Raw genomic sequence first — 67,445 nt, forward strand, 5'->3', positions numbered from 1 at the left:
AACTAGGAAGAGGACACTATGTCAACACAATAGAGGCCACATACAACCCACAGCAAACCTCATACTCAGTAGTGAAAGACGGAAAGCTTTTTCTTTAAGATCAGGAACAAGGTGAGAATGCCCACTGTTACCACTTATCCTCAATGTGGTAATGGAAATTCTAGACAGAGCAATTAGGCAAGAAAAAAACACATCCAAATTGGAAAGTAGTAAAATTTCTCCATTTAGAGATGTTAATGATCTTATTTGTAGAAAACCCTAAAAGTGCCCTGGCTGGTGTAGCTCAGTGGATTGAGCGCGGGCCTGCAAACCACACGATCGCGGTTCAATCCCCAGCCAGGGCACATGCCTGGGTTGCCGGCCAATTCCTGGCAGGGGATACACCAGAAGCAACCATACACTGATATTTCTCTCCTTCTCTCCTTCCCTTCCCCTCTAAAGATAAATAAATAAAATCTTTTTTAAAAAAAGGAAAACCCTCAAAGTGTTAGAACAAATAAATGAATACAGCAAAGAAGCAGGGTACAGTGTCAACATGCAAAAATCAGTCATCAGTTGCATTTGTACACACTATGAACCATCTGAAAACTACAAAAATAATTCTATTTACAATAGCATAAAAAAGAATATAATAAATGCCCAGAAATTAATTTAATCAAGAGGTGAAATACTTGTAAATGAAAGCTACAAAAATAGTCTGAAACATGGAAATACACTTCACATTTATGGATTGGAAAACTTAATATTGTTAGATGTCAATACTGCCCAAAGCAATTTACAGATTCAATGCAATCCCTATAAAAATACCTATGAGGTTGTTTGTAGAACTAGAGTACCCCATCCTAAAATTCATATGGAATCTTAAGGGAGCCTGGATAGCCAAAACTACTGAAAAAGAAGAGTAAAGCCATCGTGGCCAGTGTGGCTCACTTGGATGGATCACTGTCCTATAGCCAAAGGGTTGAGCATTTGAGACTTGGTCAGCACATATGCCTGTATTGCTGGTTCCATCCCCCGTTCAGAGGTGTACAATCCCTGGTTGCTTTAGGAGGCAACCAATTGATGGTTCTCCCTCACACTGATGTTTATCTCTCTTCCTCCCTCCCTCCCTCTCTCTAAGGAAAAAAAAGAGCAAAGCTGAAGGACTCACTTCCTGGTTATAAAAGTTATTACAAAGCTAAAGTAATCAAAACAGTGTGGTACTAACATAAAAACAAACATACATAAATAATACAATAAATATAAAAAGATAAACATACAGACCAGTGGACTAGAACAAAGCATACAGAAAAAAGCCCTTGCGTATATGGTTAAATGATTTTGACAAGACCATGCCAAGGCCATTTAATGAGAAAAGGATAGTCTTTTCCAGAAATAGTTTTGGGAGAACTGGGTATCTACATGAAAAAAATGAAGTTGGCCCTGACCAGGTGGCTCACTTGGTTAGAGTGTCATCCCTATACACCAAAAGTTTGCAGGTTTAATCCCTGGTCAGGGTACATACCTAGGTTGTAGGTTCAATTTCCAGTTGGGATGTGTATGAGAGGCAACAGATTGATGTTTCTTTCTCACATCGATGTTTCTCTCTCTCTCTCTGTCTCTCTATTTCTCTCCTCCATCTTTCTGTCTCTCTAAAATCAATAAATATATCCTTAGGGAAGAATTAAAATTTTTAAAAAGAATGAAGTTGAACTTTATGTTATACCACATATAAAACTTAACTCAAAATTGTTTAAAGACCTAAATATAAGCTAAAACAATAAAACTCTTAGAAGAAAACATAAGGGAGAGCTTCATGACATTGAATTTGGCAACCATGTCTTGAATATGACATCAAAAGCATAGGCAAGAAAAGGAAAAACAAAGTTGAACTTTACCTAAATTAATTTTTTATGCATCAAAGGATACTATCACAGAATGAAAAGAGAACCCATAGAAAGAGATAAAATATTAACAAATTATATATCTGATAAGAGATCAGTATATAGAATATATAAGGAATTTACACAATTCAACAACAACAAAAAACAATCAATTAAAAAATGATAATGCCTAGATGGTGTGGGTCAGCAGATTGAGTGCCGGCCTGCAACCAAAATGTTGCTGGTTTGGTTGCTGGTGAGGGCACATTTCTTTGTTGCAGGCCAGGTCCCCAGTTAGGGGTGTGTGAGAGGTAACTGATCAGTGTTTCTCTCCCTATCTTTCTACCTCCCTTTTTCCCTCTCTAAAAATAAATAAATATTTTTAAAAATTAGCAAAGGGCCTAAATAGACATTTCTCCAAATGAAGACATACAAATGGCCAATAAGCATAAGAAAAGATGTTTAATACCACTAGTCACTAGGAAAATGCAAATCAAAGCCATGATCAGATATCACTTCACACTCACATTAGGATGGCTAATTATAAAAACAAGCAAACAAATAACAAGCATTGGTGAGAATGTGGGCAAACTGGAAACCACAAGCCTTGCTGTTGGGAATGTAAATGGTGTAACCACTGCGGAGAAGGATATGATAACTCTTCAAAATTTGAACATAGAATTACTATATAACTCAGCATATCTACTTATGGATATACATCCAAAATAAGTGAAAGGAGAGGCTGAAACAGATATTTGTATACACATGTGGATGGCAACATTACTCATAATAAACAAGAGGTGGACGTAGCCCAAGTATCAATCAACAGATGACTGGGAAAACAAAATGTCATATATCCATACAATGGAATATTATTCAACCATTAAAAAGAAAGGAATTTTGACACGTGGTACAGCATGGATGAACCTTGAACAATTATGCTATGTGAAATAAACTAGTCAAAAAAAAGACAAGTATTGTGTGATTCCACTTATATGACGTACCTAGAGTAGTCCATTTCACAGAAACAGGAAACAGAAGCATGCTTGTCAGGGGCTGGGGGAAGAGAGGAATGGAGATTTAGTGTTTGATGGGCAGGAAATTTCAGTTGGTGAGGTGAAAAAGTTGTGGAAATGGATGATAGTGATGGGTGCACAATGATAAATGTACTTAAAGCCATAGAACCATACACTTAAAGTGGTTAAAATAGTAAATTTATGTTATGTGTATTTTATCACAATAAAATAAAACAAAATAAACAACTTTTCCATTTTTTAAAAGATTTTATTTATTCATTTTTAGAGAGAGGGGAAGGGAGGGAGAAAGACATCAATGTATGGTTGCTTCTCATGTGCTCCCCCATTAGGGGCTTGGTCCGAAACCCAGGCATGTGCCCTGGCTGGGAATTGAACTAGCGACTCTTTGATTCACAGGCCAGTGCTCAATCCACTGAGCTACACCAGCCAAGACATAACTTTCCCATTTTATTGGGAAAAAAATTAAGGTATCTAAGGAATATGTGACTTTACACAGCTAGTAAGTAGAAATGATATATACAAGCAAAGCTTTCTATAGCAACACTTACGTTCTTTCTACTACATCAGTTTTTGTTTATTTTTTGAGGGGTAAAATTTAAATACAGTGAAATGCATGGATCTAAAGTGTATCATTTAATGAGTTTTGATAAATTTGTATGCCCATGTAACCATCACCCCAATCAAGATAAAGCACTATTCCACCCTGGCCAGGTAGCTCAGTTGGTTAGAATGTTACCCCAATACACCAAGGTCATGGTTTTTATCCCAGGTCAGGGCATATACAAGAATCAACCAACAAATGCTTAATAAATAGAACAATAAATTTATATTCTTCTCTCTCTCTCAAATCAACAAATAAAAAAAAAATAGGATTTTATTTACTTATTTTTAGAGAAAGGGGGAGGGAATGAGACAAAGAGGGAGAGAAACATCAATGTGCGGCTGCCTCTCACCCCTCACAGAGGACCTGGCCTGCAACCTAAATACGTGCCCCAACTGGGAATCAAAGCGAGCCCTTGGTTTGCAGGCTGTCACTCAATCCACTCAGCTACACCATCTAGGGCCAAATAAAAAATTTTTTAAAGATAAAGCACAGCCCTGACTGGTGTGGCTCAGTGAAATGAGCATCAGCCTGTGAACTGAAAGGCTGCATGTTCAATTCCAGTTAGGACACATGCTTGGGTTGCAGGCCAGGTCCCCAGTAGGAGCATGAGAGAGGCAACTGACTGAAGTTTCTCTCACACATAGATGTTTCTCTCCCTCTCTCCCTTCCTTCCCATCTCTCTAAAAATAAATAAATAAAAAATACTTTTAAAAAGATAAAGAACATATCCAGAATCCAAAAAGTACCCTCGTGTCCTCTTCCACTTAATCTCCACTTAATCCCCATTACCCTTTACACAACTATTACCCTGATTTCTATTACCATGGATTAGTTTTACCTGTTCTTCAACTTTATATAAATGTAATCATTCGACTGTACTCTTGTGTGTCTGACCTCTTTGGTTCTGACCAACATGTTTTTGATGGTCATTCACATTGTTGCTTTTATCATATTCACTCTTTTATTGCTGAGTAAAGTTTCATTTTGTGAGTATGCCACAACTTGTTTCTTCTTTCTCTTATTGATGGATATTTGGGCCATTTTCAGTTGTTGAGTGGGTCTTATGAGTGAAGCTACTATAAACATTTTTTTCCCAGGTCTTTTTATGGATATATTTTCATCTCTCTTTTTGCATGACTTGCTTCAGTCAATAGGATAGTAACAAACTTGATGTAAGCATTTTAAAAAGTGCTTATGTGTTTTCTCTTCCTCTTGCTAATCTCGTCACTTACATAAGAGTAAACACAGGCTAGCCTGCTGGAAAATGAGAGACCATGTGGAGTGGAGCCAAGTCATCCCAGCTGAGGTAATTCTAGACCAGCCAACCCAACAGGTGTTCATGGATTCATGAACAAGTCCAAGGAGATTAGCCTAGCTCAGCCCAGGCCAGCAGAACTTCCCAGGTGATCTATTGAGCCACAACAAAGAATAAATAGCAGTTCCTTTAAGCCACTGAGTTTTGGAGTGATTTGTTTTACAGAACTATTACGGCAATAGATAATTTATACACATCTGTACCAGTTTTCTAATGCCACTTAACACATTGTTAGAAAGGTAAGGGATTAAAACAAAATAAGTTTATTCTCTCATAGTTTTTATGGGGTCAGATATCTGGGCATGGGTTATGGGTTAGATGGAATAGAAGTTAGTTGGGTCCTGTGCTCTATTTTTATTAATATGAAATCAAGATGTCAGCCAGGACTTTGATCTCATCTGAGGCTCAGGGAGTTCTCTTCCAAGTTCATTGGTTGTTGGCTAAATTCAATTTCTTCCAGTCCTAAGACTGAGGCACTCATTTCCTAGAGGCCACCTACCATTTTATGCTCCATGGCCCTCTCTATGACATAGCAGATTGCTTTTTAGGGCCAACACGTGAGCGTCTCTGGTGCTCCAGATTCCTGTGACTTCTCCCATCTCTGACCTCTAGACACCACTTTAAAAAGCCTAACTGCCATAAAAAAGAAAATTTTACCCTTTGCAAGAGCATGGATGGACCTGGAGAACATTATGCTAAGTGGAATAAGCCAGCCAAAGAAAGACAAATACCATATGATTTTACCCATATGTGGAATCTAATGAGCAAACTGAACTAACAGGGAAAATAGAGACAGGCTCATAGATAGAGAGCAGGATTATAGATATGGGAGGTGGGTTGGGAGTGGAGGGATTGAACAAAAAGGAAAAAGGACTAATGAACATGGAAAACAGTGTGGTGACTGCAGTGGGGGAGAGGCTTATATGGGGAATAAATGGTAATGAGAAAAAAATGCAATTAAAAAAGAAAGCCTAGCTGATTAGGTCGGTCCCGCCCAGGATGCTCTCTCTTTTGACAACCTTAAGGTCACCAAAGTAGGAACCTTATTACAGATTCAAAATGCTCTCCCTTTTGCCATATAAACAACCTAATCACAAAATAAGATCTCTGCATATTTGCAGGTCCACCTGTACCTTAAGGGGAGGGGATTTTATAGTGTGTACACCAGAAGATGGAAGTCTTGGGAACCAACTTAGAATTCTTCCTACCATGATGCCAAGACATACAAACAATTTTTGAAAATAAAAAAAGTAAAAAAAAAAAAAAGAAAAGAAAAAAGTATTAAGCAATGAAAACAAATATTAAACAATAAAGACAGATTTATATAATATATTACATAATGGCATGATTATAACATATACTATATTACATACATGTAGTATACCATCTATAATATAGGATATAATTATAATTATATGATATATGTTATGGTTGTATAATAGTATAATTATAATATATCTATAAGTATACCATTATGTGGTATATTAGATGGTAAATATTATATAATGTTACATAATATATAATATAATGAATATATATTGCATAACCTATGTAACATGTATCATATAATATACCATATTAACCTTCAAATAAACAGCTTTTATCTTTTGTACATAACATGTAATTCAATTAGTTTTTAAAAACTCATCAAAGGAAGAGATTTGTTTGTGAGAGGTGGGTGGTGATGAAAGGGTGCAAGGAAGTTATTCTTTTGTTCAACATTTTCACCAATTTTTCAATCTTTGAGAGCCTAATGATTCTCTTATATTTAAATGTACTTAAAAATAAATTCTGTCCCAGCCTGTGTGGCTCAGTTGGTTGGGTGCTGTCCCATAAACCAGAAGGTCGCTGATTCGGTTCCTGGTCAGGGCACACGTCTGGGTTCAGTCCCCAGTTGGGGCATTTACAGAAGGCACTCAATCAATGTTTCTCACTTACATTGATGTTTCTCTCCATCTCTTCCTCCCTTCCCCATCTCTAAAATAAATAAATACATATGTCTACACAAACATGCATACAGACATTTTTAACATGAAAAATCACCTCTAGAGCAAAATAAAAGCTAAATATAAAAGTACTTCAAAAATGGAAATGACATATAGAAAAACTGACTGAGGGGTCATGGAAGTCACTTCATTTTTCTCACTTGGCCTACAGATACAAAATGAAATATTGGTGTTCATCTAAATCTAGAGCACAGTTCAAATTTGTTCATATGATATTCTCTGACTAAATCTCTTGTGCCACGAAAAGTGATATGTCTTGCCTAAAACTACAGTATTGAAATATTACATGATAAAAATATAGCATTTAAGTCTGTTTTTAAGTGAAAATGTAATGGGGAAAATTAGTCATTGACTAAAAAAATTGAACAATTTTTCTTCTTCTTTTTTAAAGATTGTATTTATTGCCCTGGCTGGTTTAGCTCAGTGGATTGAGCACAGGCCTGTGGACCAAATAACCGCGCCGCGGTTCGATTCCCAGTCAGGGCACATGCCTGGGTTGCAGGCCAGTTCCCAGCAGGGGACCCACGAGAAGCAACCATACATTGATATTTCTCTCTCCCTCTCTCCTTACCTTTCCCTCTCAAAATAAATAAATACAATCTGTTTTTTAAAAGATTGTATTTATTTTTAGAGAGAGGGGAAGGGAAGGAGAAACTGAGGGAGAGAAACATCAATGTGTGGTTTCCTCTCACATGATACCCACTGGGAACCTGGCCTGCAACCCAGGCATGTGCCCTGACTGGGAACTGAACTGGCAACCCTTTGGTTCGCAGGCCTGCACTCAATCCATTGAGCTACTCCAGCCAGGGCATGGAAAATGGAACAATTTTTCACGAACCATTATGGCAAAAACTTAATAATATTATGTGAGGTAAATCTGTACTCTTCCTACCTTAACCCCAGATCTAACATTCTTATTGTCAATTTACTGATCTGATGTCTCCTATATATAATCAATATGACAGTTGAGCTGCCATATATTAAACAATGTGTTTGCAAAAGTCTTTAGATGTATCAGCTAATTATTTTTTTCTTTTTTTCTTCTTTTTTTAAAGATTTTATTTATTTATCTTTACAGAGGAAGGGAAGGAGAGAGGGAGAGAAATATCAATGTATGGTTGCCTCTCATGCATCCCCTGCTGGGAACTGGCCATGTGCCCTGACTGGGGATTGAACCACGATCCTCTGGTTTGCAGGCTGGCGATCAGTCCACTGAGCTACACCACCAGGGCAATTAGCTAGCCAAAATTAGCTAGCCAGGGCCAGCTAATTTTTTTCAATTTTTTAAATTGATTTTTAGAAAGAGAGAAAAATCACTGATTTGTTATTCCACTTATTTATGCATTCATTAGTTAATTTTTTATGTGCCCACACCAGGGATCAAACCTGCAACTTTGGTGTATTGGGAAGACACTGTAACCAACTGAGCTACCCGACCAGGGCTGGTAACATCTAATTTAAATCTTACTACTAGATACTAAGGATGAAAGTAAGGTTTAGGAAGAGAAATTAACTTATTCAAGGTCATACAGCTAGAAATCAGCAGAGTTAGGATTTGAAAACAAATTTGTTCAAGTCCAAAGACTGTTCTCTTAGCCTTTCCTTTTGTCGTTCTAAAGAGAGTTTGGTCTTTAGGTGGGGGGTAGGGGAGGACATTCTTGAACTGCAAGATCAGCTTTCTTTTCAGAAGGAGCTATTCAGCCGTATGCAAGGTTTTAACCTCTATAAGGCTATTTGTCATCTATAAAATGGGGATAGTAATTCCTACCTTGTATGTTTGTTTTGCTTTTTTTTGTATGAATCAAAGAGGGCTATGTTGAATGTTGGCAGCATTTAGTGAATTATCAGTATATCCTCCACAAATGGTAGGAATATTTGGGCCTGAAACGCATGATCTCTCATCCCCCTTCTCACCACCACTCATAAACCGNCAGCCGTATGCAAGGTTTTAACCTCTATAAGGCTATTTTGTCATCTATAAAATGGGGATAGTAATTCCTACCTTGTATGTTTGTTTTGCTTTTTTTTGTATGAATCAAAGAGGCTATGTTGAATGTTGGCAGCATTTAGTGAATTATCAGTATATCCTCCACAAATGGTAGGAATATTTGGGCCTGAAACGCATGATCTCTCATCCCCCTTCTCACCACCACTCATAAACCGGCTCCTCCTTTTGTGTTTCTTTCAGGGTGATGCCATCAGCCACTTCATCTAGAAAACCAAATCATCTTTAACTCCTATTTGTCCTTCCTATGAGCCCTATCACCACCCGCACCTTCAAAATCAAATCAGTTATCAAGACCAATCAATTCCACTTTTGCAATGTCTGTCATATCTGTCTCTAGCTGTCCATGTCACTGAATCACCCATAGATAAGACCTTCACCAACTGTTGTTGGAACTCTTTTCTTTTTCTTAACTATTTAGCTAAAAATTTTGAATATGATGGATATACCTCTTATGAATTTTTTTAATATAAAAGGTTGTACAGGTAAAAGGCAAATCTCCCTCCCATTACTGTCTTGCAGCCATGTATTCTCCAGCTCTGAGGCAGACACTGTTAATTCTCGTGTATCTTTCCAGAGGCTGCAGATCCGCAACACACACACTCGTGTGTATTTTCCAGAGAGCACAGCGCCCTGTACCTATTGTTCTCACCCTGGTGTTCTCACTAACAATGTTTTTTGGAGATAATTCTATATTAGTCCCATAAAGTTGACTCATTCTTTTCGAAGCCTTCATTCTATGCCTTTGTATGGATAGCTTAACTTGTTTAACCATTCTCTATAAACATTTAGAGTCCATTTTTAAAATAGGTATGCATTTTTGCTACCATGCAGTTTTGAACAAATGCTTATACATTTCTAGTGTAAATTCCTACAAGTCAAATTTCTGGGTCAACACACATGTACGTTTTAAATATTGATGGATATTAATGTTTTGCAAAGGTCTGTTTACAACTGGTTATGTTTGGAAGTTATGGTTTCTCTGCACCTTCACCAGCTAAATCTATTACCAAGTTTCTTGAACATCACCAGTCAGATTAAAAATGGCATGTTTTTGTAATTTTGAGTAAAGTTTCTGCTGCTCTGAATCCTTTCCCCTGTACATTTGCTCTTCTTTGCATCTAGATTATAGACTGGTCATTACAACCGTTATATTTTAGTAACTTCCTCATTGGTCACCATACCTCCAACTTTTCACTTTTTCAGGCTTTCCATATACCATCTTCAGCATGATAGTCTTCTTTTATTTTGATATGTTTTATTGATTATGGCATTACAGTTGTCCCATTCCCCCTTCATTCCCCTCCACCCTGCACACCCCTCCCTCACCATTCCCCCCCTTTCGTTCATGTCCATGTGTCACAAGTTCTTTAGATTCTGTATTTCCCATAGTATTCCTGCCCTCCCCCCTATTTTCCACCTGCCGTCTATGCTACTTATTCTCTATACCTTCTCGCCCCTTCTCCTCCTCCCATTCCCCTGTTGCTAACCCTCCATGTGATCTCCATTTCTATGGTTCTGCTCCTGATCTAGCTGTCCTCTTGGTTCGCTTTTGTTTTAGGTGTGGTTGTTAATAACTGTGAGTTTGCTGTCCTTTCACTGTTCATATTTTTCATCTTCTTTTTCTTAGATAATTCCCTTTAGCATTTCATATAATAAGGGCTTGGTGATGATGAACTCCTTGAACTTGACCTTAGCTGAGAAGCACTTTATCTGTCCTTCCATTCTAAATGAAAGTTTTGCTGGATAAAGCAATCTTGGCTGTAGGTCTTTGGATTTCATGACTTGGAATACTTCTTTCCAGCCCCTTCTTGCCTATAAGGTCTCTTTTGAGAAATCCGCTGACAGTCTGATGGGAACTCCTTTGTAGGTGACTGTCCCCTTATCTCTTGCTGCTTCTAGGATTCTCTCCTTCATTTTAATCTTGGCTAATGTAATTATGATGTGCCTTGGTGTGTTCCTCCTTGGGTCCAACTTCTTTAGGACTCTCTGAGCTTCCTGGATTTCCTGGAAGTCTATTTCCTTTGCCAGACTGGGGAAGTTCTCCTTTATTATTTGTTCAAATAAGTTTTCCACTTATGATGCTGTTAACTTTTCCCCTTCTGGTACCCCTATAATTCGGATGCTGGAATGTTTAAAGATGTCCTTCTCCTTTATTATTTGTTCAAATAAGTTTTCCACTTATGATGCTGTTAACTTTTCCCCTTCTGGTACCCCTATAATTCGGATGCTGGAATGTTTAAAGATGTCCTAAGCCTCTCCTCATTTTTTTGAATTCTTATTTCTTCATTCTTTTCTGTTTGGTCATTTCTTTTTTCCTTCTGGTCCACTCCCTTGATTTGAGTCCCAGTTTCCTTCCCATCACTATTGGTTTCCTGTGCATTCCCCTTCATTTCACTTAGTTTAGCCTTCATTTGTTCATCTAAGTTGTGACTAAAATCAACCAGTTCTGTGAGCATCCTGATCACCAGTATTTTGAACTGTGCATCTGATAGGTTGGCTATCTCTTTGTCACTTAGAAGTATTGGCTCTGGGGCTTTGAGCTGTTCTTCTTGAACCATAATGTTTTGGTCTGTTTGCACCTGTTACTCATGAGGGGCTGAGCCTTAGGTGTTCACCAGGGTGGGGAGACCTAGTAACTGGGTTGTGACGCTCTATGTGGGGGCAGGATCAGAGAGGGGCGATGGTGTTTTTTTTCTGCTCTCTCTCAATTTTTGGTCCCCTCTGCTGCTTCCTGCAAGCAAATTGGGCCCTTCTGGTGCTGGTTCTCGTGTGTGTGGGCTTGTGCACCCTCCAGAAACCTGTGGGTCTCTCTAACAAACTCTCTGTGAGCCTGGGAGCCTCTCCTGGGACCTCGACCTCGAAAGTTTTTCCAATTGGCACTTTTAGGCTTTAACTCCCATCGCTGGGGCCCTGGTTTGCATGGTCTGCCCCACTGTTCGCTCCTTTGCCCAGTTTATCTGAGTGTGAATGTGTGACCGCAGTCAGCCAGCCACCCTGCGCCCTCACTGGGTCTACCCATTGCCACCTCGAGCCTGGGATCTGCCAACCACCGCCTGTTCGCCTGAGTCGGTCTGGCCACTTTTTTCTGCACGGCCCTGCTCCACCAGCTGCCAACTCCACCCCTCTCACTGGTCTGGCTGAATGGTTCGTTGTTGTCGGACTTCCGTAGAGTTCAATTTTCTGTGTTTTGGTTGCATTTTTGTTACTAAAACTTTGTTGTCTTTAAATTTGGTTGTGCGAGGAGGCACAGTGTTTCCACCTACACCTCCATCTTGGCGGGAAGTGCTTATAGTCTTTTTTTAAGAGATTTTATTTATTTGTTTTTAGAGAGAGGGGAAAGTAGGGAGAAAGATAGAAAGAGAAACATTGATGTGAGACAGAAACATCAAGTGACTGCCTTTCTTGGGCGCCCAGGCCAGGGACAGAACCCGCAACCCAGGCATATGCCTTGAGTGAGAATCTAATGTGTGACCCTTCACTTTGAGGGATGATGTCCAACCAAGCCACACTGGTCAGGGAAGCATTATATTCACAAAAACAGTTCTAATCAAGGGCTCCTTGTATCAGGAGCCCTTTACACTCTTAAAAATTATTGAGCTTCATATATAAATATAATTATATACATAAATAATTAAAAGTTTTAAAATATGTATCGATTTACTTAAAATTATAACAACAACCCTATTGTGTCCATAAAATAACATAATTGATTAAAAGTAACTATATTTTCCATTCTGGCTGGTGTGGCTCAGTGGATTGAGTGCTGGCCTGCAAACCAAAGGGTTGCTGGTTCGATTCCTAGTCAGGGCACATGCCTGAGTTGTGGGCCAGGTCCCCGGTGGAGGGGTGCACAAGAGGCAACCACACACTGGTGTTTCTCTCTCTCTATTTCTCCTTCCCTTCCCCTCTGTCTAAAAATAAATAAATAAAATCTTTTTTTAAAGTGTCTTTTCCAAAACAAAAAAATTACTAAGAAAAGTGGAATGTTTTACATTTTGCAAACTTCTTTTATGTCTGGCTTAATAGAAAACAGCTGGATTCTCATATTTTCTGCATTCAATCTACTGCGATATGCTGTTTTAGTTGAAACCTATGAAGAAAATCTGGCCTCACACAGATCATACAATTGGAAAAGAAAGAAGGATTTTAAAATATATTTTCTTTGGTATTACACCAATAATCAACATATAGTAGTTTATAAAAGGTTAGTTTCAGTGAATCTGAAACCATATTAATGAGTTCTGTATCCTGTTACACTAAAATACATTTGTCTATCTTCTACCTTGAATGGCTGTTTATATGATTAATATTAGAGCACTATGCATTGATCATTTGGAAAGCATTGGTTCCGCTACATTATGCTGATCTTCCAAATGCTGACACATTCCATTATACAATATCAACAATCTCATTCATTAACGTTACCTCCAATCTTATCATAAAAGTCTTTAGGTACAGTAGTCTGTCCTTATCATGATTTCAGTTTCTCTGTCTTCATTACCCGAGGTCAACTGTGGTTCGAAAATATGGAATGGAAAATTCCAGAAGTAAATACTTTACAAGTTTTAAAGTATGTGCTATTTTGAGTATTGTGACGAAACCTCATGCCAGCCCACTCCATCCTACCTGGGATGTGAATCATCTTTGCCCAGCTCACTTCGTCTCATCATGGAGGCATCATATTATCTCATAGCATCACAGGAAGAAGAAGGGTGAGTACAGTACAGTTAGATGTTTTGAGAGAGAGAGACCACATTCACATGACTTTTACTACAGTAGACTGTTACAGTTGTTCTTACTATTAGTTATTGTTAATCTCTTACTGTGTCAAATTTATAAATTAAACTTTATCATAGGTATGTATGTATAGGAAACAACATAGTACTGTAGGTGTGTATATAGGGTTTGGGACTCTCTGAGCTTTCAGGCATCCACGGGGGGTCTCAGAACATATTCCCCACAAATGAGTGGGATCTACTGCATTGGCAGAGATGAGGTTTCCAAAATTCCAATTTCACATAAAGCTTGCATTTGATTATTGGCAACAAATACTATCAACTTTTTTTCCTTGAAGTAATAGTCTCATTTCATTCCATTTTGAGAAAATGTCTGCCAGATACCCAAGTCTGTATAACTACAGTTTGTGTGTCAATCATTCTTTGAAGTAAAACTGGTCTTTCGTGAAAAGGGCAGTTAGAACTGCTCTCAACTCAAACAATTCCACGAGTGGAACAAACTTCACAGTTTGAGATATGCAGCTTAACTGCATTATGTCTTTTTCACATTTCGTCACACAGAATATTATGAAGATATGTACCTGAGAGTCAAATTTAATAAAATTAAAACTAATAATTTTTACTGCTTCACCAAGAACACTTGTTTTACTGTGATTGTATGGCAGTAAAAAAAATGCAGATTCAGCTTGGGAACACTGGCTATGTGACAGGAAATTAACCCGCCATTGATGTGCAATGTCAGTTGAAATGTAAATGCAGTAAAAAAAAAAAAAAGCAAATAACAGAATGTAAAATGGTGCAGCTGGTATGGAAATCAGTATAATGGCTCCTCAAAAAATTAAAAATATAATTGCCATATAATATGTCAATCCCGATTCTAGTTATATATCCAAAATAATTGAAAGTAGAATCTTAAAGAGATATGTGCAAACCCATATTCATAGCAGCATTATTCACAATAGCTAAAAGGTAGGAGCCACCCAAATGTCCATCAATGGATGAATGTACAAACAAAATGTGGCATATTTATACAAGGCAATACTATCTAGTCTTAAAAAGGGAGGAAATTCTGACACATACTATAATGTGGATGAATCTTAAAGAACTACACTAAGTAAAATTGGCCAGTAACAAAAAGATAATTATGGTACTGTATGATTCCACTTAGAAGAGTATCCAAAGAAATCCAATTTATAGAAACAGGAAGTAGAATGGTGGCTTTCAGGGGCTAATAGAAGGGGAAAATGAGGAATTACTGGTTAATGAGTACAGAGTCCATTCTGCAAGATGAAATCGTGGAGGTGGATGAGGGTGATGGTTGCACAACAATGAGAACATACTTAGCATTACTGAACTGTAAACTTAAAAGTGGTTACAATGGGAGATCTTATGTGATTTTCCCCACAAATTTGTATAGGTAAATAACTCATTATTATTGATGTTATTATTATAAAAAACCAGTTTTGACCTCATAGGCCCTCTGAAGAAGTTCAGGAACTCTCTCTCATGGACCACACCTTGAGAACTGTTGCATTCAACACTGTTGACTTGCAATTGCCTTCAGAATCAAGTCCACACTCTGTAGCATGACCTTCAAGACCATCTGTGATCTGGCTTCATTTTCCTTCTCTGCCTCTAATGTCTCTGTGCTCCAATCGCACAAACAGTTGCTGTTCCCCAAACACGACATGCATTTTTGTGATTCTGTGGCTTAGCTCAAGCAACATTCTAGAGACCCCTCCTTACTCTATTTGAAATCCTAGTAATGTTTTAGAGCCCAGCCCAAAAACCTGCCCTGCCAAGTCAGGACAAAATCCCCCTTCCTTTGTGCTCTTTGCTCTTTGGATATTTTGCTTGTACCTTTACCTTCCCATTTATTTCCATTAGTTTATATTTTAGTCATGTATATTGTGTCTGTCTTGCCATTAGATTGTAAAACTTCCAGAATAAGAAACTGTTTCCTGGCCCTGGCTGGTGTAGCTCAGTGGATTGAGCGCGGGCCTGCGAACCAGAGGATTGTGGTTTGATTCCCAGTCAGGGCACATGCCTGGGTTGCACGCCGGTTCCCTGCAGGCCAACTCCCAGCAGCGGATGCACGAAAGGCAACCATACATTGATGTTTCTCTCCCTCTCTCCATCCCCTCTAAAGATAAATAAATAAATAAAATCTTTAAAAAAAAAAAGAAACTGTTTCCCTCATAGCACATTTGGCACAGTGCCTTCTTAGATCAATCTCGGTGACTCAGCTGCCTCGGAACTTCAGTTTCCACTTCTGTAAAACAGGGATAATGACACCCATCTTGCAAGTTCCTGGGAAGATTCAAAAAGGCCATGTCTGTGGATAGTTAGCCTAGTGCCAAGTACACTGTACCCCTTAATAAGAGGGAAGAGCCTTTCTTCCTTTAGTGGGTGTTGAATTAACATACATCGAAAGATTTGAAGAGGGAAGTATTGTAAAATTTACAACAAAAGCACTTAGAGAAATGTTTGGGATCTCAGTAATAGTCATTAGTAAAAAATACTAGGGTTATGAAGTCCTAACAGTTGTTGTTAGTTCTAACCACAGGTGTTCCCTGGAGCAGATGCTTTGTTTTCGGAGAAATCTAGTTTTCTTCCATGGCACTCTGACTTTCCTCATGCCAGGTTTGGGCTCATAAATCTTTTCAGGCTTTGTCAGAGAACCCTGGCCACTCAAATTGGTAGGATGATCTTTTATGCTGTAGCTTCAAATCAGACAAAATCTAGGAGATATTTAAAATTAAATGAGGTATCATTTATTTTTTAAAAGATTTTATTTACTTTTAGAGAAAGGGGAAGGGAGGGTGAGAGACAGAGAAATATCAATGTGTGAGAGAAACATTAATTGGTTGCCTCTCACACATTCCCAACCAAGGGCCTGGCCTGCAACCCAAGCATGTGCCCTGACTGGGAATGGACCTAGTGACCTTTCGGTTAGCAGGCCAACGCTCAGTCCACTGAGCCGCACCAGTCAGGGTGAGATAGCATTTTAAATATTCATAAGAATTAATTGTCTCACTCTAGGAATGTGTAAGAATGCAAGATTCTTTTTAAAATTATTTTTATTTATTGATTGGAGAGAGAGAGTGCCTGGAGAGAGAGAGAGAGAAACGGAAACATCAGCGCTGTTCCACCCATCCACACCTCTATTGGTTGATTCCTGCGCGTGCTCTCACTGAGGATCAACCCTCAACCTTGGCCTATTGGGACAACACTCTAACCAACTGAACTACCCAGCCAGAGCAAGAAGGCATGATTCTAAGACTTCTTCAAGTTCTGAAGTCTTTAACTAAAAAATTTAAATGGAAGACATTAACATATTCTAGGATCCAATCAAATGCAATAGTTTTAAGAACTAGGAGGAAATGGCATAGACATATCTCAAGAACCAAGAAATACAAAATGATATCATTTAATTAATATAAGTAGGCTGTGAGAAGAAGGAAAATTTAGGAAATTTGTGTATTTAACATAGGCTGTGTTATACTCCACTTGAAGTTAATGTCATTGACGTAATTTTAAATTTTAAATAGGGTTCAACATTCTGTGGCCATTCATAATCTCAGCAGATGTTTCTCTTCCCAGTCTGCATCTTGTAACTCTGGGAAGTTTTATAATTTTAACAGAGAAAAGATTAAAACTATATTATTAATGTTCTTGTGTTAAGAAGTAATCCATACACAGTTGGTATTTACAGTTCACAGTAAATGAAAAGAGGCTCACCCAAAGGCACAGTCTCTTAAAATTTCAAACTAAAAACTATAAAAAGAAATTCCTGGAAGTTTCCAGAGGGGAAAAAACAGATGACATCCTGAAATTGGAATGTAACACTGGAAGCTGGAAGACAATGAAACCTTTCCAAATTCTGAGAGAAAAAAGTGGGTTATCAACCTTGTTTTCTTCACCCACCCGTACTATTGAGCCTCAGAATAAAGATATTTCCAATCTAGAAGGATTCAGCGGATTTCTGAATTCCTTGTACATCTTCCTCAATAGAGGAAGAAACAACTTCCTCTGAGAAACAACTGGAGGCTGTGCTCCAGTAAAATGAAGGAATAAAACTAGAAAGAGGATGAAGTATAATCAGGGAAACATAAGACCCAACACAGGAAAATGGTGAAAAGAAGTCCTATAGTAAAAACTTGGTGCAAATCTAGAAATCCAGCTCTTATTCTGGAATAGAGCAACAGAAGGCTCGGAGATGGAGGTGTCTGGGGGGAAAGGAAATTGACTGAGTATTATTGAATATATTGGACCAGCTGAAAATAATACTGTAAGACATACAGTAGATCTCATGAGACAAAGAAAGTTAACTTTATGAATATTGAAAACTAAGCAAATGTAAAAGCAAAGCAATTGCAGAAACAACAATAAAATGACAAACACTAAAATGTAATCACAGTATATGCCATGTAACAGGTAAATAATGCTTATGAAATCATAATAATGTAAATACTGATTACTGATTTAACAAGCAATGGTGATACTGGGAGAATGAAAAGAAAAAGTGGAAGCAGTGAGTATAAGGAGCTAAATCCTTACTTACCATAAGAGGAAATCAGTGAATAATGTCTGAACTTGAAAAATCAAGAACTAGCATTATACGCATATGATTAAGAGACACGAGAGTAGAGGCATACCTCAGAACTATTGTGGGTTCATTTCCAGACCACCATGATAAAGCAAGTATCGAAGTAAAGTGAGTCATAATCCTTTTGCTGGTGGAAGATCTTGCATTCAATTTGGAAAAAATGCAACATCTGTGAAGAGCAATAAAGCAAAGCACAATAAAATAACGTATGCTTGTAGATATCAGAAAAAAATAGAGGTAAAATAGTGGATGGTCTAGAGGGTGTAATGAGTGGATGGGGACTGGTAGGAAAAGGGTCACTAGGTTTCATGATAAGCCTGCTATACTGATATTTTAATTACCTGTATGTATAAAAATTTTATTTTAACTAATGAGGCTGCAATAAATACACGTGTTTGTAAATACATACATGCGCGTATATATGTATATATAGTACATATCTATATATCTTTCCACTCACTTCTGAGTATGTCCTTACAGTAAATTCCAAAAAGTGGGATTTCAAGGTCAGAAGTATACATATACTCAAGGCTTTTCATACTGGCTGTCAAATAACTCTCCAGCAGGACTAGGCTGATTTTCACTTTTCTGAGCAGAGAGCTAGCCTGGCCCACCACCTCACCACCAGGTTGCCACAGCTCCAGATCCAATTTAACAGGAGATTATTGTTGTTCACCTCCTGAGTCCTTCCTCTGCCATTTATTAGAAACTGAGATTTTGAGATGGGAAGGTTGTTTGATCAAAGAGAAGCCTAAACCAGAAGCTCAATGTTGGCTGTGCTACCGCCTGCTCATGTGGTCTCCAACACATCTCTTTCTCTGGCCTCAGTTTTAGCATCTACCAAGTAAGGAGCTTGGACCAGAACAATACTTCTTAACACTTTTACTGCTAAGACCCCTCCCTTGGATACCAGTTTTATCTAGTAAAGAAATTGCATTTACTAAGAAATTGTTTATTTTCTTTCCCGATATGTATTACTTATACAAGGTGATAGTCAGTGAGAATTTCTGAATAGCAGGGAACAGATACCTCTGATAGTGAACTAATAAATTCATGCCAAAAGAATTTTTTTATCCAAGCCCTGGCTGGTGCAACTCAGTGGATTGAGTGCCAGCCTGCGAACCAAAGGGTTGCTGGTTTGATTCCCAGTCAGGGCACATGCCTGGGTTGTGGGCCAGGTCCCAGGTCAGGGGGGCACATAGGGGGCAACCACACATTGATGTTTCTCTCCCTCTCTTTCTCCCTCCGTTCCCCTCTGTCTAAAAATAAATAAATAAAATCTTTATAAAAATGTATTGTCCAGCTTTCACTTCAGGCTGAAGCAAATACAGAAGTGTGCTGGAATCCTCCTAGGCCCCTTGCTGTCTCCACATTCCCCAGGGTAAATGGGGTAGGATAAGTCTCTCAGGTCCCAAAATCCATTTTCTCTCCCTATACACAACCATCAGCAGCATTTGTTCTGTCAGGATTGTTTCCCAGCTAAATGAGTTCAACAACTGACCCTGTGCATATTTACCAGAGCTCGGTTACAACAAAGGCAACTGGAGCAAAGATTAGCACTTTGCCTCATGAGGAAAGAAAGAAGGAAGGAGGATTTATTGTGAAGCTTGTGTTTCAGGGCCCCTTACAGGGGCCCCCGTGAGAGGTGGGAATTGCTGGGAATTGTAGTCTGGGAGCTGAGGACAGGAAGCAGTTTACAATCAAGAAGTATTTCTGCGTAAGCATTTCTGGATAACTGCCTCAAGAGCTCAGGAAAAAGAAATCTGAATCTTCGAGTCTTCAATAATTTGTCTTGATTTTTTTCTTGTGCCAAATACAGATTCACATTCATACTTAGTATTGTACTCATAATTCTGTATTTTCTTTCTTGGAGAGGGCCTCCAGAATTATAAAAGCTAAGGTCCTACAAAACCTGGATTTGCTGCTTATGTAGGCAGAGCTCCCCAGCATGACAAAAGCTAGTGATCTGGCTTCTCCACTGGAAGCCTAGGAGAAATGGTTCTCACACTTCTCCGTCTTAGACCAGCATATCTGGACAGGAGGTTCCAGTCCTGTAACTTGGGAGCATGAGCACACAGTTCGTTAGCAACTCCTGTGTAGACTCAGATTATTGCAGGTATTTCTCTGGACACACTGAGAATCCATGTGCGTGATGGATAAAGCAAAGCACATGGATTTATCCATGGACCAAGTGATGGACCAAGTACTTCACGATTTCTTCTTGACCACTGTTCACAAATGTCCCTTCCCCAGTTTTTTGTTCTCCCTTCTGATACATTTCAGAAGCAATGTGTTTGCTTTTCTATGCCTGGCACATTTGAAAGCATGCAATTAATAATTGTTAAATGAATAATTTAGAAGAGTGAATCCTAGCATTTCTGTTTCCCAGACTCTGACAAGAGTGCTAACAAGCTATAAAATGACAAAAATATGGGCAGTCGTAGGAAGGATGGCAGATTTTTCTTTTCTGTTTATTCATTAAGCCAGTGATTTACCAACTCAGTATGCTTTGGAGAGCCTTATTTAAAATGCAGAGTCCAGGGCTGTGTCTCTAGAGGTTGCAATCAGCAGTTTGGTAAGGAATTCAGGAGGCTACATTTTGGTTAAGGCCTCTGATGATTCTGATGTAGGTCACTTCTTGAGAAACAACATAAAAGGGACTGCATCTCTCTGGGTGTAGAATTTACCTGTCTCTTGCAATCACTGTGTTGCTAATGCACGTCCAAGATCTATCTAGGGGATGTTCCAGAGGAGATCTGTCCCCTTGAGATTAAGGCAATTCTTACATTTCTTTTCTTCAGGCAAATACTCACAATCGCTATTGTGCAGTGCAGATTTGGAAAGTCAGACAGATCTGGATTCAAATTGTTACATCTCTTTAATCCTCAGTGTATCTACAAAATAGGGATTACAATGCCACTTACAATAGTGTTAGAATTAATACAAGGTCTGTCTAGAAAAAATTCCAACCATTGTTAATATAACGAGGATGGTTTGCATGACATGATGTAACCTGGCAGCCAAAGAGAGGGGACTGGAATGCGCATGGGTGAACAATGATAACTTCACTGTGCTGGTCAGTGGGGGTGGCAGATGCTATTGAGTGAGCATGTGTACTGTGTGGCCGTCACATTCACAATGACTGAGGAAGTAGAGCAACAGATCTACATCGAATTTTGCACAAAATGTGAACCTACCTCTGCCCAAACTACTGGGATGATTCAGAAGACCGCAGCTATGGGCAACTGGTGATCGGCAGCTTGATCACCACAACTCACCTGCTCATGCATCTCATCTCATGCAGAGTTTTTTGTTGAAACCTCAAATCACCCAGTTGACTCAGCCCCACTATAGCCCAGACTTGGTGCCCTGTGACTTCTGGCTTTTCCCAAAACTAAAATTACCTTTGAAAGGGAAGAGATTTCAGACCATTGATGAGTTTCAGGAAAATATGACAGGGCATCTGATGGTGATTGGGAGAAATATGTGAGGTCCTGAGGTGTCTACTTTGAAGGGGACTGAGGCATCATTGTCTTATGTACAGTGTTCCTTGTATCTTGTACCTTCTTTAATAAATGTCTCTATTTTTCATAGTACATGGCTGGGTACTTTCTGGACAGACCTCGTACATTGACTTATGTGAAAGAATTGTACGCAATACGTGGAAGATGGAGAGTTTCCCCTGAGAAAGATGAGATATGTGAAATTCTCCCATTTAGACATTCACCTCTTAGGCTTCCTCCATAAGCCTCTGTTAAAATGCAAATGGAGTAACTATGTGCCCCACTGTTATTTATGCCTTGGTCAAATGCAGTTCATGAATCGTTCAGAGAAAGCAAAGGCAGGAGGATAGCTTGGGAGTTCCATGAAGGAAAAAAAAGCAGAGGAGAAGCTAAGGAAAAGGGGAAGAGTCTAGGGAAAAATCAAAGGCATCTAAAAACAAACTTTTCTGATGTTACAGTCCTGCACGGGGCCGGGGAGCCTGATGTAAACAACGGTTTCCAGTTTATATTCCTGGTTCCCACGTGAGGAAATAAATGTTCAAGAAATGCCGGGCACAAGAAAAATTTGCCTCCTCTGTTAGTGGAAAAGTTGTTCTTAGTATGAAAGTTGCTGAAAATGTTAATGATTTTTGAAGGAACAGTCTTTCTTTGGGGGAATATCTTGTTAATCCTGCTGAAGTGGAAGGTAAAATTTAAGGGGCGTGACTGTGGCTGATAAACCACTTCAAGCAAATTGAGGAGTTTGGTTTTGCTCCTGAACGGACTGGAAAGGGCAGTGGGATGGGATAGAGAACGGGAGTGGCACGAAGTTAGGGACTCTGTGGAGGGGAAGTGGTTGGTGTAAACTCCTCAGCAGTGAGGTAGCCAAACAACATTAGGAGAAAACAAAGAAAATCTGGTGTTCACATTGAAATTTTGATGGTGATATAATAAAAATAATGATTAATAGTCACTAAGCGTTGGATTTTCTTTCTCTTTTTTCTGCGCCCCTTCCCTGGATTTTCCACGTGCATCTTTCACCCTAAGGACACTTACATTCCAGCTTTGGCAGAGATTGCTGATTGTCTCCCTCATATCCCGACTCCCCTGCTTTAATTGTTATAGAAATTCTTAGCTGAGCTCAGAGCTGCCTACATTTCCCAGCCTTCCTTACAGCTAGATGTGACCACGTGACTAGTTTCTGGCCAATGGAATGTGAGCGCAATGGATGAAATATGCAACTTCCAGGTGTGTCCTTAAAAGTACGAAGTACATCTTCCTTTTCCCACTGGATGGAGAGGTGGTGGCAAGCTCTGCAGTGCTCTTCTTAGACGTGCAACCATGGAAGCTTCCATTGTAGCTGAGAAGCTACTTGTTAAGGAAGACAGACACAGGACACAGAAGGGTCTTTCACCAACTCTGTGAAGCACATTTTTCTACCAGCTCAGGACTCTTTTGTCTCGGCCTTTTTGAGAGAAAGGAATGAATTTCTATCATGTTTAATATTTTTGTTTCTTTTTGGTATAGCAACCAAAATTGTGTCTTATACTAACATGTAAGAAGAGGTGCCCTGGCTGGTGTAGCTCATTGGACTGAGTGCTGGCCTTCAAACCAAAGGGTTGCTGGTTCGATCCCCAGTCAGGGCACATGCCTGGGTTGCAGGCCAAGTCCCCAGTAGGGGCCATGTGAGACGTAACCACATATTGATGTTTCTCTCCCTCTCTTTCTCCCTCCCCTCCCCCTGTCTAAAATAAATAGGTAAAATCTTTTTTTTTAAGGCATTACATATGTTCTTAGGCAGAACTTTAAAAAAGCACATTTAGTTTTTCACTATAACATACCAAAAACTGATATAAGTACCCTTGATATGATGTGATGACAATGGTATTTTACTTTGGTAGTCTTCCTCCCCAAAACCTGTAATTCCCATCCAGTCGTGAGAAAAATATCAGACAAATCCCCAATGAGGGGCATCCTACAAAATTTGTAACCGGTGTTCCTCCAAGCTATCAATAACATCAAACACAAGGAGTCTGAGAAACTCACACAACCAAGAGGAGCCTAGGGAGACATAATGACTAAACGTATGTGCTGGCCTGGATGGGATCCTGAAACAGAAAAAAGACATTAGGCAAAAACTAAAGAAACCTGCACTGGTGAGTAACTCAGCTGGTTAGAGCATTGTCCCAACATGCCAAGGTTGTGGGTTCGATCCCCAATCAGGGCACATACAAGAATCAATCAATTATTATATTATGCACTCATTATATTATGAGTGCACAGTATAGTAAGTGGAAAAACAAATCTATGTTTCTGACTCTGTCTCTGTCTTTCTCTTTCTGTTGCCTCCCCCTCTAAAATCAATCAATAAAAATTTTTAATAACATATTCTTCTCTTTTTTATTTTTATTTTATTTTTTAGAGAGAGGGAAAGGGAGGGAGAAAGAGAGGGACAGAAACATTGATGTGCAAGAGGTACATTGATTGGTTCCCTCTTGCATGTCCCCCCCATCTGGGGACCTGGCCCCAAACTCAGGCATGTGCTGTGACCGGGAATTGAACCAATGACCTTTGGTTTGCAAGCCAGCACTCAGTGCACTGGGCCACATCAGCCAGGGTGATAAACTTTAAATTTTAAAAAAAAATTTTTAAATTAAAGAACTCTGAATACAGTATGGACTTTCATTGATAACGATTTATTAATATTGGCCCATTCACTGTGACAAAAGATGTTAATAATGAGGTAAACAGTGTGGGGGATAAGAGAACTGTCTGTTCTATGTTCACAACTTTTTTGTAACTAAATCTACTCTAAAATAAAAAGTTTATTGAAAAATAAAAAACAACATACCTAATTGCAGAAAACTTAGAAAACAAATGAAATTTTTAAAAAACTCTCTACAAATGCCATAATTAGCCCTGGCCGGTGTAGCTCAGTGGACTGATCACGGGCCTGCGAACCACATGATTGCAGTTCGATTCCCAGTCAGGGCACATGCCTGGGTTGCAGGCTAGTTCCCACCAGGGGACTCACGAGAGGCAACCATACATTGATATTTCTCTCCTTCTCTCCTTCCCTTCCCCTCTAAAGATAAATAAATAAAATCTTTTAAAAAATGCCATAATTAAAAACTTCACTGAATCTACCTGTGTGCCTATGTGTTTGTGTTTAATAAAAACCACCATACTATATGAAGGGAGGACCCCCCAAAATGAAATTATCTTCTGGAGGGGAGACCCTTGTAGTACAGGCCTTTCCTGTCCCATGAGTGTTCTAGAAACCTATCTATATTAGTGTACCAGCTGGCGTTGTTGTGAGAGGCTGTGTTTGGCTTCAGCGAATTTTTCTTGAATACTCTTTCAACATATTTGGCCATTTCACTGGATGATTTTAAGCACATTTGCCCCACACCACAGCTGAATGTTCAGCAGTTTTTGACCAAAAACTTGCCCTACCTTTCCTATTCACCTGATCTTGCCCCCGAGTGACTTTGTTTTTGTTTATTTCCTCAGATGAAAAAAGTTCTCAGAGGGAAATGTTTTGTCAGTGTGGAAGAGGTGAAACAAAAAACAGCAGAAGCACTAAAAGGCATCAAAATCAATGAGTTCAAAACTGTTTTGAGCAGTGAAAAAAAAGTCTCCACAGGTGTATTGCATCAAATGGAGAGTATTTTGAAGGTGACTGAAGTCTAAACATATAAGAACAAACACAAACTTTTTAACAAATAAATTCCAGCCGTGGCTGGTGTGGCTCAGTGGACTGAGTGCAGGCCTGCAAACCAAAGACTTGCTGGTTCAATTCTCAGTCAGGGCACATGCCTGGGTTGGAGGCAGGTCCCCAGTAGGGGGCATATGAGAGGCAATCACACATTGATGTTTCTTTCCCTCCCTTTCTCTAAAAATAAATAAACAAAATCTTTAAATAAATAAATTCCAGGTTTTTTTGATCTCCCTTGTATACACGTATTTCTGTCTGAAATATTTTACTTAACATTTATCATGAAGCATTTTTACACACATTCATGTTCTACCCTTCGAGAGTACCTAAAAGCAATGACACTACCATAATGCTAAATATATTTGGTTTCTGCAAGAAACCAGGGCCCCTTAGAGACATGACTGATTACAGAGCTGGGACAGAATGAGCCTGTGAGTAAATACGTTTTTGTGCCAGAATGTAAGTAGTGCTCAAAGAGTGATGGGTCATGTCAAAAGCATACATGGACCTGCCTGAAGGGACTCCCACTGGTCAAATCTGGAAAAGCCTGAGAATCAACACTCATCGATTAGTCACTCAGCAGAGCAATGGGAAATAACCCACTGGATAAAAGAAGAAAATGGTTTTAGCCATGGCTAGGTAGGTCAATTGGTTAGAGAGAGCAGCATCTCAAAATGCGGAGGTTGCAGGTTTGATCTTCAGTCAGGGTACATACGAGAATCGACCAGTGAATGCATAAATACATGAAACAACAAATCGATGTTTCTCTTTCCCTTCCTCTCTCTATCTCTCTAAAAATCAGTAAATGAAAATTTATAAAGGGAAAAAAGAAAGTGGTTTTATTGGTTTACTCTCTTCTCATATCCTTGCTATTACTGGATATCAGCAATATTTTACTTTCTGCCAATCTAAAAGGTAAAAAGCTCACTATTGTTATAGTTTTAGGAATCATTACTTAGTGACGAGAGATATTTATTAACTACTAGTGTTTATTTCTTCAATGAATTTTTATTCATATTCTTTGACAATATTTTAACTGGATTATATGTAGGTTTCTTATTATATGTAGAATCAGTCTGCATTAGTTCAATTCCAGACTCTACCACTTAATAGCTATTTGATCTTGAGCAAAGTATTTAATCTCATTGTGCCTGTTTCCTTATCTATAAAAAGGAGATGATAATAACACTGTGTCTATCATAATGACTATTAGGATGCTTGAATGAGTTAACACATGTAAAATGCTGTCCTGGCTGGTGTGGTTCAGTGGGTTGAGTGCCAGCCTGTGAACCAAAAGGTTGCTGGTTCGATTCCCAGTCAGGGTACACGCCTGGGTTGTGGGTCAGGTCCCCAGTTGGAGGCACGTGAAAGACACCCAATTGTTTCTCTCACATTGATGTTCCTCTTCCTCTCTTTCTTCCTCCCTACCCCTCTCTGAAAATAAAAATAAAATCTTTTTTTTTTAAGAAAGTGGTTTTTATTTATTTATTTATCTTTAGAGGGGAAGGGAAGGAGAGAGGGAGAGAAACATCAATGTATGGTTGCCTTTCCTGTGTCCCCTGCTGGGAGTTGGCCTGCAGGGAACTGGCCTGCAACCCAGGCATGTGCCCTGACTGGGAATCGAACCGCGATCCTCTGGTTCACAGGCTCGCGCTCAATCCACTGAGCTACACCAGCCAGGGTTAATAAAATCTTTTTTAAAAAAAGACATGTAAAATGCTTAGAACAGAAACTGGCACATATAAAATGACAAATAATTGCTGTTTATTATTATTCCTTAGGCAGAAAGTTTTATTTGTTTATGTAGTCAGATCTACTTTTTTTCCTTCATGGCTTTTTTATTTTCTCTCATATTCAAGAAGGTTTTACAGACCCCAAGAATATAAAAGTAATGTTTTCTAGTATCTTCTAGTATTTTTACAGCTTGTTTTCTATGCTAAAATCTATAGCGGTATGCCAGGCATTGTGTTGGTTGCTGGGTATACAAGGATAAGCAAGACCGAGGGCCTACTTGTTCCTTGCTCCCCTGGAGCTTAGAGTGTAGTGGGGTAACAGACAACAACCAAGAAACCAACTAATAAAATAATAAATTAGGTAAGTGCCATGAAAGAAACAAAAACATTATTCACTTTTCTATAGAGCTATAATTTATTACCTCCTCCCAAGAACAGTGTCTTCTCATTGTGATGTAGTTTATACTTAGCTTTAGGAAAGCATATAGAAAAGAAAAAGGGGAAGAAAGTAATGTCTGTCCTAGAAATTTTAGTATGGTTGTTTCCGTTTCCCTCTGTCTTTTCTAGTTGATGTATCTCTGCACTGTTTTTTTTCTTTCTACTTTTACTTTTTAAGAAAGAAAGAGAGAGAGTGAGAGAGTGAGATTTGTTGTTCTACTTATTTATACATTCATAGTACATGCCCTGACCAGGGATCGAACCTACAACCTTGGCATATCAGGATGAAACTCTAACCAACAGAGTTACCTGGTCAGGGTCTCCACGGTTCTTTCTAAGTAGAGGCTCCATGTAGCCTTTTGACTGTACCCTTGCCACTGTCTTCTGAACATACTTTTTCAGAGCTTAAAGCCTTTGGTGTAGAGCCAAGGAGAAAATTATGAAGTTTCAAGAAGAGTGAGTGCTGAAGAAACGCCTGGTCTGGCTCAAAGGGTGTCCAGACCAGGCGTTTGACGACCTTTGAAAGGTCATCATCAGCGACCTTTCAAAGCACTACTGCAGTTGCGCACTTGTGACAGGAGCTAAATTTTAAGGCATTAAAACTTGTCTTACGCTGTCTACAATTATGGACTCTACTGATGTTTCTAACCCCCATGGATGTCCTTTTTAAAAAATAATTTTTATTTATTTATTTTTAGAGAGAGGGGAAGGGAAGGAGAAAGAGAGGGAGAGAAATATCAATCTGTGGTTGCCTCTCACATGACCCTCACTGGGGACCTGGCCCACAACCCAGGCGATGTGCCCTCACTGGGGATCGAACCAGTGATCCTTTGGTTCACAGCCCATGCTCAGTCCACTGAGCTACCCCAGCCAGGGCATAGATGTCCTTTTTAAGGGCTGCCCTTCAACTCTGCAAACAATCTCATTTCCATGAGTGGAAATCTCTTCAGACCTATAAATTGAGCTACTAATATTTCACCAAAGCAGACTTTCTGAATAGATGGGTTCCTTTCTCTTTTTTAAGAATGAAATTTACTTTATTCTTGTATGAACAAGCATTCAAATGGCCAAATGGGAGAAAGGTATAAGGTTGGAATGCAGTTTGAATGGACTGGGCATGGTGGCTTCTCAGAATGCACCAGCTGGCTGAGCTGGCTGAGACCTGGCATCCAAGTTCCAGTTGCACATAGAATTGTACAGCTGTAACCTATATAGTTTTTTTAACCAATGTCACCCCAATAAGTTCAATAATAAAAAAGAGTAAACTCAGGTACCCTTGGAAGGTAAATATACAATTACAAATATAAAATCGTAGAATGTTTTATATCCTAGAGAAAAGGTTTTCATATCCCAGGGAAAACAACCTTGGCTTAGGTTTTGGGGTTGGTTTTTTTTTTTGTTTGTTAAGGCAAAACAGATCTTTAGATAATCAGTTGTTACAAACCTGAGTTGCTTGTTTCTTCAAACTCAAAGATGAAATACATTATATTTAATTTAAAAAATTCCAGTTGCAATCTATATATTACAGCTCAAGTCTATATTCTAGTAAAATAATAGCCTATGTTTTATAGTATGTTTCACGTACTATGTGCTTTAAATACTCATTTAATTCTCCTAATGCTAAAAGTAGTAAGTACTATTATTATCATCCCCATATTGTAAATGAAGAAACCTCTCTCAGAGGCCAGAGAGGATAAGGGACTGAAGCAAAGTCATGTAACTAGTAAGTGGTTAACTGAGAATTCAAACCCAGGCATTCCGGTTCTAGATTCTATTCCCTTCCCCGGAAACTATATTTAACTGCCTCTCCTCTTGGGAGTGAGTTTATCTGTATTTCTTGAAACATTTTGGTTTTGTTGTTGCTGCTTTTCTTTCCTAAACATGAAACTGACTTAAGACACCTGGGGCTAGACAGATAATACTTAGAACATTATGAGAGGATGAGAAACACAGCATAGGGCCATTTTCATGTGGAGTTGGAGAAAACATCCCAAGAAAATATGTTGGAGGTGCTAATGTTTTAGAATCGAGGGTTTTGAGCTTTTTCAAAACCATGGTTTCAGCCTTGTGAGGCAGAGGTAATTTTCTGAAAATTTTTCTTAACTCAGGGAAGACAGAGGGGGCAGAAGAGGCCACTCCTCACCTGGTGGGCCACAGCTGGAAGGCAGGAGGAAAGGGAATGGAGGCAGTGGAATGCGGTGGATGGGTCCTGAAATAAGTCAAACGGCTGGGGGCAGGTGATGGATTTGATCCAGTTTGTGAACATGCTGTTCGAAATTTTAGGCCATTGACTCCTACAGTCATCTCTTGTGTGACCGCAGCTTTTCCTCTCAAATAATTGGGGCCAACTGTAGAACACAGAAAGGGAAGGCCGCCTGACTCTGTACTGTGGGTCCTCCCCGCTGCTTCCGAAGCATCAGATTCTCATTCCCAGGATGGCTCAGAAGAGGCAGCAAGCACGTGGTTCGTGGTCTAAATTCAGCAAGCAGTGAAAAGGCAGTGGGGGAGGGATGGAGGTGGGTAATCGGGATTTGGAGGAGGAGCTACCACGCAACCTCGGAATCTGGCTTACTTGGGCATTGGTGAGAGAATCTCTGCATTTACCCCTTCGGTTTACTTCCCCTTCTCATTATCTTTCTCCCTCTGTCCAATCGGATTTGTTTTTATTTAAAATCCAACCCCCTCTGTCAGACTCACTTCCCTGCTGCCAACCATCCACCAGGCCTGATGTATCCTGAGTCCTGTTTTTAGCCTTGGTCTGGTTGGGGTGATTTACAAAGAAGCCCCAGGGGAGAAGGAGGATGCACTTAGCAGGATTTATTAGGGTCTGTGAAGAGGGCTGGGAAGACCGTGTGCTGCCTGAGGTCGGGGGTGGGGGGTGGGGGGGTGGGAGGCGCCTGGCCTCCCTGATGACCCCAGCCCCCGATTTTCCCTCCTGTGAATAGTGTCCCTTGAATTAACCTCAAGGAAAATGTACTCTTCTTCCAGTACTATAGATGATCAAAGAAGACTTAATTAAGCTCAGTAATAACACATTAAACTTTTCCTTCAGCTCACACAGCCATTGCTTAGCCAAAGACATCATAGTACTTTACATTTATCTCATGTATTCTTATTCCATGAGAGTTTTACGGATGAAGGAGACTCAGTGCAAGAGACTTGAATAACTGGTATAAATTTCTTGAGGATGAAGGGAACTCATTTACTGAGCACCAAATTGGCCAGGTCCAAGGCCAATTTCCTACACTATCCCATTTAATCCTCACACATGTTAGGAGGGAGTTATTTTCATCCCTGTTTTCAGTGAAGTAACTTACTAGGGACACACAGCTTCAATGCTGAGATTGGGATTCAAATCCAGGTCTATAAAGATTCCAAAATGCCTACTTTTTTCAATGTACTTTTGTTTATTTAACAGTCTCGAAATATTCGTTAAGCACCTAAGATACGAATTCACAACGGAGTGGTCTTTGTCTTCAAAGAATTCACAGCCTTGTGGAGGAAACATGAAGGTCAGCAGACAGTAAAAATGTAATGTATTGTGATAAGTGCAATGGCAAGCCAAGAGCAGGGAATTAGGATCCCAAAGGGGCAAGTGACCAGCCCTGGCTAAGAAAGTCCAGGGAAGAAGACCTTTAATCTCCCAACACTTACTGCATTCCAGGTCATGTGAATTCCAGGTCAGGGAGGGAGGGATAACAGCCAATATTTTATGGTGGGAATGTATTAAATGTGCATTATCTGGTTTAAGCTTTAGAATCTGGATCCAGAGTTGAGCTTGGAAAGATGACAAAGGGATTTCAGAGTATGCTGCCTCCATGTTGTGCCTCTGTCCCTGTGGTGCTATGTTCATGAGCCTCTAGACCTGTTATGTGATAACAATGAGAGCCCTTGGAGCTTAGGCCCCGTTCTGGGTCTGTCAGAGGCGAGGCAGATGAGTCAAAGGCTCTTTTCCTGCTCTTGCTGCAGTCTCAGTGATTATTAGGAGACAGCAAGCACCCAGTCTTTCACTGCCGAGTTGGGTGTGCAGGAAGCCTAACGCCTTTGTGGTCTGAAGGATATTAAAATTCACTCCAGTTTGGCCCAGATACTCCCCCTGCAGGACCTAGCATGCCTGCCAAAACCCAACCAACTCTGATGATCTTGCCTGCTTTGCCCTGCCAGTCCTGATTGTCCCTTATGTCCTCTCGGGAAGTGTCACTCAAACTGTACTTCCGTTGTGTCTTTCCTTGCTCAAGCCAGTGAGGTTATTTTCAAATCTTACCCCATCTAACCAGAGTCACTACATAAGAGCTCCAGTTGGGGGTCCCAGAAATTGGATGTCACAATGATAATAATAACTAATTTTAATTGACAATTTACTTGAAATTGTCAACAAAATCTTTTAAAGATTTAAAGATTTGAAAGATTATGTTAGGTGCTCAGACTTAAAACATGAAAGACTATGTTAGGTGCTCACTGTGACCTGTTTCACTTAATCCTCAAGCCAACACTACGAGGTGTTATTATTTTATTATTTAACAAATGAGGAAAGTGAAGCTCAGGGAAGTTCAGAAACTTGCCAAGAGACAAATGGCCTGAGATGGAGGTGGGCAGGAAACATGAATCTTTTCATTTCTTAGCCAACCTAAGCTGCTTCCAGCGTCTGAGAATGAAACTAGGAAATGCCAACACATGATGGATGAGACATCGGTAGCTAAACTTCAATATGATTTGTGAATCTATAGCCCAGGAGACTTGGGAACCCTTAGACCCATTAAAGAGAATTTAATTGATTTGTACCAGCATAGTATGATTCAGACTGGTGATACTTGAATACACCAGGATCCCATTTAAGGAGATAATTTAAATTTTGTTCTTCTGTAGTATATGATTTTTAAAAAAGTGACTTTTAAAGTTGATTTATTTTAGATTAACATAACTAAAGGTAGCATTATACAGTTGATTCTATAAATCTTTAATAACATAAAATATATATAATTTTAGCCCTGGCTGGTGCAGCTCAGTGGATTGAGTGTGGGCCTGTGAACCAAGGGATCATGGTTCAATTCCCAGTCAGGGCACATGCTTGGGTTGCAGGCCAGTTGCCAGCAAGGGACACATGAGAGGACACATAGATTGATATTTCCATCCCTCTCTCCTTCCCTTTCCCTCTAAGGATAAATGAATAAAGTCTTTAAAAAAAAAGAAAAATATATAATTTTTATATATCCTCATTTTAAATAGTAATGCATATTGTTTAATCCACATTAATTATGTAAGAGAAACATTATTTGTCCACCAACACATTTAAAACAGATATCTTTATTGTGTTTACTTAGTATACATCAAAATATAAACAGAAATATAACCATATATCAAAGAGACATTTATAATTTGATGTTTAGAATTCTTATAGTTTTATTACTTAATAAATTTTTGCATCTTATTTTTTTTAAAAATCAACTATTTATATTTTTATTTGTTTTGTTTCTAATTAGTGAACTTAAAAGTAAAGATTTTAACTGTATTTCTAAGGAAGAAATAAAAATCTTTTGGGGCTATTATGTTTAAGCACTTTTTAAATAACATTCGTGAGCTTTGGTAATTTTTATTCCCTATAAATGAATAACAAGCCCAGTTGGATATAATGGTGCCATTGGGTAGGCTATCTTATTGTTTTAAAGGTCTGGAGATAGACTGCCTGAGTGTAAATCTTGGTTCCATCACTTAATAACTGTGTGAATCTGGTAAGTAACTTAATCTCTCAGTACTTCAAATTCCTTATATTTAAAAAACAGTGAAATAAAACTCTGGCAGACTAACTCAGTTGGTTGGAGTATTGGTGAGATGTACTGGGGCTGCGGGTTCCATCCCAGGTCAGGGCACGTGCAAAAATCAACCAATGAATGCATAAATGGGTGAACAACAAATCACTATTCATCTCTCTCTATTCCTCTCTCTCTAAAATCAGTAATTTTAAAAAATAATAAAAAAACAGTGAAATAAGAAAAAAATAATTATAGGTTATGAAAATGAAATTAGTTAATCCCTATAAATCCTATATGCCTATAAAGTCTACTTTACAAAATTTGGAAATTATAAAAATATTGAGACAAAAACCAGAAATCACCAACCTCAGCAACTCCATGGGCAGTGGTTAATCCCAATGGTGCTTTTGTACAAATTAGAAAAGCTGGCCCTTTCCCAAGACACTTGACTGCCATCAGCCAGAAAGTTGTCTGAATAGGGGGCACCATTTGATAATTATTTATACTAGGACATCAGGCATAAACCAAGATTGTCTTGAGCAAAATAGGACATTTGGTCACGTTGTCTATGGGTGACAAGGCAGGGGGTTTTCAATTTGAGGCTATTACTGATTATGTTGAGATGAATAGATTTGTACATAAAGTTTTTTTCTGTACTTAGAATTTAGGCTAGATTCCAGCGCCTAGCTGGCACACAGAGGGTATTTGTTGAATGAAAATGAAGAGAAAGAGAGAGAGAGGAGGAAGAGAGAGACAATGCATTTATTAAAAGGTACGCTAAATTATTTTCCAAAGGGGTTATATCAGTAGTGCCTATTTCAATTTGTATTAACTTAGATGAAAAATAATGATCTCATTTTACTTTGCATTTCTGAAATTACCAGTGAAGACAAATATTTTCCATATGTTTGTTCATTTATTTTGGCTGTTTACTGGGATCCTAGTGATTTTTCTTATAAAATTGTATAAATTATTTATATATTAAAGGTATTAACCATTTGTAATTTTTCTTTGTAATTATTTTTTCAGTTTGACTTTTAATTTTTGTTATTTTTTTGTTTTTTTCACATGGTGATTTCTAATCTTTGTGCAGGGAAATTTATATTTTGTTTGATCATTTCTTATATTAAATCTTAGAAATTTCTGTTTCTGACAAAGATCTGATATTCACTTCTATTTTTTCTCATTCTTTCAGGATTTGGTTTTTAAATATATTTACCTTTTTAATCCTTCTGGAATTACTTTGATAATTTTTTTGGTAAATTAGTTATTCTAATACCATTTGTTGACTATTTCTTTTCTATCTTGCTGACTTCTGATGTCCCCTTTATGGTAAAAATTCACATATATGGAATCTGTCTTTGTGCTATCTTACTCCATTTGGTGATTCTTTAGGTTCTAAGTCTTTTTGACCTTTAAAATCAGTTCAAGTGGTTAATTTAGCTACAAATAGTGATAAATGCCTTTAAGACTGTAGTCTTTGTGTAGAGAAAGGTCATCAAAATCAGGTAGAACATCATGATCACTTCAGGCTAAGACTCTTCCCCTCCTCTATACATAAATAAAGACATAATTAAATAAATAAATGTACTGCAAACACAGCATGCTATCTCTAAACAAAGGAAAGCAGTAACAGAGTGAGAGACTATGGTTAATCCAACGTTTCTGTATTTGAGAGAAGCAATGTAAATACTGATTAGATCTGCTGGAAATTTTGAAATCAACCCTTCGGAAAGGTTATTTGCTTGGAGGCTCAAAACAATGGAGTAATGGAGTGTGTGCAGCTAGCTGTTTTCCAAGGAGATGGAGGAAGTGGCATGGCCACTGAGACACCTGGTGGTGGGGATATTTACTGCACCCTTAGAGTTTGCCAGTTGGGTGGGTCTATGAACCACTTATTACAGGGGAGTATGCATTTTGGAAGTTTAGGCACCCTCTTTTCTGCTTCCAAACAAAATACTTTGAGGTCTTTATAATGTATGTGAAACTATAGAGACAAGTGCTGATAGATCTGGAAACTGAATGGCCTCTGCAAGGGTGGAACTATGATGCTAAACTAACACAAATTCAGTGAACCAACATGGTTTCTCAGGCCCTGGGATACAATTGAAGATGTAAATTTAGTCAATGCAATTACTATTCATTGAGGATTAGCAATGTATTTTATCAAGCATATTATCTCCATTCTTTACCCTTCTGGGCCTCATAAAAAGTCAAACCAGAGGGTAATTATACTTTTTATTTATTGTAATTGTAGTTTTGAGTCATAAGTTTATCCACATTCAGAGAATTAAAGGTAAAGATTGTTCTACGTACCATCCAGCATAATTTACCACACATTTGAACTGTGGAGTTTTTTAATATCTGAAATTAGTCATTCATGACTCGGGATATTCTTTAATGGGTTCAGAAAATGAAAGATAGTGGATTCATTCATTCATTCAAATATATATATCAAGTATCCCAGCACCAGGCCCTGGGGATTTGATGGCTAAAAGAGAATCTCAGTCATTGTCCTCATGATCATCCAGGGCAGAGGGCACAATTTAGAAAGTCTCGACAACAACGTGGGGTGCGTATTATGACAGTGAAAGTACAGGGTGCCAATCAAATGGAGCAACTTGATCTCTGGGGTCACAGAAGGCCATCTGAGAATGGCAGGTGTAAGTCCTGAACGATGGACAGGAGCTCACCAAAAATGGAAAGAGGGTGGCTAGAGAGATTATTTCAGGAGAGAGTAAAATAAATGAAAAGAACTAAAAGGCAGTCAGTGTGATTGTAGCAAAGATTGCAATGATTGGAGAGGAAAGTCATGGCCAGCAAATGGAAGCCATCTTTGTATTTTTATTTTTCTCCTAAGGACATTGTGAAGACACGAAGGTTTTTTTTTTTAATTTTTTTTTAAATTTTTTATTTATTTATCTTTAGAGAGGAAGGGAAAGAGAGAAAGAGAGAAATATCAATGTATGGTTGCCTCTCGTGAGTCCCCTGCTGGGAACTGGCCTGCAACCCAAGCATGTGCCCTGACTGGGAATCGAACAGCGATTGTGTGGTTCACAGGCCCACGCTCAATCCACTGAGCTATGCCAGCCAGGGCGACACGAAGGGGTTTTAAAGAAGAGATTAGAAGCATCAGGTTTGCTTTTTTTAAAAATAATTTTGGTTGCTGCCTGGAAAATAAAAAGTAGGAGGGCAATTGTGACCATTTGGGAAGCTTTGCAAAAGTCTAGGTGACAAATCATGTTGCCTTGTTAGGCTGAATTACAGTGGCGGCACTTCTTTAATCTGTAAAGTGGAGACAAAAACAATTCTACAGTGTCTAGCATATAGTAAACGATGAATTAACTTTGGATATCTTTATGATAATGGCTATTATTTGAGACAGCTATTAATTAGGATTTTCCTGCCCTGGCTGGTGTGGCTCTTTGAGCATTGTCCCAAAAAGCCAAAGGTTGACAGTTTGATTCCCCCTCAGGGCACATGCCTGGAATGCCGGCCTGGTCCCTGGTTGGGCTGAGTGTGAGAGCAACTAATGAATGTTTCTCTCACACATCGATGTTTCTCTCCCTCTTTTTCTCTACTTTCCTCTCTCTCTAAAGTGAATAAATAAAATCTTTTAAAAATAAAAGGGTTTTCATTTTGGTCCTCGGACCAAACTTTTAATAGGGTGGGAGTAAATGAGAGTTGGATTTAGCTCTACAAATATATTCGTTATCTGAATCTTTTGTGGTTAAAATGTATGTAGTGTACTACTTATATAATTTTTTCCTTTTTTAATTTTATTAATTTATTTTTAGAGCGAGAGGAAGGGAAGGAGAAAGAGAGGGAGAGAAACATCAATGTGTGGTTGTCTCCCATGTGTCCCCCACTGGGACCTGGCCTGCAACCCAGGCATGTGCCCTGACTGGGAATCGAACCAGTGACCCCTTGCTTCACAGGCCCGTGCTCAATCCACTGAGCTACACCAGCCAGGGCAATTTTTTTCTTTTTTAAAGATTTTATTTATTTTTAGAGAGAGGGAAAGTGAGGGAGAAAGAGAGGGAGAGAAACATCAACCACTTGTCTCTCACACATCCCCCAGTTTGGGATCTGGCCTGCAACCCAGGCATGTGCCCTGAGTGGGAATCAAACTAGTGACCTTTCAGTTCACAGGCTGGCACTCAATCCACTAAGCCACACCAGCCAGGGCTAACTACTAAAGTAACTTTTAAAAATGTGTAACTAAGCCTGTAACTGGACCTAAGCATCAATATCTAGAATGAAAGAGGAAAATGTATTGCAGAATGGTTAAGAGCTTGAAATTTAAATCAGAGAGATCTGGATTCAAAATCCAGGTCTATCATTCATTAACTATGCAACACTACAAAAGTTCATTAGCTTCTGTAAGCCCATTTCCACATCTGTAAAATGGGAATAATCATAGTATCTAGTTCATAGCATTGTTGTGAACATCGATTGAGGTAATGCAATGTCTGGTACAAAGTACTAAATGGTCACCTAGTGACAGCTATTTCTATTATGCAGAATGGAGGAAATCAGCAATTTCCATTTCCAGATTCGATTGATATAATCTGAACACTTTTTCACCCAAAATAGTAATAAAGATTTTTTAGAAGAATTATCCTCTTGTTACTAAATTTTAAAAAATTTAAAACTCAACGAATGTTGAATTTTATCAAATGCCTTTTGAGCTTCCACATTTTTTCTTATTTATTTTTCCTTCTTTGATTTTTTTATTTTTTTGAGAGAGAAAGAGAGAGACACAGACATCAACTTGTTGTTCTACTTATTTATGCATTCATTGGTTGATTCCTGCATGAGCCATGACCAGGATCAAACCTGCAACATTGGCGTATCAGGGAAAACATTAACTGAGCTATCTGGCAGGACCCCCTTCTTTATTTTTATATTTTTAAAATATTTTACTTATTTATTTTTAGAGAGAGGGAAAGGGAAGGAGAAAGTGGGAGAACATCAATGTGTGGTTGCCTCTCACGTATCCCCTACTGGGGACCTGGCCTGCAACCCAGGCATGTGCCCTGACTGGGAATCGAACTGGCAACCCTTTGCTTCACAGGCCTGTGCTCAATCCATTGAGCTACACCAGCCAGGGCTCCCTTCTTTAATTTATTGATGGGATGTATTAGCTTAATACTTTTCTTCTAATATTGTAATGACTTTCCTAATATTACATCCTAGTATTCCTAAGAAAAACCCTACTTAGTTGTAGTGGATCATTCTTGTTAAATGATCTACTGTTAAATTCAAGGATACACTTTCTCCTAAAATACATTAAACTTCCTTGCCTCTTCAAAAAGAACACACTAACCAAACTTTTATTACTTAACTCCATTTATCTTCTGGGTTCTAACACTCAAGTTCCTTTAGAGGTCTCTGTTTTTTTCATAACAATAACTAGTATTTATTGAGCACTTAGTACTAACCACTTCACACATCATGACTTCCCTCCCTAAGGCATATGTACCGCTCAAGTAGTGTGTCAGAAAAGTGAAGGACCTTGGCACAAAGCCCTGGAGATGGAACTAAAGGCTGCTCTTTATTGTTATGCTTTCATTCATTCATTCATTCAACACCTATTTATTAAGCATCTTGGGGTTAGTCTCTGTGTTATGTATCAGTGGTACTGCCTTAAGAACTCAGATGGAGCCCTGGCTGGTGTAGCTTAGTGGATTGAGCGCGGGCCTGTGAAGCAAGTGATTGCGGTTCGAATCCCAGTCAGGGCACATGCCTGGGTTGGGGGCCGGTTCCCAGCAGGGGACACGTGAAGGGCAACCATACATTAATATTTCTCTCCTTCCCTTCCCCTCTAAAGATGAATAAAGTCTTAAAAAAAAAGGAACTCAGATGGACTCCCAGTCTAACAGAGGAGACAGTAAACGAGAAGAAATAAACAAGATCAATATAAATTGTACAGAGAGCTATCATATGCCTTACATCACACACAGAGGGTGGTGTGACAGAGAGGGGAGGCTTACTCTAAATGTGGTGATTGGCAGGGAAGGCTTTTTTGAGGCCATGTTCAAACTGAGACTGAAAAATAAAGAAGCCATAACTGCAGAAAGTTGGGGGAAAAGCCCTTCAGGCTGAGTAAACAGCAAGTCCAAGTACACTGACGCAAGAAGCATGCAAAATATCTTGATAAACCCTAAGAACAGAGAGGAGCTTCCTGTGGATAGGGATAAGGAACTGGAGAGAAAAGGTGTTGAACCAGACAGAGGTCAGATTGAATCATGTCTTGTAGATCTCGTTAAGGTGTTTGGATTTTATTTTAAATGGAAGCCACTTTAAACATGGGAGGGAAATGACTTCTGAGTTATTTTTTCTTAAAAGATCACTGTAGCTGCCATATGGAAAATGGATTAGAGAGGAGCCAGAAAGAGAGCAGGAAGACAGGTTAAATTCTGCTTGCAGTAATTTAGGTGAAAGACGGAGGTAAAAAAAAGAGTAGGTTGCAGTGACAGAGATAGAGAGAAGGAAATGGATTCAAGATATACTTTGGAGGTAGAATCAATTTTTTGGATTTTATGAAGAGGATGAATCCTTGTTGTTTTAACAATGAGATGATGCTATTTATTGTGCTGGGGATAATGAGGAGAAGGAACGAATTAGGTTGATACAATAGAGAACTCTAGTTTGGACATATTAAATTGATATACCAGCTAGTACTCCAAGTGGAGATGTCTAATAACTTAAACAAATGAGTTGGGATCTCAAATAAGAGATCTACTCTACCATGGAAATATAAATATGAAGGGTATTAATATTTAGGTGATATTTGAAGTCTTGAAGTTGGCTTGGATATGAGTCCTGAAAGATCCCAACAGTTAGAGGTCTACAAGGGAGGAGCCAGAGAAGACGACAGATCACTGGGGCAGGAGGAAAGTTGTGAGAATGTGTTTTCACAAAGTCCAGTGAGAAAAATGTTTCATGAAAGACAGAGTGCCATCTATGTTCAATGGTGCTAACAGGTAAAAAGAGTATAGAGATTTTATTTGTTTTGGCAACATGTAGATCATTGGTATCGTTGGCAACTTTAAGAACAGGTTAAACAGATTGGGGTGGAAATGGAGACCTCTCATTGGAGACATCTTGTTTAAGTTTTGTCGCGAAGAGGAGGGAGAAAATGAGATAATAGGACAAAGGAAAGGTTTTGTTTATTTTTAAGATGGAAATGATCCAGTAGAAGTAATTGATGATAGAAGGGAAAGTCCTAGAAAAGGCAAGAGGGGATGGGATCCATTGAACGGGTGTGAGAGGGGCAAAGAGACATCTTTCATGGTATCAGAAAGATGGAAAGGGAGATGGGTATTGAGGAGGACCAAAATTTCGCCACCCAAAAATGTGTCTTTTGGAATATTGATTTTAAACTGGTTATTAAGAAACAAAAGACTCAGAAAAAACCTTTGCTCTTCCCCCTTTCTGCCTAAAGGAATTCAGAGGGAAAAACCTGCTTACAGGTAGTACTCATCTGCATAGCATCATAACATAAACTAAATGTGTCAGACAGGGGAAAATCTAGCAAAGCCCTTTTGTTGAACTTCCTTTGGTGTCCCATTGTCCCTGGGTGGCCCAGCAAGAATTCTACATTTGATCTTTCTATCACTCTGTGAATAGCCTGCTTTTTCTAAATCCTAGGCCCTTGCCCCCTTCTCTTTTGTCCAAAATAGCATACAAACCTCAACTGCCCCATGTGTCTTCAGGTCTCATATCTTATGGCAGCCAAAAACGTACATCTATAATAAACTTTGGACATTTTCTCCTCTTAATCTGTCTTATATTAATTGGATTAGCCTAGCTAGAAGAATTTAAAATGTGAGAGGAAAATTAATTTTTGCGCCTCACAGTACAAATCAAGTAGGCTCATGACTTTTCAGTTGGATGAGAATGATTCTCTCTGATGATTTTTATTTTCTCAAATGTGAGAAGTCACTAATTATGGTGAAGGGAGAGAAGAATGTGTAGGAGTTTGAACAGAGAAGGTGTGAAATACACTATCTCTGGAAGTGGGAAAATGAACTTACTAGGAAAATTCAGTAAGAGTGCCAGAAAAAGTCTGTCTTTTTGAGGGTTGTGGTCAAGAATTTAAAATGAAAGCCTCAGCCCTTGTTAAAGAAGGTAAATTGTTGGGTCCAATTAGAATGGGGTTTTACCAGGTGAGTATAATGGAGAAGGAGGAAAACAAGAGTTGCATTGTGTTTGTAGGCAAACTTGTAAACTGTGTGACACAAGTTATATGAATGAGAGGCATTAGAAAAGTAATATTTAACAGTTTGGAGGTTTTGATGAAGTCAAAGAATCAGTTACTATGATCAGACAGTTGGGATTCTTGAAATAGATTTTAGAGATGGGATACTTACTGGCAATAACAAACACAGGGATGAGCTGTGAGGCAAACATAGAGATGGAACAGCTGATTTAAAATAGAAGGAAAGATTGCAGGATGTGAGGAGGTAAAGAATTGACAGAGTATTGGGTGGTCATCCACACAGATGTTGGATGATGAACAGAAATAGAGGTGGAAAGGAAGACAATAAACCATGAGCTACTATTTTCATTTAAAAAATTTTTAAAAAATTAATTTTCAAAGAGAGGGGAAAGAGGGAGAAAGAGGAGAGAAACATCAATTGGGTTGCTTCTCTTGAACACCCACAACTGGAGACCTGGCCCCCAATACAGGCAAGTGCCCTGACTGCAGCTGAACCAGTCACATTTTGGTTCGCAGGCCAGCACTGAGCCACACCAGTCAGGGAGCCACGAACTAAAATGAACTGAGGAAGGAATGATCCATCAAAAGGTCCATAAATGACAGAAACTAGGATAAGTATTAAAGAATATGGCTAGTGCACTTCACAGAATTTGGAGATTTTGAAGAGGATACTGCCTATTGGTTGATTCCACATAGATATTTTAATATTGCAATTTTATTTTTTTAATCCTTCTTCTTTTTGAAAAATACTTTATTTATTTTTAGAGAGGGGGAAGGAAAGGAGAAAGAGTGGAAGAGAAACATCATTCTGTGGTTGCCTCTCATGTGTCCCCTACTGGGGAGTGGCCCGTGACCCAGGCCCGTGCTCAAACCACTGAGCCACACCGTAATTTTAAAGTATCTTAATCTGTTCATACAGTGTTGTGTGGCAGTGGAATTAAGAAAAACGTTATAGTCCCCGTGTGTGTTGCGTTTGTAAATTATTTGTTCTACACACGTGCAAAATCAAGGACTTTTTTAAAAATAAAGAATGTACTCACTAAAGAATGCACGTCAGTGAAGTTTATACTCAAACAAATCTGTACTCCATTGACGTTCCAAAATGAAATCAGTAAGATCGTGTGTGTGAAATCGATAAGACTATTTCTCTAATTTCACTGGCCCAGCACGAGGTGGAGTAGATAGCAGGCACTTAATCTGTTAATGTCAACCACAGAACGTTGTGTACTTCTGGGCAAGGATAACAGCAGACTACTGCAGGAACAATCAGGAAAAAGGGCCCTTTGATACGTCTCCCTCGGAGCTGATAGAGCCCTTGTAATTCTCTTTCCTGAGAAAATTGGTCTTGCGAACCCATTCAAATTTCTCCCAGCAAATCACAGCAGCCTACAGCTAACTCCTTTTCCGCTCATTGGCCAACTGGAAACTTCAGCCACTCATTCCTCCCGCCTCTTACCCAGGAGCCAATAGAAAAGATTAGCGCGTCGTAACTTAGTGTCATCAAGTACGGCACTTGCAACTGGCTATTGGAGCTACCCATCAAGAAGTAGGCGGGCTAGGTCTGCAGACCTATATAAGAAAAGGACAAAGGCGGCGCACAGCCTGTGTCATCCGCCATTTTGCGCGAAGCAAGGTGGCCTCCACGTTCCCTAAGCGTCTTCTCCGCTTCTGTCTCGACCGCCCCTTGATTACAGACATGTCTCGGGACCGATTCCGGAGCCGCGGCGGTGGCGGTTTCCACCGGCGCGGAGGAGGCGGTGGCCGAGGAGGCCTCCACGACTTTCGCTCCCCGCCGCCCGGTATGGGCCTCAATCAGAACCGCGGGCCCATGGGTCCCGGCCCGGGCCAGGGTGGCCCCAAACCCCCGATCCCGCCACCGCCTCCGCACCAACAACAGCAGCAGCCACCACCGCAGCAGCAGCCTCCACCACAGCAGCCGCCGCCGCCGCTTCAGCCACCGCATCAGCAGCCGCCACCGCATCAACAGCCGCCACCGCATCAGCAGCCGCCACCGCCACAGGACTCGTCCAAGCCCGTCGTTCCTCAGGGACCCGGCCCGGCTCCTGGAGTAAGCAGCGCTCCGCCGGCCTCCGGCCCGGCTCCTCCCGCAACTCCCCCGACTTCTGCGGCCACCACTGGGCCAGGCCCTATCCCGACCCCGCCGCCCGCTGTCACCACGGCGCCCCCCGGGGCGCCCCCGCCTGCGCCGCCGAGCAGCGGAGTCCCCACCACCCCACCTCAGGCTGGAGGTCCGCCGCCTCCACCCGCAGGGGGGCCGATCCCGGGGCCCAAGCAGGGCCCAGGACCCGGCGGACCCAAAGGCGGCAAAATGCCCGGCGGACCGAAGCCCGGCGGTGGCCCGGGCCTAGGCGCTCCTGGTGGCCATCCCAAGCCGCCGCACCGAGGAGGCGGGGAGCCTCGCGGAGGCCGGCAGCACCACCCCCCCTACCACCAGCAGCACCATCAGGGCCCCCCGCCCGGTGGGCCCGGCGGCCGCAGCGAGGAAAAGATCTCCGACTCGGAGGTGAGTGTCACCGGGCGTTACGCGTCGGCTTTCCTAAGATGGCCGCGGCCCCTCCTCGCCCCCCTCCCCCTCGCTGGCCTCCATTTTGTCAGAGGCCGGAAAAGCGCCTGCGCGCTAGCGGCGAAGGGCGGGGCTGCCCGCCGGAGCCGGGGACAGGCGGCGTGGGTCCGCTGTCCCGCCGGGGTTCGGCCTCTTAGCCGCCTGAGGGTCGCGGGGTGGAGGTGGCGGCCTGAGGAAAGAGGCGATGAGAAGCTGTGATGGGCCCTGCTTAAGCCAAAGGAACCCGAACGGGATTCTAGATACCGGGGGAAGTCCGGTCTGAAAAGCGCAGGCCCAAGTCGAGTCGGTGGCAGCGGGCGGGATTTTGGTCTTTATTAATTTTGTTAGTACTTGACCGCCGTTTTAACTTTGCTATGATTTAGATTTAGTCGGACGCTTAGCATAGAGGGGTTACGAGATTGCTGGTATAGGGACTTCTCTGTAGAGAGTTCTGAGTGTCAATTCTCGAGTATTTCGAGTGATTTGGGCAGTTTGATATTAGGAGTGATTACGTTGGAAATCCCACAAATATAGTGGGACCTTGTTTTGCGTTTAAACGAAACAGAAGAACAACCTGATTGGTAACAGTTTGGGCACAGCAAAAATTGGTGAGTTTCCCTATTTGTCCATGGTGTTTGAAAATACCCTTCCTTTTTCATTAGGGGTTTAAAGCCAACTTGTCTCTCTTGAGGAGACCTGGAGAGAAAACTTACACTCAGCGTTGTCGATTGTTTGTTGGGAATCTACCTGCTGACATTACGGAGGACGAATTCAAAAGACTGTTTGCTAAATATGGAGAACCAGGAGAAGTTTTTATCAACAAAGGCAAAGGATTTGGATTTATTAAACTCGTGAGTTTGTCGGATTTTTATGTATAATTAAAGGGTCCTCTCTCTTTCTTACTACGAACATACTGGTTTTTAAATGAACAAGAATAAATTGGCCCTTAAGTTTTTATTCTTACAGAAATGATGCAACTTCTGTGTACTGTATAACTTAGTAGCTAAGACAAGAGGAGTGGGTGGGTACGGCATTTTAACTATTGTGAATGGTGTCGGGGAGGCTGCCTGAAGATAGTTTGAGCTGGAGGAAGAATAGGAATGGAAATTAGGTTTACAGCGGTCAGAGTGGGCATTAAAGAGTTTTTGAGGTCATTAACATGAGTATGTCTGATAACTTTCAGGAATCTAGAGCATTGGCTGAAATTGCCAAAGCTGAACTTGATGATACACCCATGAGAGGTAGACAGCTTCGGGTTCGCTTTGCCACACATGCCGCTGCTCTTTCCGTTCGAAATCTTTCACCTTATGTTTCCAATGAACTATTGGAAGAAGCCTTTAGCCAGTTTGGTCCTATTGAAAGGGCTGTGGTAATTGTGGATGATCGTGGGAGATCTACAGGGAAAGGCATTGTTGAATTCGCTTCCAAACCAGCAGCAAGAAAAGCATTTGAAAGATGCAGCGAAGGTGTTTTCTTACTGACAACGTAAGTTTTTGTGCTTATTTTAATAATTTCTCTTAACTTGTATGAGGAAATGGCAGTAAAACTGGAAAATAAGATGGAAACTTTTTTGTTATTAGAACTCCTCGTCCAGTCATTGTGGAACCCCTTGAACAGTTAGATGATGAAGATGGTCTTCCTGAAAAACTTGCACAGAAGAATCCAATGTATCAAAAGTAAGATGGATTAAACTTTTGGGCAGTTTTTAAGAGTAAATGAGAACTTGTAGTAATTTTTCAGTTTTGTTTGAAATGGGCAAAATTCTTGCCCGTTTCATCAAGCATACTCTGAGTATGCTTAATGAAAACATCAGGCTCAGCCCTGGCTGGTGTAGCTCAGTGGATTGAGCACAGGCCTGCGAACCACACGATCGAGGTTCGATTCCCAGTCAGGGCACATGCCTGGGTTGCGGGCCAGTTCCCAGTGGGGGACTCACGAGAAGCAACCATACATTGATATTTCTCTCCTTCCCTTCCCCTCTAAAGATAAATAAATAAAATCTTAAAAAATAAAAACATCAGGCTCAGGAAGTTTGAGGTTTTGAAGAAATTATTCAAATACCTAGTTTTTATTTCTGAGATAGGTATGTTTCAGACTGTAGTCTTGCCTTGCTCTTAAAACAATTGCATGATATATACGTATTCTTGTTTTTTAAGGATGGGAAAAAATTCCTTAAATATGAAATTTGGCTAAGAGAAACAATTAGGGAGTAAGAAAGATAGGATTTATCAGTGCCCATATTCTCTGTTACTGTATCATTCTGGGACACACTGATACATTGTTTTTGCTGTGAAGATATTTTTTATATGAACTGAAGCAGTCTTTGCTTCTTGTTTTTTCTTACAAGTAATAGGCCAGGAGGGGAAACCAGTGTTTTTAGGGGAGTCAGGAAGTATTTCTTGTGTGCATTCCCAAATTGATTCATGTTTAAATCTTGTCAGGGAGAGAGAAACTCCTCCTCGTTTTGCCCAGCATGGTACATTTGAGTATGAATATTCTCAGAGATGGAAGTCCTTGGATGAAATGGAAAAACAGCAAAGGGAACAAGTTGAAAAAAATATGAAAGATGCAAAAGACAAATTGGAAAGTGAAATGGAAGATGCCTATCACGAACATCAGGCAAATCTTCTGCGTCAAGGTAAATGGCCTTCCAAATTTTGCTGATAATTGCTTTTTGAACTTAACAGAATCTTATTAAAATAAATCCAAAACAAAATTTTCCAATGTTCAGATTTGATGCGACGCCAGGAAGAATTAAGGCGAATGGAAGAACTTCACAATCAAGAAATGCAGAAACGAAAAGAAATGCAATTAAGGTAAAACTTTGTTTAAACTAAGCCTTTTTAAATTCTTTAACACTTAGACAAAAGATGAACCTAAATTTTGCAGGTGAGTCAGATGAAGTACAGTGTCAGTGTTGGTATAATACTTTAAATTGAAATTATGTGTAAGATTTTCATAAGTAAATGCTTATTTTTCTTTGCCAGAGTGCCTCTAGGACTATTCTAGATTCTCTTTTCCTGGCTCTTTCTTTTCTTTCGATTGATTTAGAGAAACAGGGAGACATTGATTTGTTGTTCCACCTATTCATGCACCCAATGCTTGCTTCTTGTATGTGCGTATACTGGGGATTGAACCCTTAACCTTAGTGTTTTGGGGCAGTGCTCCAACCAACTGAGCCATCTAGCCAGGGTTCTGATCTTTTTATGTGTTTGCTCTAACCTAGTCTTTGTTAAGCTATTAGGCAAATTATTAGCTTTTTTAAGATTGAATTTGAAAAGATGTGGATAGCACTTTGGTTTATATGTTTGATGAACATTTCCAGGCAAGAGGAGGAACGACGTAGAAGGGAAGAAGAGATGATGATTCGTCAGCGTGAGATGGAAGAACAAATGAGACGCCAAAGAGAGGAAAGTTACAGCCGAATGGGCTACATGGATCCGGTAAGTAAACTTCTATTACAGTCTAGTTGGAGTTGTCTACAAAACTCGTAGGTATCTACAGTGAAATATTACTCAGTAAACTATAACATTTCACATTGTAACCACTTTTCTTTGAACAAATACATTTTGACTAATATGCCTAGAGTTTTAGAGTTTCCTTTTTGGTTTGGCCAACAATTCATTGGTTAGGAAGAAGTTTTTAGGTCTTTGGATAATTGACTGTCAATACCTGGTTTCAGAAACTGATTTTTAAGATTGCTTTAATGAACCTTTTTTAGACATTAAGACATTAAGTTTGTTTTTGTTTTGTTTTTTTAACTCATCATATGGGTATAATACAAATACATGTTTCCCGCCCTTCCCCCAGAGAGAGAGAGACATGAGAATGGGTGGTGGAGGAGCAATGAACATGGGAGGTAAGCATGAAAATGAAATTAGCAATACTATTAGAGAGCAATGTTCTGATTGAGTTGTAACTGGTATTTTTGTTTCCTAGATCCCTATGGTTCAGGAGGCCAGAAATTTCCACCTTTAGGTGGTGGTGGTGGAATAGGTTATGAAGCTAACCCTGGAGTTCCACCAGCAACCATGAGTGGTTCCATGATGGGAAGCGACATGGTAATGTATCCTGCGGGACGTAGTACAAAGGAATTTCTCGCTTTCACAACTTATGTGTGTTTTTTGTTTTTTGTTTTATTTTTTTTTTTAAGTAGGTGACTGGACTTCTTTTAGTTCCCCTATCATGTAAACCGTAATATTGAGGAATACTTTGGCAATATAGAAGAACTCAGTGTGTGGTAACCTAAACAGATATGGTTGCCAATGGGAAATCAGTGCTGTTAGTAATATGTTGGAGTTATGTTTGGCAGTAAGTAGACTTAGGTGCTTTCCAATATATTGCTTGTGTACTCTTGGCACTCCAGCGCATGGCAAATCCAAATTCTAAACGTTAGATAACATACATGATTATTCTACATCCAAGTGAGAGTAATCAAATGGCAAACTGTTGTTCATTCAGCTGGTATTTGCCATAAGTATGAATTAGACTAGTAGTTTGCAGCTTCTAGGCATGTTTTAGTGATGTGTAGGACTTATACCTATATTTGGTGTGGCTTCTAGCCAATAAAAGGGAATTGTTTATTAAATGTTTTGACTCGTCGTTTCCCACCTGTTGGGCTGTCTATAGGTACACCTTCTAAAATTAAACTGATGTACTCTTTTGCTACAGAGCAGTACAAAAAAAAATCAGTAATTTTAAGCATACTAGTTGTGTGCAATTGAGCTGAACCTTCTTGATGCTGACATGTTTTAGCTGTGCAGCTAGCCTATCTGGGTTCTTCAGTACAACCAAGTGAGTTGGTCTGAGTGGCTGTATTGAGGGCTTTACAAATTTTTAGAACTGAATATTGACTTTAAAAGTGGGATTAGGGAAAAATGCATTTTCAAGTCTGAATTGAATCTGATTAGTTCACCTATAGGGTTTTGGCAAGGGAAGGAAGCTGCAGCATGTAACTCACTAGATACATTTTACAAATAGGAACATAAAGATTTAGTATGGGACCTCACCTATTTAAAATCCCCTAATGGCTTTTTGGGAATTAGAACTATAAATAGCTGGTGGGTTAAATGTAATACTAGTTTTCTTCAAATTGAATTTTAAAAATAATGTGGGTAACACTTATGTGCTTCCTTTGTGGAAGCACACCTTGCAGACTGTAGGTATATAAGCAGATTTGTTAAAATCTGACTTTACACGATGTTCCCACAGTTAAGTTTCTGTACTCCGTGTAATAGGTGGCTCCTTCAGGTTCTAAGATGTTGTAATAACATAATTGTGAAACCCCCAGATTTTCCTTTTTAGCTTTTTGAAATATATAGTAGTGTACTAAAACCCTAAAATTTTTAGGATTTAATAAAATAGTTTAAAGGATTGAGATGTCTTTTTAAATAGCCTTATAGTATTTTAAAAGAAACACTGAAATTATGATGTATAGGAACAGTTAAACCCTGATGCCATTTTTGTTTTTGTTTGCTGTGTTTTTTTGGGTCATACTTAGTTAACTGATAGATTTTAAATGGAATTTGAAAGCTAGTTCAGGCTGCTGTGCTTTGCATATTTGTAGGGTTTTTCTGTTTGGGTACATAGCTTTCTAAGACTTAGAAAGTACCTAAAAGTAGGTGGAATAATGAACTCCTGTTTCATTGCAGTCACTTAAGCTTGGTATTAGGCTGTTTGGGAGATACCCCAAACATGGAATTGTAGTTAAGTGCCAGTGGACTTTCAAGACCTACAGGAACAGTTGGGCTGTTATGGGGGTGGGCTGTACATTTAGTCAGTTTGCAACAATACAGACTAGCACTGTGACCATAATTGTCTCTGGTTATATAGTGACGGCTCTGAAGGTGGTATACCTGTGAGAATATGGCAACATGTTTTTAAAATCAAGTTACTGTGCCGGTTAAGTGATTAAATCTACTAGTCTTTTATGCTTTTTTGTAGTCTGGTAGCATTTTATTAAAACTTTGAACCTTTTAAGGTTTCTGCAACTTAGCAGATGTGTCTTAAGATCTTGAAAAGCTCAAGGTTTCTTATGCAGCACATGCCACTAACTGGTGAGTAGGTCTTTGTCACTTCATTGAGTGAATTGAATCTGTCTGGTTGGGCTTGTTAGGCTTACTTGGAAATTAAATTCCTGTTTAGACCTTGAAAGTGAGAAGTTCGCAAGCTTTTCAGTGGGTTATTCTGATGTGAAATTTCTTAAACTCATTTTGGAATGGGTTTTCACATCTACACTAATTCTTAAATTTTTTAGCACTACAGGGAAGATCTATTCTTTGAAACAGGTGTATGAGAATGGCTCAAGTGGGAACATACCACAAGGCATGTATTATCGTAAACTAATTTTCAAATTACCCTTTTTTCCTTTCTATGTTCCCGGTACCTGTGGATCGACTCATTGGTGATTGTATCGACGAACGTTGACTACGGAACCTTCTAAAATATTTACTTAACACACATGGACATCAACTACATATAATGAACTGTTAATTACTGTTCCAATAGCGTACCGAGCGCTTTGGGCAGGGAGGTGCGGGACCTGTGGGTGGACAGGGTCCTAGAGGAATGGGGCCTGGAACTCCAGCAGGATATGGTAGAGGGAGAGAAGAGTATGAAGGCCCAAACAAAAAACCCCGATTTTAGATGTGACATCTAGGCTTTCATTCCAGTTTGTTTTTGTCTTTTCTTGTTTAGATACCTATCTTTTAAATTCTTGCATTTTAGTAAGAAAGCTACCTTTTTATGGATGTTAGCAGTTTATTGACCTAATATTTGTAAATGGTCTGTTTGGGCAGGTAAAATTATGTAATGCAGTGTTTTGAAACGGAATTTTTTTTCTTTTTATTTCCTTTTTTTAAAAAAAACTGTATAATGTCCCTCAAGTTATGGCAGTGTACCTTGTGCCACTGAATTTCCAAAGTGTACCCCCCTTTTTTTTTACTGTGCTTCAAATAAATAGATAAAATAGTTATAATATTGATCTTCAACTTTGCCATTCATGCTTTTGTGCACATTAGGCTAGGTATTCCACTTTGAAGCATGAGAAGTCTCTAGACCTTCAAATGGCATATGCCATTTCTGGGAAATGTATCTGTAGGCTAAGTATTCTTTTCTACCAAATACGTACCCCCTTGTTTTAAAAAGAAGAAATGCATATTAGAGCAGTTTCATGATTTGATTTGTTTGGCATTATAGGAAGCAAGTGGTGCTAAGTACTTTTAACTGGTTATGTAAGCAAAGCTGAACTGTAAATCTTCCTTCAGGAATGTGTATTAAGATAATGGAATGGGTGTAAGATTACTGGTAGGGGGAGAAAGTGCGATGACTAAATGGATCTTTTATGGCCCTATGATCTATCCTTTCCCTGAAAGTTTCTGAAGAAAAAGTGGAAAGATCACTTTATTGCATTCCTTCATTCTTGTTTTTAAAAGAATGAGTCCCAAGCCCTGCAAATGGCTTGTATTGAACTTTCACGTTTGAATTAAAGATTGTTAAACATGAAATCTTTTCATGTATTACTTTAAGCAATATATAAAGATTGGGGTGTATAAAGTCTGAAAAATTCAACCTGAAAGTAAGAACTACAGTAACCATAGACTAGGTGTAGTTATATATATACATTTATACTCTGAAACTTACATCTCATTAGGCTACTTCGTTGGGCAAAATCTGTAGGACTACAAAAAAACTACTTGCTCTCTTTTCTAAGAGTTAGTGGTGACTATTAACAAATAGGGTTGCAGATAGCCATTCTTAATTGTAAAATACTTGTTAATTTGTTTTTCCATAGTTCATTTGATGTAGCACTAAATCTGGAGAGGGTTCTCATGCTACACAGTATAAATATAAATATCCCTCCCACCTTAAAGCTTTGGAGTGTTTCAGTGGTGTTGTCAATTTACTGTCAACTTCATTGAATCTCATTTGAGTATGATACTTTGACAAATAATAGAGTACATTTGTTACTGTTGTCTGATAGTGCAACAGTGGGACCTGCTCTCCCAGTGTATACATGTTAGCGGAGGGAACAGCTTCCTGAAGTAGGCGAAGTAATTGAATGGTTTGGCTTTGTTCTAGAACTCTCACTATGGAATGTGTCTTCCTTTTCACCTCAGTTCTTGGTGCTAATTGGCAAAAGTAAAATTCTAAATCAAATCTTCGTTAAAAATACTGAAGTTTAGAATTGTGCCTGCGTACAAAGGGAACTCGATTGTTGAAACAATTGAGCACTTTATGCTTGGGAAACTGGACAATATTAAAAGTAAAACACTAGTGGAGTATAAAGGCATGTCACCCAATTCTGTTTGTGTGACTGATAGGTACATGGTGTGCTAATTAAGGGAATTTAATTAGAAAATACCGATTATTTCTCTTCACCAAGACGCCTGGAAATGGGTAGTAGTTCTCCTATAATTACATCATTGAGGAAGTTTTGTCCCCAGTCAAGTTATGAATTGGTGATATGTATGAGATTTTCTGTATGGAAATGGGTCTTGATTTGAAAGGAGTCCATTACAATTTGATTGAATCGTGTGGTAGGGACTCTGCTAATGATAAAATAAGGGGTGTTCATGGGACACCCATGGAGGGTGAACTTGTATGTGTGTGGGTGGGGGCTGGTGGGGAAATGGGAAAATCTGCCTATAAAATTAATGTTTCAGTTTATTTTTCAGATTACATGCCTTTCTTTATAAGGGATGCTGGCACAGACCCCTAAAATAAGCTTTTGGTTGTACTGTACCTTTGAAGAGTGGTGAAGGATGCTAATGGATAATCTGCTGAAAGTTGTGGTTTTGATGGCCTTACTGTGGGCTGTAGAATTGCTAAACATTGTTTAGCAAATAATGTTGCTTAGTTTTAACTAAGTTTTTTACTTTTATCACTGAAATAGCAGTGTACCAAGGGTTGTAAGCTGCTCAAATAGACTTTCTTTAAGTCTTGCAATGTATATGATAGTTTTTAGCCTAATGTGAATTTAAGTAGTCTTAAAAAGTAGTTGCCTAAAAGCTGATGAAACTTGGGGTGGGAAAGGGAAGGCAGCGGTTTTGAAGTAGTTAGCCATTTTTCTCATTTAAAGAAATCACCTGCCCCCATTTTCCTCTTCTCTACTTTCTTTCATAATGTTTAAGAGGAACACTGGTTGTTTTTAAACTTACTACTCCTAATCTTTAAAAACTGCATTCTCTAAGAGACCTCACTGTATGTAATAGGTATCTTATAAGCCTAACCCATTGGCTGTCTACTATTTAGTGAAATCACAATCCTCCTCTCTTAGAACACTAATTAAGTCACTTAAGAAGTACTGAAAACCCCACCACTCTTTACAGATGTATTATACCACTAATACAAACAATATAATTTGGGAAATTGTAATGTTACGCTTGTGCAATTTTTATAAGTGGCATATTATGGCAGGTAAAAATTTAGACACTTGGCTTTTCTTGGGCAAGCCACTAAGTTTTGGCGGAATATTTTGTGGTGTTCTTGGACTGCAATTATGCACTATTAAAGTAGTGGCCTGCTACATAACTGCATTTAGCCAGCATTTCTGCAGTGCGTAACTGTGAGGAACGTAGTACCGCAAATGGCAATGGACATTAGGACCCGGATGTAGTATTCCTGCTTGCTCCAAGATTCTCATTGCCGACTGCATACAGGTAGGTAACAAGCAATATAATCTAACTTGGTGACTTGCTATGTACTTTTATTCCGTGGGCATTCTGACATCACACTTATGACAATGAAATAACAGTGCAGCACCTAACACTTGTACGGTAAAGCTAGTTTATCAAAACTGCGTGGGTTGGGGTTAGAGCTGTAATTTGTCAGGCAGAATTCAATGCTGTTGCAGTTCTCAGGTAAAAAGTGCAAACTTGATGTTTGGTATATCTGATTCAGTTGTGTCGTTTTCTTTAGTTGCATTGTAACTGAAGATAACATGGAACACATCAGTGGTGTGGGGGAAAAGGGAACCAAACCATACTTGGGAGGCAGACTGCTTTTAGCATCTTGGCAATGGACTGTATAGCATGTGATAATTAGTCTCGTGTAGCAAACTGACCTTGCCCGTAGGTCAGCAAGCAATATCAATAATTTCAGACTGCAATCTTAGAGGTAATTATTCTGCAGGTAGAGTGAATTAACAAAAATTAGTGGTGTTTTGGTAATGTGATATACACAATTTTTAAAAAATGAGCTCCATGGAAACGCCTTTTTACTAACTTGGGCTTAGATGGGAATCTAATGTGAATAGTTCAGGTTACGTGACTTTACTAAATATGTTTATACTCTAAACCTGGGGGAAGTTGGTGTGGCACATTGACTTGCCTACAGTTGAGTACAAGTTGGGAATCATTTCCCAATCGTAAGACCTCGTCGTATTCTGTAGGATAACTGCACATGTTCAGAGTAGCTTTTTGAATTTGGTTCCCTTAGCTTTAGGGATGTGATGTTATAAAACGAAATGTTTAAATACAAAGAATTCTTCAAAAATACCTTCTTTTGTTGCTTAGGACGTACGCTTTGTATCGACTTTTGTCCCAGACCTCAACTCAACTTAAACTTTGGTCTCTGAACTGGTTTTTAGCTAGTGTGCATGGGAAACAGCTTTCATGTTATAATGCTTTCTGCTCTGTAACTGGAAAGTTTGGTTTACTTTGCCATAAATGTGTGAAACTGATTCATGACTCTTGAGAATTTTCTTCCGTTGCATCGAGAAAACTGGCTTGCTCTTTGGCAAGCAATTCATAAGGTGGGGGACAGATTCGTACTTTAATATGTAGTCCATTCAAGCAAATAACTTTAGATTCTCATGCTAGATGAAAGAGCAAATGGTGATTAGTTTAGCTTGCTTATGAATGTAATGCAAAGCAAACACAATGCTAGGTGTTAGTGACAAGACTGTCACTAAATTGGCATATGTCCCTGTGATGGGGTTTTCCTCTGGCATGATCCATTAAATCGGTGGCCAATACTTGCTGCCGTGATTTAGGGACTGAATGTTTAGAAATTAAAGCTCAGGTTTATTTCTTAACTGTTGATACCAATTTTGCGAGACTGTACTTGTAATATGGACTTCAGGGACATTATTGGGGTGGGGGGTTAATTTTGCTTCATCCTGCTTACTTTCGGGTGAATAGACTTTTGCACTTTCAAATGAGACACCTGTGACTTAGGTCAATTCTTACTAGTTTTGATTTGTACGTGGCTATAATTTGTGAATCTTAGTGTAGAGGGTCTTTAAAAACCACTTAGTCAAAAAGCTGGGAGTAAATGGGTTTCAGTAATAACACTACTGAGGTGCTTGCATTGTATTTCATATTATTTTTCTTGCTACAGATGAAAACTATTCTTTTTAATGAGAATGGGCTGATGTTCAGAGGTGTGATGCCAGAATGCATTTTCGTACTGTTAGGCCCTTGGAACAGATATAGGTGCTTTCTGAAAGATGAAAGAAATGCAATGGGGTGCTCTTCATACAAGGTTGCAAAACCTACGAAGAATACATAATAGCCTCACTTTCCCCCAATAGAGATAGCTGCGTGTGACTAGCTTTGGACTTTAACTTTAATGGGGGTTGCATGTCTTCTATTGTTAATCATTGTCAGCTGCAGTGACACGATCCACAGTCCTGCATTTACTGTCTTTCCCTTAATGATTTTGGACAGGTTTTAGAGAGCTGGGATGTTTGTTCTGGGCCTTTATTTGGTTTTGGCTTAGCTGATAATGTTCAGTGCTCTTGTCAGCTAGTGCAGTTCTCAAATGGCTGCCTATTAGGAAAAGAACTGAGGATTTGACTGCTCCTAATCATCTGTCATTGCTGCTAGATAATGATTGGCAATTTTTAAAGACTCAACTGTGAAAATCTCACAGTTGTTGGTAAACTATCAACCATAAAAATGTTGCTTTTGAACACCAGTGCTGAAGAGATTTTATTCAGAAGGTGAAGTGGGGTGGGCTGAATGCAGAATAGGATAATCTGGAGACTGGGAAGAATGCAAAACGATATAGTATCCCTTATGGATGGTACATGTGCAACAGGGAACTCTATTTCATATACCTCTGGCAGTAAGTGATAATCAAGGAGGAAGAAAAACCTGGAACTTGAATTAAGGCTGATCTTTCTGGTTTTTGTGCAGAGGCCCTGCAGGCATATATAATGAAGGTGAACGTCTTCTCCCTCAGAAACAAACTCAGGTTCCTTGCTGTCCCTATAAGGCATAGCTTCCCTGCCCTAACTCAGTGAGGACTTAGAGGGAAAGAGTGAGGCAAATGTATAGGATTACAGGATAACAACTGCATTGTTGTGTACCGTGGAATGGGGAGGGTACTCTTGGGAGGACTCCTGCTGAAGGTGGTCAGTCCACCTGAGAATGGAAGACTTACTTGAATGAGGCGCAGGGTATGTGCTTTATGAAAAGAGAGCTGATGTTAAAACTCAATTTGGTAAGGTCAACGTTGTCACATACCTTCACATAAGGGATAGTATATTTTGGATTGCAGTCAAACTTTATTGTACTCAGACTGGTGAAAATAGCAGTTAGGCTTTTGTATTTTAAAAGAAGGTATAGTTTTCACTCTAATTCAGGTGTCTACTTTTACTTTATGTAAAAAATACTTATAGATTCCCCCCCTCCCCGTGAAGTTTCTTTCTATTTTTTTAATGCTGTTACTTGCCCCCAATCTTGGTCTCTGGAATTTTACTCTTTAAATTTTGAAATTAACTAGCGTTTTCAAACCATATACCCTTGTCTCTTGTAATAACTTTTTCTTATTATTCTTTAGGTACGAGTGGTTGATGTTGGCTGATACTGGAGTAATCATTCACTTGAGGTGAGTGTCCGTAGAAATCTTAACCTTAGAAGTAGAGGACTTTTGGATTTGTTTTTTAATTTAATGGTTAAATAATTTGATTTACCTAAGTGGGGTATAACATGTCTGATTTTGTTCAGTATTTCTTAACTTAGTGATTTTTACAGAGAATAAGACACCAATTTGTTCCACTTACATGTGCATTAATTGGTTGATTCTTTTTAAAAATATTTATTTTTAGAGAGAGGGGAAGGGAGAAAGAGGGAGAGAAACATAAACATGTGTGAGAGAAACATAAATATCAGTTGGTGTTCACATGCCCTCACCTGGAGGCCTGGCCAGGAATCAAACCAGCAGCCTTTTGGTTTTCAGGCCCGTGCTCAATCCGCAGGGCCGTTTGTTGATTCTTGTATGTGTCCTGACTAGAGGTCGAACCCACAAACCTCGGTGTATCAGAATGATGTTCTGATGGGCTGAGCTACCTGGATAAGGCAACGTGGTTGATTTTTAAGATGTTTTTCTTACCTAGGATAATATTCCTGTATTTCTGTTTTGGAAAAGAGAAGCATACATGTCTGTGAGTTGGAAAAAGAAGATGGGGAATATTACAAAATGTTAAACCGTAGAATTCAAAGAAAAATGCATGGCTCTGTAGAGAAAACAAATTACAGAAGAGCAGAAAAGAAAGCTTGAGGCCTGGCTGGTGTGGCTCAGTGGACTGAGTGCTGGCCTGTGAACCGAAGGGGTTACTGATTTGATCCCCAGTCAGGCACATGCCTGGGTTGCCAGCCAGGTTGTCCCCAGTAGGGGGCACACAAGAGGCATCCACACACATCATTGTTTCCCTCCCTCCCTCACTGTAAAAATATATTAAAATCGTTTATGAAAAGAAGGCTTGAATTAGTGGACAAATGATGTATTTTCAGTGTTTTAAATTTGTCCTAGGACCCATTCAAAATTTCCTTAAGATTTTTTTTTTCTTATTTAGTAAATAGTAGAGGAACAACTGTTTAGTCATTGGTAGGGAGGAAAATTTCATACGTGTAAGTGAAAAACTTGAGAGTTTGACCTTGGTGTAGCAGTAACGTAGTCTAATAAGTACAACCACTAATTGGAACCTAAACATAAAGTATACACATTAAACATTAGTAAGAATGTAATATGCTGAGGGTGTTAGTTTAATAAAAGTACATTTTTGAAAATAGGTGGATAATTGTTCCCAAGACATCACCCAGCATGAGCCAACCCAGAAGGAAAGCCAAAACCTGCTAGACTGTGGAAGTGTTAAGGTAAGTTAAGTGACTCTTATTCTGTAAAAATTCTACAGAAGAAAACGACTCTTGGGTGGTACAAAAATAATTCCCATATTTCACTGCGTGTAATATAATTTTGGCCCAAACTTTCAAGGAAAAAATCTTTCCTGAAATATTTTTAATTCAATTTTTAATTTATATTTAGAAACTTGTTTCCTGTATTGTAAAGGATTTTTAGTATTTATTTTTGAACATATTATGGTACAAGGAATTTTATGTAACAAATAATTACAAAATACAAGGTATTTCGGGTACTACCCATGTATAATGTACATCCTTATTTTTCCCTTAAAAATTTGGGTAAAATGCACATTGTTCATGGCAAAAATACAGTACTTGAGTGTGAATATCTTATTTTAATTTCTTCTATGTTAAAACTTTCTTGAAGGAAATAGTTCTTACAGTACTTAAGTATTTAATGGTTTTAACAGCCTTCTGAGGTTGCAGGCTTTGTCAGTTGCTTTGACTCAAGCCTCAGAAAAACAGGGATTTCAGTTTTTAAGAGAGTGAGAGAGAGTGTGTGTGTGTGTGAGTGTAAGTGAGTGAGTGTGTTTACCTCTATCCATAGCACCATGCAGAGGAGGGTTTGGAGATTTTGAAGTTCCCTGTTTTGTTTTCATGTTTATAGTTACATAGTGGCATCATCTATAGTTGAAAATAGATGGCAAACAAAATAATATAAGTGATCTGTTAGAATGGTTGGCAGTTTCAAAGGGCAACTTAACTTCGCTGTGATAGCTGGAAAGTAAAGACAATGTATAAATAATGGACATGGCTCTGTCCGATAAAACTTTCATAAAAAGGTGGTTGTAGATTGTAGCTTACTATCTCCTCTAATGAATTGCATGTATAGATAGGTATCACTCAGGTTTAAAAGGCCCTCATAAGTTTGTAATTTAAACAGTCTACATCTAAAGAAATCTTAGACTATTAAATACCATTGATACCACATTCCTTGATTAATATTTCTCTGGTGTTAGGAAGTTTACTTGGTTGGTGCTAACAAACTTGATAACTCTGATTTTTACATCTTTTGGGAGTAATTGTTTCCTTTGATTGGCAGGATCAGGTGAACTGTGTCCAGGAAACCAGTGAGGAAGAGGGCAAAGAGGAATGAACAACCTAATTGTTAATAAAAGACATTTTAAAATCAGATTGTCCTTTTATTCTGTTTTTAAGTAGTACTCTTTCATTTTCTAGAGTTTTCCTATGTCATCAACTTGTTATTCTAGGTGACTTTAAGAAGGATGTTTCATATTCTAGACATAGAACAGATTATTCAGGACTCTATATTTCTTGAGGCTTTTTTGTCAGAGCTACTTCAGCCTCTTAGTTACTAATCAATTAGATGGCCCTAACTAAACTGATTTAGGCATCAAGTTTTAAGATTGCCTTTATTCTTTATAGGTTTTATACCTAAAGTGCTCATTTATTAGCTTGCTGTGATTAAGGAGAAAAAAGTTGGAATGCAGAAGAGTTTGAGATTAATTGAAATAGCCACAAAGAAAGAGTTGAAAGTCACAGCAGTCACTGGTTCCATGGAATTTGCTTTGAAAAACTCCATAGTCAGTACCAGGGATGAGACCAAGATCCTTTTTCCTTTTTTCCTTTTTGTCCATAGCCATTCTGCTTATTGGTGATTGCTGTATTTTTTTAAGTAAGTGTGGGGAGGCTAGCCATCCCAAATCAAGAATCTTCTGAGTCCATGTCTTGGTTCCACTTTCTGTTCCTCCTTTCTGATAGCTAACTGATCTGAAGCGTTATGGATCTCAAGGCAAGAACAGTCTGCAGTATAATTAATAAAAGTAGGGGAGGAGCATAATGGGATCTTAAGTAACTAGAATCTAGAGTACAAGTATTTTGCAATTTGCCCAGCTGCATTATCTGGCAAGTTGCAGTTTGCTTACTGGTAAAATCAACATTACCTTCCTAATTGGGGCCCTTGAATAAAAAATGATGTACAAAACGCATTTAGCACGTTTTCTGGCACAAAAGGGGGAGTACAAGGTATATTTAAATATGGTCAGTCAGGGTTCACAGCAAGTTGAGGACTCCGTAGACCAGGTCAATATCATAGACCATATCTGATACAGTTTTATATTTGACACAGTACAGAAATATGTTAATTTTGGTAAGCTTTTACACCATGCAGTCTTTAGGGGGAAATTAGTAATAAAGCCTTAGTACTGAAGGGATTAGAGGTCCTGGTAGAGACCAATTAGATATAACAAGTTAGGAAATCTCAAATATTAAATAATCCCTGCCTAGCAAGATTGTGTGTTGATTAGTGGTTGGTATTTTAATTATTTGGCACGATGCCTGACATGGAGATATCACTGAGTGTGAAGACAAGGTAGAGGGGAAGCAAGCTCAGAACTTAGAAAGTGAAGTCCAGAAGATGTTAACACGTGATATTTGGGGCATATAATGTTTTGCACCAAAAATAGGCTGAGTTCCAAACATGCCTGAGGCAGAAGGGAGTGTGGAAGACGGAAGGAATTCTGAAGATCCAAATGGGAAAACATCTGTTCGTGGGCTGAAAGAACTGTCAACATGGCAGTATTCTCCAAACTGATTTACAGATTCGACATGATCCAGGCTGATTTTAAGATTCATATAGGCCCCCTACCTCACACTGTATGAAAATTAACTGAAAGTGGTTCAGATACCTAATATGGCAATGAAAACTGAAACTTGGGGAGAAAATGGGTAAATCTTAGTGACCTTGAGTTTGGCAAAGGATCTTGGGTAAGACGAAAAACAAGCAAAAACCAGAAACAAAGGATCTCAGATAAGACCAAAAACAAGCAAAAACCAGAAAGTAAACAAGTTGGACATAACCAGTTAAGTTAAAAACTTTGTGTTTCAAATGAAACTATCAAGCAAGTATAAAGACCACCCAAAGAAAGGAAGAGAATATCAAATTAGGGACTTCCATCTGGGATTTGTAAAGAACACATTTGGGGCTGGGGGGAAGGTGAAGGACAAGGGGCCCTTGCTGGTTAGCTCAGGTGTTAGTGGTGTCCTGGTGCACCACAGTGTTGTGGGTTGGATCCCCAGTCCAGGCCATACAAGAAGCAACCAGTGAATGTATAAAAATAAGTGGAATAAGAAATGAACCTTCCCTGCCCTTCGTTCTAAAAGTTTTAAAAAATAGGCCCAGGAGCCCTGGCTGGCATGGCTCAGTGGTTAAAGTACCAATTTCGAACTAAAGGGTCATTGGTTCAATTCCCAGTCAGGGCACATGCTTGGGTTGTAGGCCAGGTCCCCAGTGGGGATGCATGCAAGAGGCAGCCACACTGTTGTTTCCCTCCCTCCTCCTCTCTAAAAATAAAACAAAAATAGGTACAGGGTTTGAATAGACATTTCTCCAAGTGAAGACAAATGGCCAGTAGTACAAAAAAAAAAATGCTGGAAGTTGATTAGGGAACTGGAAACCAAAAATATGAGAGCACTTTAAAACAGCTATAAAATGAAAGGCCTAAGGGTCTAAAAACCCGACTACAGTTAACTGCATTGTAGAACTGGTTTGCGTAGAGCTTGAATGCTCTAAAAAAAAAAAATGAGGTAATGGATGCTTTCACAATGTATGTGTGTGGTCATGTGCCAACTAGTCATGTTTCATCCAACAGTGGGCTGCATGTACAGTGGCCTGGAGCCACCTGTTCATGGTGATGCTGGTGTAAGCAAACATGCACTGCCATTTGTATAGTAGTATAGCACATACGGTTATGTACATTGCATAATACTTCATAATAAATGACTGGTTTATGTACTGTACTCTTATTTTTTATTTTAAAGATTTTATTTGGAGAGAGGGAGAGAAACATCTCCCTCTCACATGCCCCAAACTGGGGGACTGGCCTACAATCCAGTAACTGGAAACTGAACCAGAGACCCCTTGGTTCGCAGGCCCATGTTCAATTCACTGAGCTACACCAGCCAGGGCAATTTATTATTACTTTAGAATCTACTCTTTCTACTTACAAAAAACATTTACTGTCAATTTGCCATGTTACACCAGCAGCAGCCTCATCTTGTGTTTACTGTGTCTTGGATGCATCCTTTTTCTTGGTGTTTGATTTAAATCACATGTTTTATACAGGAACATGACGCACAAGCTTTTTGGCTAGGTGTGTAGTAGGCTATACTGTCTAGGCTTGTGTCAGTACACTGATGTTCCTACAACCATGGAATCACCTAGTGCACTTCTCACAACATACCCCTTTCATTAAGTGGCATATGACTACACCAAATCATAATTGCAGACTTTAAATAACAATTTTGTCAGTTAATCTCAGTGAAGCTGGGGGCAGGGGGAAGACATCCCTCCATATCCACTAGAACTACAATCAGAAAGTCAAATTTTGGCAAGGATATGGAGAAATTGGAATCATACTACTGGTGGGATTTAAAATGATGCAGCCACCTTGAGAAAAAGTCTAGTGTTTGCTCGAACTAACCCTTATGACTCAGCAATTCTAATACCGAGAAAAATGTTCATAGGAAAGTTTGTGGATGTTTAGCATCATTCATAATAGTGAAAACATGAATGGATAAACATTATATGGCCAAATGGAGTATAAGTCAGCTATAAGAAGGGATGAAATAGTCACATAGGCTACAACATAGATGAACCTTGAAAAACACGTGAAGCTAACCATAAAATACCACTTAAGTGTTTCTATTGGGTTGGCCAAAAAGGCCTAAGATGCCCCACAGCAAAAACATCAATGTGTAAGAGAATCATCAGTTTCCTCTCATACCCCCACTGGGTACCTTCCCTGTAACCCAGGCAAGCGCTCCCAACAGGGAATCAAACCTGCAACCTCTCCATTCACAGGCTGGCAGTCAAATCACTGAGCCTGCCAGAGCTGACAAGCTTTTTTCAAATGCACACTGATGTGACAGCTGTCATATAATGTAAGAAAATTGTTTTGAATGAAATTAGTGACAACGAACTTCTAGAGCCATCATATGGAAAAAGCCAAATGGACGTTTTGGCCAACCCAGTATTTATATGAAATGGTCAGAACAGGGGAAATCTATATAGTAGATTATTGGTGGTTTTTGGACTGGTGGTCAGGATTGAGAAAGGGTAGTGTAATGAATAGGGGCATGATTGATGAAGGACACAGGATTTCTTTATGAGGTAATGAAAATATTCTAAAACTAGTAGTGACACATGTACATATCTGATTATACTAAAAATCATTAAATTGTGTACTTTGGAAGAAATGTGTGTTGTGAATTTAAGTTTTTAATAAAGACCATGGGAGTTGGATAGTAAGAGGTCAACTCATGGAATGTCTACCATGTGTGTCCAACCTTTTGGTGTCTCTGGGCCACACTGGAAGAAGAGTTGTTTTGGGGCCACACATTAAATACATAAACACTAATGAAAACTGATGAGAAAAAGATTTTTAAGTAAATTTACAATTTTGTGTTGGGCCACATTCCTAGCCATCCTGGCCTGCATGCAGTCCACGGGCTGCAGGTTGGACACCTCTGCTAGGCCACGTAAAGGATTTTGATCTTTATTCTAAGAGCTTTCCCTTGTTCACATTAACCACTTGAACAATAGGCAGTAAAATCACCTAGATTAAAATGGATTCCTAACTTGGCTTATTCCTTGTCCACATGATCTATTTTCAGCACAGCAACAATTTGTTAACTAACGCTTGGTGGCTCAGAGCAACAAAGTAATGGTCGACTGGGCTCAGCTGGGCAGATGGAAGCTGGAGCTGGAAACTTAGAGACTGTTGGGGTTGACAGCTATTGTTTCAGATGGATATTTCATTCGAATAGCTCATGGTCTAGGCTGAGATGGTTGGAACACTTAATACTGTTTCATAAAATGATTAGGTAGTCTTAATTTCTAAAAGGAAAAGGGACTGGTGAATTAAAAGATTTTATTTTTAGAGTGAAGGGAGGGGAGGGAGAAATAGAGGGAGAGAAACATCAATGTGTGGTTGCCTCTTGCACACCCCCTACTGGGGGCCTGGCTCACAACCCAGGTATGTGCCCTGACTGGGAATTGAGCCAGAGAGTTTTTGGTTTGCAAGCCAGTACTCAATCCACTGAGCCACACCAGCCAGGATGGACTGGTGACTCTTGAGACCAGTGAGAAAGAGGGACTTTGGAGGACTCAGCCTGTGGTATGGAGGTAAAAAGACACCTAACTGACAGGTGCTGGAGTAGTAATCCCAACAGATTGCAAAGCAGTCCTATGTTGGAAAAGAACAAGAGAAGCCAGTGTGTCTAAGAAAAGGGTTTTGAGCCCCAGCTGGTTTGGCTCTGTTGGGCATCCTGCAAACAGAAAGGTTACAGGTTCACTTCACTGTTGGGGCACAATGCCTAGGTTGTGGGTGTGGGCCCCAACTGGGGTACGTACAGGAGACAGAAAACTGATACTGCTCTTCCTTTTTCCTCTAAAATCAATAGGCATGTCCTCAAGTGAGGATTAAAAATAAGCAAGGGGGTTTTGGATTGAACAGTAGAAAAACACTTTGCCCTTAGCAATAATAGGCCTAAAGAGGAATACTTTTTGTATTTCATAATTTATCGCTATTTTACTTTGTGCCTCAGGGAGTCCAGCTTTCAATTTACCTCTTCATTTGGAACCAGAGATTTCTCATCAATTATCAGGAGAAAAGTCAAGTCTTTGGATTGTGAACTTAACAAAACAGTGGTAGTAGTACCACAAGGACTGCTATATTGTTTTCAGTATTTTCTACTGTTTCAGATTTGAGGATTTATTTTACAGGTATCAGGTTTGGGGCTTTTTAAAAAAAAGATTTTATTTTAGAGATGGGAAGTGAGGAAGAGGAGAGAAATATCAATGTGTGATTGCTTCTTATGCACCTCTACTGGGTACCTGGCCCAAACCCAGGCATGTGCCCTGACTGGGAATCAAACCAGAGACCCTTTGGTTGGCAGGCCAGAGCTCATTCCACTGAGCCACACCAGCCAGGGCTATATATATATTTTTTAATTAAATTTATTGGGGTGACTGACATTGGTTAAGAAAATTATATAGGCTTCAGGTGCACAATTCTATAATACATCATCTGTATATTGTAGTGTTCACTATCCCAAGATTTCTTCCATCACCATTTAAGCCCCCTGTACCCTCTTCTACCTCCCCCTACCCACCTTTCCCTCTGGTAATCACCATACTGTGTCTGAAATGGTTTCTTGTTAATCCCTTTCCCCATTTCACCCAGCTTGGTAACACCTGCTCCTCAATGTCAGTCTGTTCTCTGAGTCTGTTTCTATTTTGTTAGTTTATCCTGCTCTTTAGATCCCGCATACAAGGGAAATCATATGGTACCTATTTGTTGTTCTCTGACTGGCTTACTTCACTTAGCATAATGCTCTCCATGCTGTTGCTAAGATTAAGATTTCACCTTTTACAGCCAAGTAGTATTCTGTCTTTTGAAAACATTTCCATCCTTTGTGTCCTTTATTTCTTTAGGGATCATCCATCAATTGTTTGTGTGAGTTCCTTCTAGTTTCCAAAGTGATTTTTATTCCTTTTAATTTCTAACGCTCTCAGGAATTGTCACTTTTCAGAACTTTTATCCACTCATCTACTTCCTAATTCTGATTTATAGCTTTATCATTGAAACATGTACGGACTCACTGTTCTATAAAATACAAAATATAATTTTGTATTATATTTCACAATTCTGTTGCTCACTATGTGAAATCAATTTTCCTTTCAGGAGGGAAAAGAAATTGAATAACATTTCTAAGCTCAAGGCTCATGAAATCCTTTTTGTTTTTGAAAACCAAAGATTAAAAAATAAAGATTTCATTTTAGAGATGGGAAAGGTAAACATCAACTGCCTCTTGCACACCCACATCCTATTTTACTGAGGTTTCCTTTTGCTTCTCTTCCCTCACCTTAATATGTAGTCTTTTTTTGCCCCTGTTCAGTTTGGTATCTACAGTCAGCAATTACTCCTTAAATGGAACTTGTTTTAGCATTAAGCTTAGGCCTGCTGGTCTTAAGAGTTTGTAAGGACCTAGCCTACTCAACCACCTTCGAAATGTAGCAGTCCCCTGAAACTCACTTGCAAATTGGCATCTTTGGGTTTTTCTTGTTTTGGCTGGTTTCAAATTGCTCTGTATGCTTCCCATTAGGAACCTATTGGTTTTGGAGATCTATTCTGAAGGCCATCAGGCATCTCGTTGCTTTCCCTCCATGATCTATACAGATGGCCAATGTCATTCAGGTCTTATACCTGCTTTTGAGTTTGTCACTACCTAATCTTATTTTGGGATCACTGGTTACTTTGTCACCAAAATTTGTTGTAAATGTTGAGCCTGGGTTTTTGTTTTTGAAAAACTACACTTCTGTTTCTTCCATATTTATTCTTTAATGCACTAATGGTAGTTAATCTCATAATTAGGGAGATCTGTGGTTAAGTCTGTATAAAAGGTAGTAGAGCAGAGTGACTGAGAGAATGGGCTTTGGGATCACTGCCCGGGTATACAAATCCTAGCTTCACCATTACAAATTGTGGTCTATAATATGTGTCTTTGTTTCCTCTATAAAGTAATAGGTTGTTGTGAGAACTAAATGAAATACTATAGCACAGAGGAAAATACTAGCCTACATAGGAGGTATTCAACAGATATGGCTGTTTTATTTTTGTTTCCTTTTTCAGGTCTAGATCTTGCACTACAGGCTTACTGACTTTGAAACTTAACAACAAAAAACCCCTAGCCTCTTGAAATTAACTCTTGCTTCCATGACAAGATAGAAACCACAACTGCAAATAGTTAGAAAATGATGAAAATGAGAAAAATACATGGTAGACAAAGACTTCAGAGGAAAGTTCAGTGTTAAGCACTTTCATAATGATACAGAAAAGAATGAAAATATATGCAGTAAGCACTCTCAAAAGTAGAGATAACTGCTTTTTAAAAAAATTAGAGTAAGGGAGAAACATAACTTGTTCCACTTATTTATGCATTTATTGGTTGCTTTGTTCATGTCTTGACTGGGGATGGAACCGGTAACTTGGCATACCAGGACAGCGCTCTAACCAATTGAGCTCCTTGGCCAGAGGTGGTTAACTGCTTTCTATGTGGTTTTTAAAAAAAAATAAAAGTTGAAGTCAATGAATTTTTTAAAAAGAGTAAAATGACATTGCCAGTTGGTAGCAAGGATATGGAATAAGATACTCTGTTATTGCTGGTGGGAATGAAAAAATGTCTAAT

The 67,445-nt window shown here is 39.2% G+C and overlaps 1 protein-coding gene across 3 annotated transcripts; it reads left to right on the forward strand.

Annotated features, from left to right (window-relative positions):
* The first annotated feature begins 43,107 nt into the window (after positions 1 to 43,107).
* SFPQ (splicing factor proline and glutamine rich) lies at positions 43,108 to 59,367 on the forward strand. Of its 3 annotated transcripts, XM_037061469.1 has the most exons (13): positions 43,108 to 44,049; positions 44,751 to 44,939; positions 45,272 to 45,573; positions 45,669 to 45,764; positions 46,530 to 46,726; positions 46,820 to 46,904; positions 47,414 to 47,531; positions 47,899 to 47,947; positions 48,028 to 48,149; positions 50,596 to 53,747; positions 56,875 to 56,922; positions 58,107 to 58,190; positions 59,278 to 59,367. In XM_037061469.1, the coding sequence occupies exons 1-10, from the start codon at positions 43,222 to 43,224 to the stop codon at positions 50,731 to 50,733; spliced, it is 2,124 nt and encodes a 707-aa protein (XP_036917364.1). In that variant the 5' UTR covers positions 43,108 to 43,221; the 3' UTR covers positions 50,734 to 53,747; positions 56,875 to 56,922; positions 58,107 to 58,190; positions 59,278 to 59,367. The 3 variants fall into 3 exon arrangements, with proteins under 3 accessions (XP_036917364.1, XP_036917366.1, XP_036917365.1); XM_037061471.1 differs by lacking the exon at positions 50,596 to 53,747; XM_037061470.1 differs by lacking the exons at positions 56,875 to 56,922; positions 58,107 to 58,190; positions 59,278 to 59,367 and having other exon boundaries at positions 50,596 to 54,568.
* Positions 59,368 to 67,445: the final 8,078 nt, after the last annotated feature.

This window comes from Sturnira hondurensis, unplaced genomic scaffold (assembly GCF_014824575.4).
Source record: "Sturnira hondurensis isolate 20B ecotype Veracruz unplaced genomic scaffold, ASM1482457v3 Scaffold0013381, whole genome shotgun sequence".
In the NCBI taxonomy this organism is placed as follows: domain Eukaryota; kingdom Metazoa; phylum Chordata; class Mammalia; order Chiroptera; family Phyllostomidae; genus Sturnira; species Sturnira hondurensis.

Excerpts from the sequence above, each read along its gene's own strand:
- SFPQ (XM_037061469.1), top strand. The coding sequence starts at position 43,222 with ATGTCTCGGGACCGATTCCGGAGCCGCGGCGGTGGCGGTTTCCACCGG. Across the intron at positions 45,574-45,668 it reads GGTGTTTTCTTACTGACAAC|AACTCCTCGTCCAGTCATTG; the intron begins GTAAGTTTTTGT and ends TTTTGTTATTAG. Across the intron at positions 45,765-46,529 it reads AAGAATCCAATGTATCAAAA|GGAGAGAGAAACTCCTCCTC; the intron begins GTAAGATGGATT and ends AAATCTTGTCAG.